The following is a 70339-nucleotide window of genomic DNA, read 5'->3' as shown; positions in this document are numbered from 1 at the left end:
AAAGATAAAGAGCCTAGCCTCAAAAACTAGACTCAAAATGGATTTGGATGGAGAGAAATTGGATGGGAAGAAAGTGTAATGAAGGAGGAATCCTCTTTGGGGAACTATGACCTCCCATAAGAAGATGTGGGCAACTGTAGGCTACTTTCACCCAAAGCAAATACTCCATTGGCTCCACATTCATGACTACACCACCATAAATGCATACCTATACTTGATCTAGTCTAATGAACATAAACCAAGCAACCTACATGTAGGAATTTGGATAAAAATCTCACAAGGGAGATGCTCTCAAAGGAGTCTTCAAAATATCATTCATCAAAGTCTGCACATAAATGTCTCACAAATGGTATTTATAGTTAGGGTTGGAAACCCAAGAAAAGGGCCCAAAATAAGTGAAAATTGTCTAAAACAGTAAAATCACCCGGTCGGGTGTTTTCGCGAAGTTAATTCACCCGGCCGGGTGAACCTCCTGGACTCCAATTGTGCTTAGCATGAAAACACCCGGTCGGGTGGTTTGCACCTCAAAATCACCCGGTCGGGTGTTTTCTCTGGACTCGCTATCTCCTCTGCGTTGCTTTTGTAAATCGGCCATAACTCTCTCCACCGGACTCTGATTGAGGCGTGCAATATACTCACGCGACCCTCTTTCGAAGACGAACACATTGGTGGCCTTTGAAGATCTTTTAGACGTCATTTCAATAGGTCGAGTACCCTTGGAATCCCGCTGCGGCTGAAATATTTGATGCACGGCTCCCATGATCGTATCATCCTCTCCCTCTTGTGAAGGATTTGTCCTCAAATCCGGGCTGTCCCCTAAAAAATCAAATGGGCTCAAGTCAGCCACATTAAAGGTACAACTCACGTTATACTCACCGGGAAGATCAATGATGTAGGCATTGTCGCTCACACGCTCTAGGACCATAAATGGGCCATCCCCTTGCGGGGCAAGCTTGGATCTTGCTTTGTCGGGAAAACGTATTTTCCGAAGGTGTACCCACACCCAATCTCCGGGGTTGAACAACATTTTCTTTCACCCTTTGTTCACCCTTTGAGCTACTTGTTCTCCCATCTTGCGGATTCGTTCTTGCACTCGAGTGTGCAAGTGTTGGGTGGATTGAAACAAAGGCAAATCGGTCGTGGACAAAGGCAAATCGGTCGTGGACAAGTCCAACGGAGTGAGTGGATTGAAACAATAGACAACCTCAAAAGGGGATTGTTGGGTGGTGGAATGTATGGTCCTATTATAAGCAAACTCGGCTATCGGCAAACATTCTTCCCAAGAAGTTTTATTTTCAAAAACCAAGGCATCACTTGTTGGGTGGTGGAATGTATGGTCCTACTATAAGCAAACTAGCAACGAATTCGGCATCACTTGTCTTCCGACATGGAATGAAGTGAACAATTTTGGAAAACCTATCTACCAATACAAAAATGCTATAATTTTTTCGAAGAGACATTGGGAGACATAGAACAAAGTCCATGGACAAGTCTACGCAAGGATGTGTAGGAGTAGGTAAAGGGGTGTAAAGACCATAATTGTTAGATTTAGACTTGGCTTGCCTACACTCTAAACAACTACTACAAAACTTTTTAACATGCTTCTTCATGCAAGGCCAAAAGAAATGCTCACTTAGTATGTCAAAAGTTTTAAGCAACCCAAAATTACCCATTAGGCCCCCTAGGTGAGCCTCCTTAATCAACAAATTTCTCATGAGCATTAAGGTATGCACACCCTATTCTCTCTAAAATGATAGCCATCCAACCTATAGTATTTATCAAAAACACATTTTTTTACAAGCTCCGTAAATAGAAGAAAAGTCATGATCATGCTCATAAAGGTCGTTAATAAACTCAAATCCAACATAATTGGAGGCACACATAGCAAGCACATGCTTTCTCAAACACACGGTATCACTCACAAGTAAAGCACCATCATGCAAGGTCTCAAAAGGTTTCCTAAAGAGAGCATCGACAACCACATTGTCCTTTCCCTTCTTATACCTAATGACATAGGGAAAAGTCTCTAGGAAAGCACTCCATTTAGCATGCCTTTTATCAAGTTTATGTTTCCCTCCTAAGAACTTAATAGACTCATGATCCGTGTGTATCACAAACTCCTTGTGCATCAAGTAGTGTTGCTAATTCTCAAGGCAACGGACTATAGCATACACCTCCTTGTCGTACGTGGGGTAGTTCAATTGGGATTGATTTAGCTTTTCCGAGAAGTAAGCTATGGGCTTACCCTCTTGCATGAGAACTCGTCCAATCCCCACACCACTTGCATCACATTCAAGTTCAAATGTTTTATCAAAATTAGGGAGTGCTAGTAAGGGAGCATGTGAGGTCATTTTTCAAAGTACTAAACGCTCTCTCTTGCTCCTCCCCCTACTTAAACTCAACATTTTTTTTGACAAGGTGGTTCAAGGGTGAAGCTTTTGTGGAAAAATCCCTAACAAACTTCCTATAGAGGCTAGTAAGGCCATGAAAAGACCTAACCTCACTCACATTCCTAGGTGTTGGCCATTCCCTAATGGCTTTCACCTTTTCTGCATCTACCCCGCACTCCTTCCTTTCCCACAACAAAACCAAGAAACACAACTTCCTCAACACAAAAAGTGCATTTAGGCAACTTGGCAAATAAAGCATGCATTCTCAACACTTCAAGCACATTCCTAAGATGACTAGCATGCTCTTCAACACTACGACTATAAATCAAGATATCATCAAAATATACCACCATAAATTTCCCAATAAAAGGACGAAGCACATGATTCATCAAACGCATGAATGTAGAAGGGGCATTAGTTAAACCAAAAGGCATCACAAGCCATTCATACAAGCCAAATTTGGTTTTAAAAGCGGTTTTCCATTCATCTCCTTCTTTCATGCGAATTTGGTGGTATCCACTAGCCAAATCAATTTAAGAGAAGCATATAGAGCCACAAAGATCCTCTAACATGTCTTCTAACCTAGGTATAGGGTGTGTATATTTGATGGTGATTTTGTTAATTGCCCTACAATCTACACACATCCTCCAACTACCGTCTTTCTTAGGTACAAGAATGACGGGTACGACACAAGGAGATAGAGATTCACGAATTAGACCTTTGGGAAAGAGTTCCTCGACTTGCCTTTGTAGCTCTTGTGTCTCCTTGGGATTCGCCTTGTATGCGGCCCGATTTGGGAGTGACGATCCGGGCAAAAAATCAATTTGATGCTCGATCCCCCTCATGGGAGGAAGTTCACTCGGGAGTTCCTCCGGGAATACATCTTCAAATTCCTGCAACACACTTTGGACAATCAAAGGACACGGGTCAAGGTTTGTAGCTAAGCACAAATCCTTACGGACCATGAGGAGAACGGAGAGGTGATTGTTTAGTGCCCATCCAAGGTCAGTTTTACTAGCTATCAAACATTCATTTCCCTCTCTTGTTTGTGGGTGCTCTCCTTTGGACGCTTTTATTTTTCTCTCACCACCCCCACTCTCACTTGGCTTTTTTAGCTCACATTCTTTTACTAGCCTTTTTTCCCTATCTCTATCTCTTTCCTTTTGTAGATGTTGGCTAGCCTCAAACACGACACTAGGTAGCAATGGCTTCAAACGAACCTTTACCCCGTTGAGCATGTAGAAATACTCATTTGTGAAGCCATTTTTGTAGGCCCTTCTATCAAACTCCCATGGCCTCCCTAGCAAAACATTACATGCCGTCATAGGAATGATATCACATAGGATTTCTTCTTCAACTTCCACAATCTTCAATGGAACTTTGCATTGAGCCTTCACCTTCAACTCCCCGGAATCCCCTAACCATTGTAATTTGTAGGGGTTTGGGTGTTTAAAGACCTTCAATCCCAATTTGGCCACCAACCGGTCACACACCACATTTGTACAACTCCCTCCATCTATGATGTCCAAGCACGTCTTCGATTTCACCTTACACTTCATATGAAAGATGTTGCACCTTTGCTCCTTATGCTCCTCAAGGTTGGGTTGTACATTGAGCATTTGGAGTACAACCATAGCCCTTAAGGGTGTATCTTCATCCTCACCACTAGAGAAAGCTATGTCGGTGTCCGGGCTCACTTCTTTAGTGCCCACATCTTCTCCTTCTTCTTCATCTTCCTCACTATACATGCTACCATCTTGCCCGATAACCATTACCCGTTGGTTTGGGCACTCATGTGCATAATGGCCATACCCCTTGCACTTGAAACATTAAACCTTCTTGTCTTCCATAGGGGCTATAGCTTTAATAGGTTGAATACCCGGTAAAGCCTTCACGGTCAGTCTCCCTTGGGTATTTGGATTAGCCGTGTTTTCCACATTCTTGCCGGGAGCGCTCCACTTGCTAGGCCCCGTCCCTCCCCGGTTTGGCTAGACGCCCATTTAGTCCGGCTAGAAACCAACTCCTTACTTTGCCTCTCAAAAGTGTCGGCAAACCCAATCACCTCATCCAAGGAAATTCCCATCAATGCTTCCACTTGCACCTTGTGCTTCAAGTTGATGTTAAGGCCATGGATAAATCGATCTTGAGTCGCCTCTTCTCGCTCCTCCACTCCTACCTTGCTCATCAATGATAGGAGTTCATAGTAGTACAACATTACGCTCTTCGTCCCTTGCTTCAAATCTTGAAGCTCCCCTCGAAGTTGGAGGAAATATGACTTTGGTACAAAGGTAGTCCTCATGAGCTCACACAACTCCGCCCACGAACCCACTTCTCCTCCCCTAACCATCCTTCTCCTCCTCATCGTATCATTCCACCATGTATCTGCATTGCCACGAAACTCGGCTATGGCCACCTTTACCTTATCACCTCCCGAAAAGTTATGGAGTGAGAAAATTTTGCTCATTTGGGACTCCCATTCCAAGTAGGTTTCGGGATAAACTTGCCGTGGAACTCGGGAAATGTGTGCTTGATAGATTTGGTGGGATCATCATACCTCGGCTCCATCTCCTCCTCCTCATAGTTTCTATTTCTTCTATGCCTACCATCCCACCCATGGTGCCCCATGTTTCCATTCCCTCTTCCACCCATCATGTTCCCAAACCTACCATTCCTATTCCCATTCCGTCCTCGTCCATGTCCTCCACGACCCTCATGATCGTACCAACCATAGGGCTCTTCCTCTCCATTACTCCCCTCAGAGGCATCGTGATGTGTGGGATTGCTCCTAGGGGTGTTTGACCTTGATAGTCGCAAGGCCTTCAAAACGTTGAGCTCGTCGTGGAGAAAAGCTTGGTTTTCATGGATGGATACTTGGTTCTCCTTGAGTTCCTTCAAATCCCCGAACATAGCATCTTGAGTGACATGCATTGTTGTTTGGCCTACTTTTAGATCCCTCAAATCCGTCATAATTTTTGTCATCAAGCTTTCAACTCATCCCCCGCCAAATTATGACTCGTGCTCGCACCCGGTTCAACTCTCTCCGGTTGCAAATCCCCTATCGTGGTGGATCTAGTACGGGGTGGCATTCAAAATGGTACTTACAATAAGAAATAAAAATAAACTAGGATCTAGTCCTAGGGATTAGTAAAATCCACACTCACACACACAAGAAAGGGAGATTTTAGTAAGAACTCACATCCCAATTGGTAATCCCACCCCCAATACACTCACCAATGTCACTCGGAACAAGGCTTAGAATATAGTGAGGGCTAGGTTCACTCACTCTCAGTATCCAAATTCCTAAATGCAAGTACTAAGACAAATCAATCAAGGTATACACATAGGCAATATAACCAAATAAGTAAAACCAATCAAGCATGTGAAAGTAAGGTTCAAGGCCTAAGGAAGCTAACAAACAAACTTAGTTGAGCTGAAAATTTATGTAACTCTTGGCTGATCTTTAGGAATTTTTTTGATATGGCTACCCAGCCCCAAAATTGATGAAACTTGGTAGATAACAAGATTAAAGGGTTTAGAATGAGGGGAAAATATCTCCAATATAGCAGGCCCTCGATTTTACGTTTCCCCAAATCTGTCAAACTAGGGCACAAAACAGGGCAGCAACTTCACAAATTAATTTGACCGATCAAATGATGGAATTTTTGGCTGAGATTTTTCAGGAAAATAGTTCATATATCAAGGTTCATGCACACCAAAAATCAGCTCAATCCTACAACAATTGACCAATAAACAAGCAAAGGCTAAAACAAAAGAAATAAGGAAAAACAAGGAAAAGGAAATTTCATAGAGGTTTAAAATCAAACACTTAGTAGGCACCTAGGCTCTAGATACCAAATGATAAGGTTTCTTGGGAGGGAATCCTTCCATGTGCCCAAGAAATACCTAAAATAGTGTTTGATTTCAATTTTTAGTTTTTAAAGATAAAGATAAAGAACCTAGCCTCAAAAACTAGACTTAAAATGGATTTGGATGGAGAGAAAAGGGATGAGAAGAAAGTGTAATGAAGGAGGAATCCTCTTTAGGGACCTATGACCTCCCACAAGAAGATGTGGGCAACCCTAGGCTACTTTCACCAAAAGCAAATACTCCATTGGCTCCACATTCATGACTACACCGTAAATGCATACCTATAATTGATCTAGTCTAATGAACATAAACCAAGCAACCTACATGTAGGAATTTGGATAAAAATCTCACAAGGCAGATGCTCTCAAAGGAGTCTTCAAAATATCATTCATCAAAGTCTGCAAATAAATGTCTCACAAATGGTATTTATAGCTAGGGTAGGAAACCCAAGAAAAGGGCCCAAAATAAGTGAAAATCGTCTAAAATAGTAAAATCACCCGGTCGGGTGTTTTCGCGAAGTTAATTCACCCGGCCGGGTGAACCTCCTGGACTCCAATTGTGCTCAGCATCAAAATCACCCGGTCGGGTGTTTTCTCTGGACTCGCTATCTCTTCTGCGCGGCTTTTGTAAATCAGCCATAACTCTCTCCACCGCACTCCGATCGAGGCGTGCAATATACTCACGCGACCCTCTTTCGAAGATGAACACAGTGTGGCCTTTGAAGATCGTTTAAACGTTATTTCAATAGGTCGAGTACCCTTGGAATCCCGCTGCGGCTGAAATGTATGATGCACGGCTCCGATGATCGTATCATTACGTTTTATCCTCGCATTTACTGTTATGTTTTCACCTGCAATTCACTTGACCCAGTAGTTCACTTTACCTTGATAAAGTTAGCAAGTTTAATTCTGCATAGAGTAAAAACAGTAGTTAAAAACTCCCAAGTTAAAGTGTGGCAGCAGCCAACCCCATGTTCACTACACACACTCTCGACACACCAACTTCTCTGTGGGACCGACCCCGAACTTGCCGCTTTACTGTTAAAGTAGTGAAAAATTGGGAGTTTACAAATTACATTGGTAGGAAACGAGTGAGAACGAGTTTGAATCAATTAAGTGGCAACGACATTTGCTAACTGATCCAATCGGTTCAGTTATTTTCAATATAACTTAGTCTGAATTCACGCCCCTCTCGAGGCTTTCCAAAATGGCGTCGTTGCTGGGGAAGCATGGTGTTACTTTATGTTTGTGCGTAGTGCGTAGGTGTATATAGTCTTATTTCCTTGTTTTCTCATTTTGTTTTACACTATTGATGAGAAGGTACCAACGCGGTGGACACTGGAATCATCCCTTTCTATACATAGAGACTAACGCTCATTGGAGAGTCCGGGAAGGCGGCGTGGTCACCACTCGTTACGGAGCAGCATTAGAAGCCGCGGCAGCCGCTGAACAGAACACACAACAACCACCAACAGAGGTGGCCCTTGTCACTGACGACTCCGGGATTGGCTCTCTGCACGCTCATGATGAGAAGGAGCCCACACATGCCATTGCCGCTACTCCTGGGATGCGGACCATCGCGATCAAATCGGGAGTGCTAGCCGTTTTATCCCACTTCTACGGTCTTTCGAAGGAGTGTCCGTACGCCTTCCTAGAGGAGTTCTGCCGATACTGTGATATTCAGCCCGTGCCGGCTGGATCCACATTCGAAGATTACAGGCTCAAAGCTATTCCTTTCGTTTTAAAGGGCGATGCGGGTGTCTGGCTGTCAAGGCTGCCAGAAGGATCCATCAGGACCTGGGCTGAGTTCCGCATGATATTCCTAGATCACTTCTTTCCAGCATCGAAGACGAGTGCCCTGAAAAGAGAGATTACAGAAGCCAGACAGGAGTACGATGAACCCCTCGGCCAATATTGGGACAGATTTCAAGGGCTGCTTCAAGCATGCCCCAATCACAAGCTGGGGAAGCGGGAGATCTACTCGATCTTTTATGGCGGACTCACTGTGGATAGCAAGAATGATCTCAACCTCGCAGCCCAAGGGGATTTCTCAAAACCCCATTCAGCCAAGCCAAAAACATCCTGGAGCGGCTTATTGAAGCCAAGCGGTCGTACGAGACATCCCGAGGACAATATAGAAGAGGGGCAGTGCACGCAGCAGAGGCACGCAATGATGAAAAGCTGGAGGCTCGGTTTGAACAGATGGAAAAGAAACTGCTGGAGGCAGTAGAGAAAGCCAGACCACCTCCACCACCTGCACCAAAGGAAACGCAGTATGTGCCGCAACCGTCCCCACCAGAAGACCATCACTACTACTATTGCGAGTTCCCTCCTGAGGTAGAACCACAAGCCCAAGTAAATGTCGTTGGCCACTGGAATGCAAATGGCAACCACCACGACCCTCGACACTGCAGATACAACCCTCTGACGGGCAGCCAATCTGGCCTACTAGAATCCAGGAGAGGCCACACATTGGAGGGAACAGAATGCAGGGAGGTCAGGCAGGTTGGTCAAGTGGACCTCAAGGGAACTGGTCAAGTGGAGGACAGTCTAACTGGTCAAGTCGACAACAGGAAGGAGACTGGGGGTACCAGCACCAAGTCCCTCAGTTTAGCAATCAGGGAAGGCAATCGAACAATCAAATGGTGAATTATGTCCCGCAGTACCAAAGAGGAAACCAGCAACCCCAAGGGAACTCACCGTACTTCCAAGGGAGCCAGCAAAATCATTTCCTCCAGAACCAACCGGAGCAGTATGGACCTTCCGGCTACTACCAGCAAGGCCATGGAGGAGGCCAATTTAATCAGAGGTATAACAGGCAGCAAAATGAAGGTTCAGAAGAAACCCGAGAAGGAACAGAGAGCTGCACTCGAGATGCTTACAAAGCAGTTATCTCAGGTCGCCCTGTCACTAGGCGAACTGAGAGGCAATGAAGGAAAGATTCCGGCTACAGTGCAGCCAACGACTGAGCGAGAGAATGTCAATGCAATCGCTCTGAGATCGGAAGGGGTTATTCAAAACTCAGTTGCAAGTTTCCCAGCACCCAGACCCAGTCATAACGAAAGCCTTGAGTCTAGCACCCTTGATCAAGTCACAAAAGAAGAAGAGTCTTACACCCGTGAGAAGGACACTGAAAAGGGAAGAATGGTCGAAGCAGAAAAAGTGACCGGTGTGATCCAACCTAGTGATCTTCCACCAAAGAAGACTGACCCATGTGTATTTACGCTTCCAATCTCCATCAGAGAAGTCCTAATGGAGCAAGCAATGTGCGACCTAGGGGCTTCCATCAATGTTATGCCATATTCTATGTATGAAAAGCTGGGTGAAGAAAAACTAGTCGAAACCGATATGGTGATACAGCTGGGAAATGGATCTTGCATTTACCCCGAGGGAATTCAGGAGAATGAAATCGTCAAAGTGAACAAATTCGACTTCTTTGTCATAAAAATGACAGAGCCAGAAGTAGGGGAGGCCATTGGAATCCTCTTGGGAAGACCCTTCCTATCCACCGCTAACACAGTCATTGATGTCTGCCATGGGACGATGAATTTGGAGTTTAATGGAGAGCGACTTACAGTCGACATTAATGAAGCTGCAAGGAAGCCACATGACAGCGAGAACATACAATCAATAGATACTGTTAGACCTCTGGAGCAACAGTGTTTGAAAAAGGAACTCCTCATTAAACCACCATCTGATTCCACTAATAATGAAAAGCTTAAAAAGGAAGCAGTTGACTGGCTCGAAGCGACAATAATTGGGGAAATGGATGATCAGGACATTGAAGAAACAATGACGGATTTCTGGAAACCAACACGACCAGCAAAGACATAAGAGAACTCCGCGCAATCAGGAAGAGTCGAAAAACCACCTGACCAAGCTGGCCAGTTAAGAAGAAAGCTGAAGGAGAACTCCGCGCCTACGAGGCAACTACTGCCCTTACCTGGATCGTCCGTTACCTTCAAAGACTTGTTCGATCAGACGTATCACAAGCCAATCAAACCAAATCTGCATGAACAAGGAGGGCAACTGATTCAAGAGCTAAGCCTGCGTCAAGAGGTAATCAGGTGGAAGACAGCAGACCTGATGGAGATGAACCCAAAACGGTGCATACATCCAGCCACGTTGGAGAAAGGAGTGACCAACCTATCTTCAAGGAAGAAATAGTCCATCGGTGAACAGGAGGAGCTACCATCCCAGTGTCAAATCGAACTGATATCCAGGAAGCGGAAATCAGAATGGGCGAACCCTAATGCCACCATGACGACATGCACACTGGAGGCAAACATGCACAAAGGAGACTCACCCAATTTGCTCTCCTTCATAGGAAAGAGTCATCGGGTTGAACCCTATTGAGACAAGACTGAAGCAGGCCTGGTGGAAGAAGTTCCACTAGCCCTGCCCAATCTTAACTAGTGACCAGGTAGAGGGAGTGAACGGGTACTCCTGTGTAGTCTGCTTGATCAAGCAACAAATTGTAAAACTATTAAACTGATCAAGTGACGTCCTAGGGGAACCCGGTCATATCCTTATAGTTAGTGTAAATATTTCTTGAAGAGTTAGTTTTTTTATGTCTTAGAAAATTAAAAGTCGGGAGTAGAGACAAGAAACTGATCAAGTGGAACTATAGAGTTTGCATCTGGATTTAATTGATCAAGTGGAACTATTAGTGCAACGAAGGCTAATCAATGGCCACAGTGATTTAATTGATCATGAACAGGTGGTGATAGGACATATGCAGTCATTGGAGAGGTGTCAGGCTGCGCCAACTGTTGCAATGCAGGAACGTCCCAGGGAGAAGGAGAAAGCGTATCAGAGAAGCTAAGCCAGTTGGCACTCTGAAAAGGCGCGCCCGTACATGAATAGTCACGGAGATCTCAACCATCAAAGATCTCAACAGTCGTGATACCAATATAATAGACAGATCTCAGAGTCGTGTTTCACTTTCAACTAAATCCACTACAGTTCATTCCTTTTACTCTCCCCACACCGCTCCAAATTTCGAACCCTCGCCTAGAACATTTTCTCCACCAGCACTCATCACCACTACTACCAACTATGTTGATAGAGCAAATTCCCAGTCCTTCATCATCCTCCAGTGTCGGCGCCGACGGAGGCGACTAAGAAACTTCATCACAAGTTCATCAAGGAAATCCTAACCCTTCTACGCCAACCACCGCCACTCCACGGCCCGAGGTAGATAAGGAGACTCTAAGGCACCTTGACAAAATCCTTCGAAGTATACCCCGCGAATTGGGCGATGCAGCAGCATACGCCGAACTCAAAGCTAGACTTGGGATTTCCCGGTCTAAAAACTCGGCTTCATCCTCTAAACCAAAGACCCTACCTAGCCCTCCTACATCACCTCCACCATCTACTATCCAACCTTCGCCGCCATCTCTTCCCAAAACCACATCCCCCATCCAGACTTTACCCCTATCCCCTCTTCCTAGCTCCCCTACATCACCTACAACCCCCTTCCTAGCTCTCCTATATCACCCTCACCTGAGTCCCCCGTCCAGCCAATGCAACACAGCGAATCTACCTCTGACAGGGAAGGATTGGGAGAGGACTATGGGCAGCCGTTTGGTATTCCGTCGCCAACAAGCGGTAGTGGCTCCGCTTCGGGCCATGAGCCGCATTTGAATGGGGACGGCGACATTAACGATGGAGAGGTGGAGGAGTTCCGCCTATTGTTCGAATATGAAGGAACAGAAAAGGAGAAGGAGGAGCCGCTACGCCGTCAGACGCGGCGTATGACAACGGACCGACTCGTGGAGGTAGCTGAAAACCTGAAAACACAGAATGAGAAGGGAACGGTGGTGCAGAGGCAACGTATAGTATGGAGGCTGGTGGATGAAGAAGAACCAGAAGAACCTCAGATCCAGGAGGCTGGAGAGGAGAGAGAGGCTACCGAGGGCAGCCTGGCGAGGGAGAGAAAGAGGATGGGGAAGGAAAGTGTTCTCCCTGCTCCCAAGAGAAGCCGCCCAGCTAACATAGAGGTCGCCGTTACAGATGCACCAAACCCGTTTCCCCACGGCCCAGAGATGAGGGCAGTGATTCGACGGGACAGGAGTTGCGTTGGACCCGAACGTCCAGAAGACAACAAGGAAGGCCTGTAACCTCTCCATCCACCGCCTACTTTCCTCAGCATGTGGTGTTGTCCCCAGCTCTTCGCAAACAGATGTTGGAATTCGATGATCCTAAAATGAAGAAGGAGGTGAATCAAAGGGTGACCTCCCAGAAGAAGTTAAAGGCAGGGAAGATGCTGCACCAGCCATTCTTGGAGAAGATAGAGATAAATGAGAGGTTTTCTGCCTACATTGTCGGCATCGGTTTTGAATGGTTGTTAGAGGTCGATGAGACCCCTATGCCGGAGAACCTGGCCAAGGAGTTTGTCACATCCTTCCGCTTCACCGGAAGTTCAGACCTGAACGACAAGAGTGTTTCCTTCAAGGTCTTTGGCCAGGAACAACTGATGAGCCTAAACGACTTCTCCATCCGCATGGACCTCTACACGGAACAACAGGTGGCTGCCGGGGTCTGGGTTGGGTGTGATATCTCCCTCAGAGGAAAACCGAATTCGATCAGCAGGCCGTCTAGAAGGCAATTTGCGGAGGACGTGCCCCTACTTTCAGAACTTCTGAATCCAGAGGACATCTTATTGCTGATCCTGCCCTCCGCCTAGGTTTACCTGGCCCCCAATCTTCTCAGACAAGCCAACATACTGGCGATTCTCACTCTGGCTGAGCTCTATTTTATGTGGAGCATGAGAGAACAGAGGAAAGTCCACCTTGGGTTTTGGCTGGCGTATTCCATGAACAAAATTGCTACCCATGCTGCCTGCCATTTGAACATCTGCCACCTACTCGGGGCTTATCTGAGGAGGAACTGGATCGTGAAAAAAGTCGGACGCCCAGTCTTTTGCCCTAGTCCTGAAATGTTTGACTTTGACTTCTTTGTTAGAATTCAAGTTTTAGAGAAGACGAAGGGAGTGAATTTCCAGTTTTACGCAGCAGGTCAGCGGGAGCAACAAAGAAGCCAACCCCAGAGGAGAAGAAGGCTAGAGGAGACCTCAGCAACCCTTGCCGATGGAGAAGAGGATGATACGCACCAGGCGCCCACTCTAAGGATGGAGCAGGAGGAGGCTGCAAGCACTGACAGTGCATGCTCCGAGTGGAGCAGACATTGATACATCTGGTGGATAATTCAAATGCTCAACTGGTCCTGCTGGCCAGGTTGTTGGGAACCACCCAAGACCAGACCCCTGCCAGACGACCACCACCTCCCTCTGCAAGCTCTCCGTCTTGGCGCCCGTCATCCTCCAAGCATACCTCAGCCTTTCCCAGTAATCCTCCCGGAAAGCATTGAGTACAACCCTTCCCCCCCCATCTCAGCTCACGTTAATTTCAAAACAATTTTAGTTTTGATTTGTTTTTGGTATGTGCAACTGTTATTCTATTCCGCATCACTTAGACCTGTGTTAGGTCTAAGTGTGAGAAGTATGCATGCCATATTTTGATAGCATGTTTTTATTGTTGGCACTATCTCACACTTAGCCAAGTATCTGGTCTAAGTGTGAGAAGTTTCCCTTGTTCGTTGTTGTGCCGTTGCCTGTGCCTAACCCTTGTTCAAGGACGAGTTCATATGCAGTGGGGAGGGGGGACGGGTTAGTTATAGTAGAATCATACATGCTCAAAATCTTCAAAAAAAATCAAATTCCAGTTAGTAATAAATAGGCAATATGTATGAAATTGGATGAATGGAAGACTTGATTACTTTTTGGAAGAGTTAGAAAAAGGATTAAGTATGCTCACATGTAAAAGCTTGATTGCAACAACTTGATCAGTTTGAACGACGCAAGTATGATGAAAATGCTCAATTTTTAAACCAACTGCGAAAGTCTCTCTATATGTGAGTTATAATCCAAGAGTCGAACACTTTCTACTATTTTTACAAAAGAAAATTTGACGAGAGGCTGACTTTTAATATTGAGATGAAAATTGCACAAGTAGTAAGGACTAAAGGCACTAGGACTTAGCCATTTGAGCCGTTTCGTTTCCTTCGTTCCACAACCCGCCACGTTAATCAAGGCACCCCCTAGTTAACCACTTTGAGCCCATACACTCTTACCCATTCTTTGAAGCCTTAAAACCGAATTTTACTTTTTATATCACATGAGGAAAAAGGGGTAAAAGAGATGAAGTTTTTCAAGGGAAACGAAAGGGGATAGCAATAGAATAGTCGAAATAAAGGGTAGTTGAGTTGATCAAGATTAGACAATCAGGTTGATCAAGGGTAAAAAAAAAGTCAGGAAATAAGCCAAAAATTTAAAAGGCTAAAGGTCGAACTCTGACCAAATATCCAGTAAGAAAATAAACATCCCACTATGATCCAGCAAGTTTAGTCGAATCTTTGGCCTTTTGACTCATGTGATTTTCTTTTTACAATTTAAAATTTTTATTTTAAACTTAGAACCCCTAGGACCCTACCTTAATACGTTACTACCCTTGAGCCCCGTTACGACCCAAAACAAAGACCTTAAGGAACTATCTTGTGCAGTTCGATTCAAGGTATTAAATTTATGGCAACACTGAGTGAACAGTCCTAACATCTCTGGTGAGAAATGAGCGACTGAGTGAATCCAACAGTGGTTTAAATTGAGCAATCTTGACAAACTGACACCTTGATCAAGCAAACGCAAAAAAGGAGAAACAAGAGCTACTGGAAAATGGATTGACCTCGACCTCGGGTATGATTGTTGGAAATTTATTCGGTCTAATGCATAAATGTAAATATGTGTTTTTAGTTTTGAGGCTTGTTTTTCTTTTCGTCTTCTTTTTACTTTCTTGAAATGAGCAAACCATGCCTGAAATTTGCCTTATCTTTTCTTTTCTTTTTCTTTATACTTGAGGACAAGTATGTTTTAAGTGTGAGCAGTTTGATAAGACCTATTTCATGCATCGGTTTATGGGTAAAATGTGTGCTATTTGATCGGTTTATCACGCAAAATAAGTGTTAATGGTGCAGAAATGCCGCTTGACCAAGGTAGCAAGGCCGAACTGATCTAGTATGTACAAAAGGCGATAAAAGGCCAAAAATCGGGGAGAGTTGAACAAGGGGGAGTAATCAAGCAGTTAGGCGGGGACCGGTGGCTTCTAGAAGAAGAACACGTGAGGAAATGAGCTAGATGAGGCGCACCATTCTGTTATCAAGGACGACGTTCTAGAAGGGGACACGTGCTGGCATATGAGACGCAAGGACGGGACTGAGTCACGAATTTGTTACTGAAAAGTGCAGTCATTCTAGAAGGGAAGCACGTAGCAATCAATGAGTCGCTCACTCTCAGCATAAGCGAATATTCCCTGTCAAGATCGTTATCCAGCTAGAGGTCGAAGTCGAGCCTATAAATAGATGATGTGCCACCACAAGAAAAAAATCCAATCTTTTACTTTCCGTCTAGTTTAGCTTAGTTTAGTTCTCTATCTTAGTCCAGTTCTCTAGAATAGCTTAGCTTAGATAAAGTAATGCTTAGTTAGAAAGGGGAATTAAAGAAGCACTGCAGAATACTTGTTATCTGTCGGCGTATTCCAAAATTACCTACCGAGATTCTTCTCGGTTTTACTTGCTTTCTTATTTTCCGAAGTATTAGCTTAGTTTCAATTTCACGTTGTATTGCTCTCAGTTGACCTTAATCAAAGTTATTACGTTTTCATCCTCGCATTTACTGTTACGTTTTCACCTGCAATTCACTTGACCCAGTAGTTAACCTTACCTTGATCAAGTTAGCAAGTTTAATTATGCCTAGAGTAAAAATAAAAGTTAAAAACTCCCAAGTTAAAGCGTGGCAGCAGCCAACCCCCTGTTCACTACACACACTCTCGACACACCAACTTCTCAGTGGGACCGACCCCGAACTTGCCGCTTTACTGTTAAACTAGTGCAAAATTGGGAGTTTACAAATTACATTGGTAGGAAACGAGCGAGAGCGAGTTTGAATCGATCAAGTGGAAACAACATTTGCTAACTGATCCAATCGGTTCAGTTATTTTTAATATAACTTGGTCCGAATTCGCGCCCCTCTCGAGGCCTTCCAACCTCGTGAGGATGTCAGGAATAGAAAAGGCCCGGATTTGAAGACAAATCCTTTTCCAAGAAGGGGAGGATGATACGAATCATGAAAGTCGTGCATCAAAGTTTACACCTACAAGAAAAATGAGAAAATGAGCTATTTATAGTTTAGGCCCAAATTCAATGTTCAACCAACAAGAAAAATGAGAAAATGTGCTATTTATAGTTTAGGCCCAAATTCCAAGGAGATGTATATAGTTTTCGAATCATCCTTCTAGACATGTTAACAAGTAAAAGTGTAGCAGATGTATGTTAGGTGGGGAATTAAATCTCCACAGATATGCGAGTTCTGCTTTGCCACATGGATTAATGGAAATTATTGATCCACAATTACAGATAGGAGGTTTTAATGTGGAGTTTATAGCTATGGTGTAAGTTTGCCTTAAGCTTTTTCAATCAATTATATAATCTTCATGTCCATGTTCTTCCTTTCTTAATCTTGCATCAATTATAATTAAATTTTCTTCAAGGTTGGAATTGGAAATTTTAAACCCAATAAATTTATGATATGAGCCAAGACTTTTACTTTATTCGAAAGTAAGGCTGATAATATCTTTATATAACTATTTAGCTTATTTTTTGTTTTATTGCTTAGTTGTTAAGATTTGATTTACTTTCTATAATTTTCAGAATTTGATTTGTTAGAATAACTTGTAATTTGCACGGTGCTTGGAAATCGGGCAGAGATGTCAATCTAAAATACAATAGATATAAGGTTGAACTCTAATAATTAATTACTTTATGTGTATGTACGTCGGATTTCGTCTGTGGAAGAATGACCTGAGTGTTGACTTAAAATTAGCACGGTGAGTGTTGAACATTTTGATGTTTCATTTCATATTCTTGAAGGAGTTATTCCTCTTGTTGTTGGTGTCACACTTCCAATTCTTTTTGGTTTAGTTCATCGGAGAAACAGACTTTAAGGGCCAATCCCTAGTTCCATTGGTAACCTTGTCAATCTTAGTATGATAGATCTGTCTCAAAATCTTCTTGATGGCCTAATTCCCATGTCAATGTCAATGCTCTCATATTAGAAGAGTCTTTTTATTTAAAGAAACAAATTCGGAGGCGAACTATCATCCGTGTTTGGAAACATGAGTTTTTTTAGTCGATTCTATATAGATGGGAATGAGCTTTCTTGAAATGTGCCTTCCAGTCTTGATGATTAGGAAGACAAGATTGTAGCATTCAAAGTGCTCAATCTTGATGTCAGAGGTGCCTCAAAGACATTCATGGCAGAGTGTAGAGCTTTGGGCTACATAAGACATAGGAATTTGGTGAAACTTGTAAGTGTTTGTGATATTATGGACTACAAAGGAAATGAGTTCAAAGCATTGGTGTATTATTTCAAATTCAATGGGAGTCTAGTCAAATGGTTGCACAACAACATGGAAGAAAGTGGAAGATTTTAAATGCCTTAGCATATTCTAGAGATTTAATATTGCCTTAGATATTGCTCAAGGAATTAAATACCTTCACTTTGATGGTGGATCATCTATTGTCCATAGAGATTTGAAGCTCGACAACATTCTCTTGGATCAAGACATGGTTGCTTGGGTTGGGGATTTTGGATTAGCCAAGATTGTCTCAAGCATACACTTCCATCATCGTATGAAAACAACACAAGTACCATTGGGATTGAGAGTACTATAGGCTATGTCTCTCTAGTATATTCTTGAATTGTATTCAAACCTTTATACATGACAACTTTTTAGCCTTAAACTAACTTTTTTTATTAATGTTCTAATTTTGGTGTAGAATATGGCACATCATACTCGATTTCCATGCAAGGAGATGTATATAGTTTTGGAATTATTCTTCTAGAGATGTTCACAAATAGAAGTCCAACAAATGATATGTTTGGTGGGGAATTAAATCTTCACAGATATGCGAGTTCTGCTTTGCCACATAGATTAATAGAAATTATTGATCCACAATTACAGATAGGAGGTTTTATTGTGGAGTTTATAGCTATGGTGTAAGTTTGCCTTAAAACATTTTCCATCAATTATACAATCTTCATTTCCATGTTCTTCATTTCTTAATCTTCCATCAATTATAATTTAGTTTTGTTCAAGGTTGGAGTTGGAAATTTTAAACCAAATAAAATTATGAGGCTGATAATATCTTTATATAACTATTTAGCTTATTTTATGATTTATTGCTTAGTTGTTAAGATTTGATTTACTTTATGTAATTTTCAGAATTTGATTTGTTTAAGAGCCTGAAGAAACGGTAGGTTAATTTCCAACATCCCAAAAATTTCCATAAAGTCCGTTGGGTCTTCTTTCTTCTTCCTAGGTTCACCTCGTTGGGGAAAGGGTTTCACTTGCCTTTCACTATTGTTAACGTTTCCCCTTGGAAGATTCTCCAGTTTCTATGTTGATTTTTTCTATCTCAGGTTCAACTCCTGGACCTAGGGAATGTTGATCAGCTGTCCTGGGTACTGCTTTCTCACTGTCTGTATTCTGGTTGGCATTCCCTGTTCCGACCTCCCCTGTTTCAGCTTCCCCTGTTCCGGTTTCCTCTGTTCTGATTCCATTTTCCAATGCAGTGAGAATGGACTCTCCATCTTTCTTCATACTTTACCCATCATATCCTCGCCCCGATCTCAGGGTTATCTGGCTGATATTTGCCCTATCTGGTGGTTTTACCGAGGCAGGAAATCTTCCTTCGTTCCCGCGCATCTCGCTCAAAGAAGTCGCGATCTGGTAGAGCTGTTTAGCTAACATGTCCATGGCTGCCTTCTGCTCATTCTGTGCATCTTGAAGCTTATGCACTACGTCATTGTTGGACTGCATGTTGTTCTAAATGTGCTGCTGCGAGTTCACCAGATCACCTACCGACTCACCAATGCTCTTCGGCTGTCTGGTACTCTGTTGGCTGGTATTCGGTCCTTGAGGGTGATTTGGACCATGTCCCTGGTTTGGCCTGAAATTCCCTGGCCCCTGTGTTGTGATACTGCTGATTCTGCCCTTGTTGATTTTGATGGTTGGGCTGAGAGTTCTAATGGTTGCCTTGATAATTCCTCTGGTGAGGTGGCACATATGAACTGGCTAGATTGTTCTCATTCCTGTTTACCCAGTTGGGTTGGTCATTCTGCTGCAGATTGCCCCAATTGTTCCCCTCCGGATTTTTGTTAACCAAATTCGGTTGTCGTTCTTGAGGGTTTGAATAGTTGTTGCTTTGTTGCGGCGGCGGCAGATTCGGATCATTGTCAGACCATCTGAAATTTGGGTGATCCCTCCAGGGAGCATCCCTTTGCCTGCCTGGGTTCCAACTTCCGTTTGGATTCTAGCTTCCCATTGCATTTGCATGAGTTTGGCCCTCTCCCTCGTTCTGCTGACCATATCATTGGTACACTTCCTCTGGACCTAGCATTAGCTTGATCTTCTCTCCTTGGTCTGGGGAATTGTTCTTCCCTAAGGCAATCAGAATTGCTTTCTCTAACTTATCTATTCTCGCATCTATCCGGTCTTCACTTTGCACGTTCACTGCATCTACACTTCCCCTCTTCAGGATGGTGCGAGGAGAATCGTACGCTTTCTTGGCATCAATTAGCCAGCCTAAAATTTCTCGGGCCTCACTTACTCGCTTCTTGGTAAAATTTCCCCCGCTCGAGGAGTTTAATAAATCCTTGGACTCCGGATTCGCCCCTTCATAAAAGATGTTGTAAACCTCTGCTTCGCACATTCGGTTATTAGGGCATGAATCGAGCAACCCTTGAATCGCGACCAATACTGACTCAACGCCTCATCATAATCCTGTCGGCATGCAAGAATCTCCTTCTTGATTGCATTCGTCTTGTTCGATGGAAAGAAGTAATCCAAGAACAGTAACCTGAAATCCGCCCACGAGCTTATAGAATTTGCTAGTAACCTCAATAGCCATGTATTCGCCTCTCCCTTCAGTGCGAAAGGTATAACACGTAGCCTATAATCTTCCTCGGTCGAGTTAGGTGGCCTCTTCTGAATGCTGCAGAGCTTGCAAAACTTATGTAGAAACTCGTAGGGACATTCTATCTTGCGGCCATAGAAGTGTGGCATGACAGCCAGTACGTTGGTCTTGATGTCTATTAATCTCTGAGCTTGGGTGATTACTATTGCTTATGTCGGCTAGCCATTCAAATGAGCATTGAGCGAGCCGATCTCTGGATCGTTGTCTGGTTCAGCCACCATTCTGACGGTTCCTTCTTCTGAGTCTGCAGTTAATTTAACTTCCTTCTTGATGGGTGGGACTAGGTCGTCTTCACTTTCTGAACTCAGCTGGACTGGATCTCCTGTTGTCAACCCAGATCGGGTAGTAACAGGGGAGACCGTTCTCTTGATCTGCCAACTAGCTTGAGCATCTCTCCAATCAAATGAGTTACTCCAGTGTCCTGACCTTGAGCCTATGCTCATAAACTGAAAAGAAAACGAAAAACTCAAATGAAAACTATGTACGCCAAAAATCTCTAGATGCAAACTTAAACAACGCCATCCATCCCCGGCAACGGCGCCATTTGAAGGGAGGATTGTTCTCTGTTACTGTTACACTGTGTTTGTGCCTAATTCTTAGGTTCAGAGGATTCGCTAGAGCATAGGGTCTAGGAGATCGTGAACTTTCAGAATCCCGTCGTTGTTGTAACAATATCGCCTCAAAACCTCAACCCTCTACACTATTGGTTAGTAAAGGGAAGTCGGGATCGAATCCACGAGGACGGAAGGGTCGGAATGCATACATAGAACTTTTGGGAGGGGTTTGCTGCTGCCACGCACCTTGAGGGTCGAGTTTTAACTACTAGGTCTGGGAATTAAAATCTAGTCTATTCTAACTACCAAATCTGGAGAACTGAAATTACGTAAAACATAGATGCATGCATGCTTTGTATCCAACAGTAAATCGAGAGTATTCGCAAAATTCCTGGTCAAGTAGATCAGTTTCCTAAATTAACCAAACACAAAGCAAACAAAAGTAAACAGGAAAACAGATTACTCGAATTAGCTACTGACAGAAAGCTGCGATTAACAAATTAAAGCAGTACGATTACAACTACCGATCGACTTCATCTTTTCCAACAAATGAACACGAAATGAACAGAGCAGACATGAAAAACAAAGCATACTTCAGATCGAACGTCGAACACTTCAATTAAACTGAAAGCTATCAGATCTAACCTACTTGACTAAGTAAACAATCGGTAATAGAGTTTTCCATGCAGATCTGAACACACGCATTCCAGATTCGAATGACTAACAGAGATCTAAGCTAGATCTACCATAATCAACACCAAATAAACTAGATCCACGGTGTTCAACATCGTTCCCACTCCGATTCAACCTCAATTCAAAAGATCGACTCCGATCAACACCGATCTCAACTCCAATCAACCAAAACAATTGCGAAGCGCATCCAAAGCAGTAATCAGAGCAGTAAACATTAAGATCAGCCGAAAACAGAAATTTAAACTAGATTAAACGTAATCTGAAATGAGTCACAAAGCAATCGCTGAATTTCCGGCAAGGAAATCGGCGAGATAAAAGTACGTGCAGAAAGTAAATTGTTTCTTGGTGTTACACCTTCTACTGAAAAAAACAAACCACCACTAACTACCCCAAATTCTCCATGAAACCAAGTGCGTGAGTGAAAATGTGAAGAGTGAACCGAAAATACCCAAGGAAATTTTCTAACTAAGTGTCTCCCTTTTTCTCGTAAGCTTCCTGGTATTTATAGGCGTGGCTCTAATCCCTAGGGCAACAGTCATCTGGATTTGACGATTGTACCCTCGTGGAATTCGCCCTTTTTCTTCACTTTTCTCTCTCTATTCCCTCTACCCTGGTAATTGCCCTTCATTCCTGGGTCTGGCAGATTTTTCACACACCTGGACTTATATATGCATGTTAGCACCGTTGAAATCACATAATTTACACGAAAAATAGATGCATGAAACGAGCCTTATCAGGCCCAATTGCTTAAAAATCTCTTATGGCCCAAATAATGGCCCAAAAAGGATTAACTTAGGAGAGAACTCTCCTCTCCCATCAGCATCGACCATCTCCCTCATTCAACATCCCCAAATTGTGAGAATCGAATCCTTAATCGCCTACATCTGTCTCTTTCTCCCTCAGCGGTAATTCAACTGCCCACTACTCAATTTTCAGCCAGCGACGAACCGTCACCACCACTGACAACTCTAGTGGGTCGAAAACAGCCTAGCAGGCGCCGTCGATGGCCTGGTGGAGTCAGCTCGGCTCAGCGGCCGTCGCTGCTTTCTTAGGGATCTTGTCGCATGGCTCCCTCCGCCGGCACATTTTGTCGCTGGTGCTGCACCGCCGGGAGATGAGAAGAAGCTTCGTCTCTCCCTCTCTTTGCAGATACCCCAGGCCGAGCAGCTGCTGCCCGGTGCCATCTACGCTGCCCCTTCGCGAGGCAACCTCGACATTCTCCGGTGACTCAGCGTCGACGTCATCGCATCTCCGGCGCTCGCTCGCTGCCGGCAGTGCTGCCGCCGCAGCTGCTCTTGGGCCGCCACCGCCCTAGGAGCTTCTGCGTCTGCCTTCGCGGCCTTGCCGTTGCCGGTGGCCTTCGGGGCAGTTTCTTGTCCCTAAAGCTAAGTCTTTTAGACGACACCGGTTCCGATTACATGATTTAGCATTAGGCAGGTTATGGTGTTTCGATTCTTGTTCCTGAGCATCTATGTTCCTAGGTTTTCATGTTCTAGCTATTTGTTTGTTCTACATGATGCAACTGTGGTGTTGAGGGGATTACCTCTTGTGAATGTTTTGGTTTGAAGTTGTCGTTCTCTGGCTATGCTTAAAGCTGAGCTCTTTGCTTGCAATCTGATCCCCTTCACTCTTACTTGCTATCTAACTGAATAGAGGGTGTTGTGGTGTGGTATATTGTAACCGATGGCTTAGCATGTGTATACATACACATATCTTGTAATTGAAAGCTGTTAAGTTTGTTGCTTGGCTGGAAAGAAGGAGTCCTTAGGCTGTGAAAGCCGACTGCCCTTTCTGCAGCTTTGCAGAGTATATACTCTGAATCTCTGATGACTCTCTAACGGATTTTGGTGTCTTATGGGGTGTACTCGTGAGTTTACAGTGGCTGTTGCACTCTGCAGCCCCTTTAACTGCATTTAGTACTTGTGAATACTTGATACTTTGTTCATTATAGGTTCTGCCTCCTGTGGCAGGTGCACCACTGAATAGCAAGGGTTTGTAACTCCTATCCTCGGCAATGGCAGCTGTGAGGGGGTACCAAATTGCCGGATGCAGCCTTGCAGGGATCCTGCAACTGCTGGATGGGTTATGTCGGCTGGACTTCCCTTTTCCAGCACATCTTTCTCTCATTTTTCTGAAAGGTAAGGTCCCTCTTTCCTTTTCCTAATATAGGGTGTTAGTTCATCTTTTATTCATGCATCTAAAACCCCACTTAAGGCTAGCTGCCGAGGTTGCTTCCCTCGTGGTCTCGCCCTTTCGGGCTCTCTGGAATCTGGGCCGAGACGTCCCGGTGACGAAGGCCAACGTAGTTGTTAGGAATTTCCAAATGTAATAGTGTAGCTCGACTTTTATTTTTGTTTTTCATGTAGACAAGTCTCTGTAATATTTAATGTGTATTCCTTTTTCTTTGTTTTCTTTGTCAACATCTGTAATTTAAGACTTAGCTCGATATACCAAATGTTGTATTTTGTATACTCAATGACATAAATAAATACTCTTTCATTTTCATTCTTTAAAGTTCTTGTATTTATTTCATAAATCTCGAGAATTTAGATCTCGGCTATTACAACCGATGAGTTTACGACTTACTTAGAGCATCAAGGAAGGCGCTACGGGCTTGAACTATGATCGGCAATATTGCGAGAGGGTACTGCAGCACCGACATCAACAAGCTAATAGACCCACATTCCACTAACTAATTCACCTCACGATTTATTATAAAACTATTAGGACTCACATTCCACTAACTTTTTCAACCCACTTTCTGTTACATTTCTTAAAATCAATGTAGGTCAAAGTGTGACGTATAGTGACGGACGAAGGGAGTAGTTAATAAATTTCTCGATTTATGTGTGTAACACCCCTTACTCGATCGGTAAATCCACCAAATAAGTAATGTCACTAACTGGTATCGCCGTTACTCATGCGTTTTTTTCATATATATATAAATTACGTTACACGAAAAAAAATATCAAACTTTGCAGCGAAAAAGACTATCAATAACTTTATACGAAGCTTGCCACCATTTTCTAAACTTCCACAATAGACTAGTGACTCGTCAAGGATGCATCCGCTGCGCTCCTCTAATACAAACTATATCACTTAACCTGCAGGGTGGAAGAAGAGGAAGGGGGAAGCTCTACAGCTCAGTAGCAATACCCACACTGCAGAATTCAATCTTCTTAGAAAAGGCAATGGTTTACTAACAAAAATTCAATCCCATTCTTATCCACCTACAAACACATATACATGGCACACAAGTCTTTCATCATCAAAACATATATACCACATTTGCCAAATAATTTCTCATATCAATACTATCACATTGCATCACAGTTCTACATATACTTACTTACAAAATACGTAATTCCATATAGTCATTTAATTTATTTAGTTAGCCAATTATTATTTATTCATGCTCATTTTTATCTTATACGCATATTACTTCCCACAATCTTGTTACAATTGGTACACTGAAAAGCATATTTCAAGCATTTTGCACGGATAGAATTGCTTGTATACAATAAACTCTACAATCCACTTTTAACCCAAGGCGAGAAGAAGTAATTCGTGTTTGCTTATGCATTTATAAGATGTTTCTCAAAAATTTAAATGTATAAAAAGCAAACAAGTTTAATTCTTCAGCATAGTAAACTAGTCGGTCCTTTGTAGAAGAGAAACAAAATTTCACAACCTAGACAGGCTTTGGCTACCTATCGTGAAAGGTTGCAATGTCAGTCTGCATGTTTCCTTACCTTGGGAAATAAATGACACTGGTGTCGTATAGCACTGAAGGATCTAACAGTGAGATAATTCTTTCTTGCTATTTCTTAATCATTGTTGACATAACATTGAGCATACGGTATTGATTATACACTACTTTGATTTATCAAATGGTGCGGATTTTTCGCAATCCAAGAATCCTGATATCTTGGGTAGTGGTGATTAATGTCTAGAGGTGCTAGTATTGTTATTGCAATGAATCGTGTGCTGGGTGAGTCCAGTTTGATAATATCCTCAAGAGGTGTTCGAAAAAGGTTTTATTATTCTGAAATCCGGCCGGTTGGAATTTATTCTAGAATAATAAATAAAGATTTTGAACTAGACAACTGTTGGAAAAATATATTAATTAATTAAATTCAAATAGCATAGTTAAATTAATTAATGGATATTTATATCATAAACATGAGAAATAATACATTAAAGAGGTAGAGCTCGGATTACTCGTAATTTGGGATTGGACGGGCAGTGAATATTATGATACTATAGTGGATGATAATAATATTCTGTTTGGATTTGTATTTGGGCTCAATTTAATTAGTAAAAATTCAACAGGTTTGGCCCAAGTCTTACCTATCCCTAATCTGGCCCATCATAACTCTATATAAAAGGATATTAGAAAGAAGATTTAGCGTTAATTTTACTCATGATTTCGTGCTCCCCTCTGGGAGTGGACGAAAATACCAGTTCTTCACAGAACTAGAGTTATGTCTCCTTTCTAATCAAGCCCTTTTCAATTCTGACAAGCTTTGCACACTCAAAGGTCAGATTCTGAGTTCGGGATACAGATTAGAAGATTCATGGTCGAGTACGAAGATCTTCATGTGGAGAAGGCGCAAGCAATCGTCGATTCTTTGGAGAATCGGATCGGGAATTCTAAATCGTAGGAATTCATGAATTAGGGTTTAAATCCTTAAGCATGAATTAATGTGCGTTCTTGTATGCAATTGATTGTTTAACATGTGAGTAATTGATCTCATAATTAGTTAAATAGATCTGTATGCATGATTTATTTGTTTATGCATGACTTCCGCTATGCAAGAGGCACCAAACCCTAGCAAATCTATCTTACGTTCTATTTCCATGCCCAAAGTCATGCATTCGATCATCTCTAACTTTATTTCACATTCTTATCCACGCAATAGCACAGACAAATATCACAGACATAATCAACAACACACACAAATCCAAGATATCATCAACACAGTCAAATCACAATATCCTCACATTTCAAGGCGCATATAGCAACCACCAACATTCTCACATATTAAAACAGATATTGCCCCATTAAGTGCTTAGGGACAGACTAGGGTACGCGGACCAGATCAGAAACAGAATCAGATTCAGACGCGATTTTATCCTTAAGAGGACTCCGCACAGACCACCAATTTAGGGTGCAGACAGATAACAAATATAGATATCAGACATATCAGATATGTTTTTAGACGATCCTCGTTTTGGTTATCCAGAAGACGAGTGATCACAGATAATACAGCGCTGCTGTCCTATGGCATGCCAATTGTACCCACAGAACACACTCAAGCACGGGGTATAAGCACAATCAACTTTTTAATTCTGACAATTTCCAGCATAACACATCAAACAGACAGATCAGACATCATCGCATGTATACCAGACATCATCATCTCGCCCATTTCAACATTTATCTCATCCAATTTATATCACAATCATATTCATTTTCTTATCAAGTTCTTATAATTATTTATCACACAAACATGTATATTATTACTTTCCATCATAAAATATTTCTAATCTCATCATATACCCATACTTATTTCTCCACAGAACATTCATATTGGATTAATGAATACATATGAGTCAGACCATTCACATTATAAGTATAATTATGCATAACATTCACTTATATTCATATCTATTCACAATTTAACAAACATTACCGAAACTAAAAGATTAGAGACCATAGAAAGGGTACGCTACCTCATCGACTTATGAACATAAGCATGTTTTTCATCTTTCGACGCTTCGGTATCTTCTAGGTCCTTTCTTTTCTGCACAACTCGCACTACAAGCTTCTCTACCTTCTACTCTAAACATAGCAAATATTAGTAACTTATACTACTTATGTAGTCAATTTCATCCTACTATAGCTTTTCTTTCTCCGTGTCTTCTATTTCTCATTCTTTAATTTCCAATTTCTGATTATCACTCCATAATCTCCTTTATACTTCAATAGCCTTATGCAATTTCACAACCTATAATTATCATCTATATAATTTAAAAGAGAAAGGATATGAGGTTGAGAAGGCTTGCTGCGGAATAGGAGGTAAATACAACTTCGATTTGGAAAGAATGTGTGGAGGAGATAATGTCAGCGTGTGTGAAGATGTTGATCGACATCTGAGTTGGGACGGCATCCACATGACTCAGCAAAGCTACAAACACATGGCCGCATGGTTGATACCACGCTTCTTTGCTCAACTCGCCTGCTTCTAATCATTTATCACTTTCTTTTCAATTTCTTGCTTTTTTTATTCATTTTATTTTTTGATTCCAAATTTTGGTGCTACTTAATTAAATTTATTACAGTTTGTTTTTGGATTTAAAAAAAATTATCATCTTTATAATTTCATTAGAAATACTAAATGGCAATAATTAGCTCCCAAATTAATCATATGCAGTCCTTACACCATTATTTACTTCATATATTTATTTCTTGCCAACTTCAGCTCATTAAGTCTTTCAAATAAAAACTCTATTGTGATATTATTCACATAATACTATTCAGAGACTATATACTCTTTTAATTTGTGCACTACAATTGCTAATCTTACTTAGAAAGTTCCCAACAATTTACATCAACACTCATATTCATTCCAAAATCACAAATCCATGATCAAACATTTTAAATGAATTCATTAGCCATACGAATTCAACCTCCCCTTCGACTATAGTCTATAACTTATTACTAATTATCAAATTATACTTGAATTATCAATTCTAATCTTATTTCCATGCTTAACAACATCCTAATATTACATATTAACGAAAATAGCAAGAATCAAATCACATGCATAATTCACCCTCATAAATTTCGAAAATTCCAACATATATAGTTCAACATTTAATCATTTTTTTAAGATATTAAAATAGTATAGGATCGTAGAGCTACCTCGATAACCCTTCAATTACGCAAATACCAAACCGATTCACCGACAAACTTAAGAAATATTGAAGAAAAATGGCCATGGAGCCTTTGTAGAGGGGCTGCCGATTTTTGGGGTTCCCAAAATGAGGGGAAGATGAAATCTTAAGTACTATATAAGATATCCTCAATTCATTATTATAATATATGGCTTTGAAGTTGCACAAATGGCATAATTCTATTCATACGCATGTCACTTTACTTTTCTAGAATAATCCATTAGACTTCAAATATATTTTGCACTCATTCCATATCTAGGATATACATAACTTCATGCCTTGAGGTTTTATGGTAGAAAAAGATCAAATTTAATTATACCGGATTCTTTATTTGAACACCAATTAAATTGAAATTTCATGTTCAATATTATTCAAATTAAACTTCTAATAATTCCAAACACTTACTTTTATTAACTTTCTAGCTATATACTTTAATATTTTTCTTCATTTTATGCACGAATTCTAAGAAATTTCCTCTAAAATGACGGATCTTCGTATCGGAAATTACTTCCTAATTAAGCTTTATTTTGGATGTTACAAGGTGTGTCATCCTTGCACAAGGTTCATGCTAATCTTCTATGTATCATTCCAATTTCATTGGATGTCCCCAAAAGGACAGACCGAATAGTTAATATGTATCACAATTGTTTTAATGAAATTAAGATACGAACATGCAATAAATTGTTCTACGATGCGAATCAAATTGAACATCTTTATTCCCTTAACTTTACTTGATTAACACGATTTGATGCTCGCAAAAGTGTGTTTTCTAGTGTAGGAAGTGGAATGGAGTGAAGAATGGAGCTAGAAACATGCTTGGAGGCGTCTGCTACAACATAGGCAAATCACTCGATCGGTTGTTGCAACCAGGCGCCCGATCGGGCGCTAGCCCGTAAGGCATTGGAGATACAGAAGAAAATCGCCCGGTCGGGCGATATAGGCCATCCTTTTGCCCGGTCGGGTGTTGTGACTTAAGGCGTGAGAGTTCTAGAGGCAAATCGCTCGGTCGAGCGATTTTGGGCATTATTTTGCCCGGTCGGGTGAGCAGTCGCCAACTGCCATAATTTTGTTTTTAAATAGGATTTCAGGGGCTGTTTTTGAAGGGGGGGGGGAATCCTAGACATTCTCTGACACAAAAATAGAGAGGAAAAAGAGAGAAAGAGATGAGTAAGAAGAGAAGGAAGGAATTCCGGCCAACATTCCGACGAACCATCTCCGAATTTCCATTCCACTCAATGAGAGCATGCTTCCTATGGTTTTCATTGTGATTTTTACTATGTGTTTAGATAAACTCTCAACGTTTCTCGAAGTTGTTACTTAGGCTTGTTCGAATGTATCTACACCTTTGAATCCATGTTTTACATTGTTGATGTGTTTAATGTTAAAATCTATTACTTTAGAAGCCTTTATCGTTATAGATGTTTAATCCTTGTTTATCGTCTTTTTAATATAGACTTGGATAGATTAATCAATTGATGTGTTGTTGAATTTGAATTGTTCAGAGGATAATTTGACAACGGAATAGGTATGTTTTTATAGTTGATGGTCGTTTATTCCCGCGCTTCCACATGAATTTAATATCTTTGAAAATTAGTTCATAGAAGAAGTGTTTAGCTGACTGTGAGCTATACGTAGCAAACATATTCAGTGTTGGTTGATGAATTAATCCCAAAATATGTGATTTTGATATAGGTGTAGAATAATTCAAGTCTAATGAGCAACTTGGAGTGACATACTTTCCTATTTGAAAAGTCTTTCAATTGTTAATCTTTTAATTTCGTTTATCCAAATCTTTCAAAACCAATAATTAAATCTTTATGTTACATATTTTTAAGTTTAAACAATCTTCTACCTCTCTATGGATCGACACTTGAAATACTACTCACAACGTTGTAATCTTGCAGTATCGTAGTATTATTAGAGTTAACTAATTAAACTTTATACATTGCGTAAACCAGATTAGATACTTAAAAAATACGCATCATGTTATGTGATAATAAATAGCCGAACACAAACTAGATTTATTATATTTATATATAAAATGACATATGTAGGAGTAAAATATAAATAAATATAGAATGTGTATCAACTAAACATACCAAAATGCACGGGAACATCGGCTGCCTTGAGCCAATCCTCGGCTTGCAGGAATGGACCAACCGTGAACTTCAACACATCGTCCCTCTTCAACGGCTTGTATCCTCCCCATTTCACTCTATCCTTGGTGCTCGCCCCCGCCCCTTTGTTGTTATACTCTGCATAGAACAAAGTCTTCAATCCGAGATCACCATTCCATTCCTTCCACCCCTCTGGCTGGATCACATCCCCGATCTCTGACTCCATCACGATCGTCCTCGAATACTCCTTCCACGGCCTCCCAAGGAAGCTCTTCACCTTGGCCTTCTCCGGCTCCAGCTTCTCGTCCGCGAGAATCTTGCAGTTCTGCAGCACGAAGCCGGTTGTCTCCCGCCTCTCGGCCCTGCCCTGCGCCGTCACCACGTTCTGCTGGCTCTCCAGCGGCTTCCTCAAGTAGATCATGCTGTTCTGAAACACGGCTGCTGCATCGCCGAAGATGAAGTCAACCGTGCCGGTGATGTAGCAGTTGCGGTAGAACTGCCTGTGGGCTTGGACGTAGAGGGTGCTCTTGTACCCTTCTATCCGGCAGTTGACGAATATCGACCGGTCTGATTGGACTCGGAGCGCCACCGCTTGGTGCTTTTCTGGCCCGGCCGTGTTACTGAACCCTAGCGATTGCGCCATGAATCTGGCTCCGATAGCAACTGCGTAATGCATTTGTATTTGTGTCAGACGTTAACCACTCTACCATCAGGTCAACACAGACACATTATGTGTTGTTAACAAATGAGAGTATAACTAAGTTTGGAAAGATTACCAAATGTTGCAGTCTCGAAGGTTGTAACACCATCGACGAAATTCTTGCTTCCTGTGATAATGGTCTTCTGCGATCCGTCCCCGTACAATGTCACATTCTCCATCTCCTTGGCAATCACCACAGTCTCGTCGTATACGCCTCTTTTCACATAAATAATGTATCTGCAAACACGAGGCGTACATAAATAATTAGGGATGCCCTAACATCGACTGTAAACACTTACCCCCTCTGTTCCGCAGTAGTTGACTCATTTTGTCATTTTAGTAAGTTTCATAATAATAGAGTTATTTTTGTTTCTAGCAAAAATCAACATATTTATTCTCTTTTACTTTACTCTCTTACTTTATTCTCTCTTCATTTCTCTACCTTTTTCATTTTCTACTTTATTCTTTCTTTACTTAACTCACTTAACACAATATTTCTTAAATCGTGTGCCGAAAAGAAACGTCTCCACTACTGTGGACGGAGGGAGTACTATTGAAACCCCTTCTTGTCCCACATCGTTAAATTGTGATCCTGGCTCCTCTCTAACCATTCGCTTATAAGGACCTTTAAGGGGAGTGGGTGACTCATTTCTAACAACAAACAAACATACCGTCCTCTAAATTTCTTAGGCATCGCCTTGAGAGCCTCGTTGATAGTAGTGAAATTTCCAGTTTTGTCCTTTGCCACAGTGACATTCGGTGTGAACTTCGGACCGTTAGATTTCAAGATTCTCCGGTAGCGGTTACTATTCGCCCAGCCGAAGCCCAGCAGCTTCCGTCGTGACCCGTTGGAGGTCTCAACCTCGGTCTGCACGTCAGACACTTGCGACACCACGGAGAGCGCGTTGCTCCCAAAAATCATCACGCTCTCCAGAATCTTCTTCATCTTATCCTTCTCCGCCCCCTCCGGGAAGCCGTCAAGGCACGTCTGCTGGTACGAGATCACGGCGCTCAGCCAGTTGTCAAGCTCCGCCTTCGCCGTCTTCATCCTCCCAACACGCGCTCCTCTCACGCTCACAATGGAGCTATTCACCTCATCTTTACCGTCTTTTAACAAAACAAGGCAGTTGTTTAATGCAGATTTTTTCATGGGCGACTCGAACTGGAGACCTTTGGCCTGCTTCGTCGCGTCGTCCATCACCTTGGAGGTGGCGACGAGCGAGGCGCGGAGGATGTCCATGGGCGTGGCCGTGGCGTTGTCTTTCGTTTTCACCTCCTTGAGGATGCTCTCCTCGCACGTTTTCTTGTAGTCGGTGTTGGCGCACACCGACTTCACCACGCTCTGCGTGGACTTGGGCCTCGGTGGGGGAGGCGGCGGCGGGGCCGCCTGGTTGCGGGCGGCGACGGAATTGTGGTGGTTGTTTTTGTTGGTTTTGTAGATGGCGAAGCAGACGGCGGCGGCGAGGAGGAGGATGGTGATGACAGAGATGACGAAGGCGACGACGAGGTTCTGCTTGAACTTTTGCTTCTTCTCCTCGTGGCGGCGCTGTTGGATGAGGTCGAAGTCTTGAAACGCCATTGATGGTGCTCTTTCTCTGCCTTGGCCGCGTTGTGAGATAAGCCAAGGCAGTTTGTTTCCCGATTCACGTTTTAGTATGTGTGTTTGGTTTATATTTGTGTTGTTTGGAACAATGTGGATGGATCGGTCGTGGTTTGCAGTCGCGCGTAGTTTAGCAATGAGGGTCTGGATTGGAGGATTTTCAGGAGCTCTCTAACTAATACTATTAGTAATATATTTATTCGGTTCATATATAATGGATGATCGATGCATGTTTTAGTGTTTCCGAATTTTATTCACGTTTTCAACAAATATAAGTAGTGTATATCAACCCGTTTATTGGTAGGGTTTATCGATATTTGTAATACCCTGCCTCATTTCCATGGTTTTGTACAAACACTAATATAGATATTAGTCGTCACTAGTTTGCATCAGTCCAACACTCAAGAGTTAAACCTTGGGATTGACGGAAACATTTTAATCCCATTGGGTTTGTTTGTTCCGTAATCTTCCTCAGTTCGCGATTAGGAGTCTCATTGTTCTATTTTGGTCTGTTCGCGAATAGGAGTTCCAGTTCATTTTTACTATAAATTGTAATATCTCCACATTCTACTAACTCATTTCTAGCACATTTTATTTAAAACTACTACCTCCGTCATGTCCGCCAATAAATATCTCATTTTACTTTTATCGTTTTTGGCAAGTGGTCCCCACATTCCACTAACTCACCCTATAACGTATTATTATAAAATCAATATAAAAATGTAGGTACTCCTTTCCACAAACTTTTTCTGTCACTTTCTTTTATAAAGTCAAATATTTTCTTAATGTAATCTCAAATGTGCAAACGATAGCAATACGAGCAAGAATCGAAACAAGAAACAACATCACACCAAATTACGTGGTTCGGCCAATGTGGCCTACGTCCATGAGATAACTCTAGCACTATATATATATATATATGTATGGTTTTAATCTATGAAAAACTAGATTTAAATACAGAAACACAGAACAATATCATACGTAAGGCACTTTTAGGTCATAGTTAGTTAATTTTTAGGTCATGCTAACAAAGCATGACCTAAAATGATCTTAGCATGAGATTATACCCAAATATTATAATATGACCTAAAATTGCTTAATTATGACCTTCCGTGTTTTTGGTTAATTATTGACCATTAGATCATCTAATCCTAGGGCCAAGCTTTGGGTATATAGAGGGATATAGTAATATGCTAACTAAGTTTAAAGTGCTAATGTACCTCCAATCACGTGCTGCCATATGGCACGAAAAATGAAATATTGTAAACACTAAAATGTAATATACATTTGTAGAAACTGTAGATGGATTTCTGCCGATCGTATTTTAGGTATAGACAAATTGCATTTTTTATTGTTGAGTTTTGCAGTTTAGATATAGACTGTTTAATTTGCATTTTACACATAGACGGATTGCATTTATATATGGTTTATTTTGCATTGTTTTATGTTAAAATGCAAAACTCAACAATATAAAATGCAATTTGCCTATAACTAAAATGCAAATTGTGGAAATACATATACAGCTTCACAAATGTATATTGCATTTTAGTGTTTTCAATATTGCATTTTTCGTGACACGTGGCACCACGTGATTGGAGGTACATTAGCATTCTAACTAAGGATGCGCCCTAGTGCTCCCCCATATATATATGGGAGTATTAGGGTGCCACCATGTTTAGAGTGACACCGTACCACTAATCCTGGCCCTTATATCTATTATATGGACGCCTAGGATTTAAATGCTGAAATAGAGTATAGATTACCATGTAAACGTATTGGATATTGCTGGCATGGGGTAATTTGGTCACTTCATAATTTTTGAAACCAGATCAGATTTGGAATATCCCAAAATTTGTGGCGTTAATTCAATTTCAGAAATAGAAATCAACTCCCTCTCTCTCCCCTTCACTCCGCCAATTACTCCCCCTCCCACCACCAGCCACTAATCTCCATTCAGAAAGCCTAATTTCACGATTTCAGTCCCCCACCACCTCTACACCGCACATCAGGCGAATTCAGTCCGCATCCACTTCGCGTTTCAGCTAATTGGCGACCACCAGCCGATTATCGGCGTCTGCCTGTACATCATACATAGGTTTTGTGGCGACAAGGTATGTTGATCGGATTCCATCTACTGTTCATAGGACTCTCTTCTCGTCTATATTTTGGTGTTGATCGGAATTTGTTTGGAGAATGTTACTGTGTTTTGTGTTTATCAAAGTTTTTTCAATTTTTGCTTGATTTTGCAATACCTATAGCTTTTTTCAATGTTGTTCGTTTTTTTTTTTTCAATTTTTCTGATGATTAGAGGGTATTTGCTTGGCGAAACGAAGGAATTTATTCTATTGTAAATTTCTCCGACTACACCTAGGTAAATTTCCGAGTTATTCTGTTGATAGTCTTGTTTTACAATTTTACTCTGTTTCTGGGTGAATGTTGCAAATGTATTCTGATTTTAGGGATTTTTTTTCAATTGTACTAAGTTGTGCTGGTTATATATGTGATACTGATATTGCAGTACTGCTGGTTATATATTGCAGTGTATCATTTACAATATTGCAGTATTGTTTATCACCAAATATTGCAGTGCATCATTGTACCCTATCTTGCATTTATGTGTATTGTGATGTGCATCTTGGAATTCTAGTTTCATATATAATGTTGTTACAAATTTGTTTAGTTGCATGCCCAAACTATACTGAGTTGTGCTGGTTATATATGGGATACTAATATTGCAGTATTGCTAGTTATATATTGCAGTGTATCATTTACAATATTGCAGTATTGGTTATCACCAAATATTGCAGTGCATCATTTACAATATTGCAGTGCATCGTGTGTATTGTAATGTGCATCATTGGTTAAATGATTGCTAGTATTGTATGTGAAGTACCCATATTGCATTCCATGATAGTAGGTCTTGCAATCTTAAGTGCATATATTTGCAGTTTCGTCAGGGCATACCATTACGAGCATATTCATGTGTCTAACTTATGCGTTGCATTCTACTAAACTAAATCTTGCCGTTTTGTGTTACGAGATTTGCATTTCACATCATATGGAGACATATATGGGCACGAAGGTCAGCGAATGGAAATGCTACCTAACAAACAAGAAATCAAAATTCTTGCAGCTGCTTCGTGGCAAATACTGTAAAATACAACAATGTTGTATAACAACGACATTCTTGTAATTGACTCTATCATGAGTATTGCATCAAAGCACCTCGAGGAGGGGAAAAAGAGGGGACCGATAGATGTTGAGAAGATGGTCACGAACTACAACAAACAGTGACCGATTATTGAACATTTTTTTTCTTCTTCAAACATGGAGTTTGGCTTCTTTATTGGTTTTTTTTTTGTAGATGATATGATTGATATTTTGATTTGGTGACTACTCGTACTTAAAACAAGTCGGTTTTATTTTGGTGTAGCCAATCTTGGTGATGTAATTTGAATGTTCTTTGTTACGTACTTGTTTGATCTCCTGTAATTCCATAACTTTTGGATGCTTAATGTAGTCAAAGAATAAACATCAATATTTTGATCTCTTGTACATCAAAATATAAACTTCAACTGGATTAAATGAAAAGACATCACATTAGGCAGATCATATATAAACTGCAATTAACCATATGGTGGACTGCAATATGTACCACATAATGCAACAATCTGGTAAAAACAGAGTATGGTCATAAGAACTTAATCAAAAATGAATTAGAGCCGTAGTAAAATTATAAAATTAGGGAGTAGTAATAACTGGGGATGCACACAACAATAGTATAAAATTATAAACGACTTGTATTGTGTTGTGCAAGCCGATAAGTAAATCAAGGAAGATTGCAGACCACAAAGCTATAATAAGCAATATTGTGAGAAAGAATCTACAATCGTTTGAATAAACTATATCAGGAACAAGTACAATAAAGTAATTATGTAAACTGCAAAAACTACTTTGTAAAACTGCAATATTCGTAGAGTAAAACTGCAATCTGGTAAGATCTAATACAATGTTCAAGGACTTCGACACGAACTCGGTGTTCATTTATTTCCAAGTAACGACCACTCTTTTCGATTTGGTTCCATGCTTACGTACATCAACATATAAACTGCAACTAGATAAAATGAAAAGACATCACATTAGGCAGATCATATTTAAACTGCAATTAACCATATGGTGGACGGCAATACGTACCACATAATGCAGGAATCTGGTAAAACCAAAGTATGACCATAAGAACTGAATAAAAAATGAATCACAACGAATTTGGGCAGCAAAACTCCACGTAAATTCAACACAAATCGAAACAAACATCTTAACAGGTGCTAATCTAAAAAAGATAGAACCAACGCAGATTTCAACAATAATCGTCGAACACAGAAAATCAAACGTCTACAACATGGAGCAAGAAGAGATTCACAGAAATCAAAGAGGAGAATACAAAGTAAATTGCTACAAATCGGAGCAGATTAAATTCATTGAGACTCAATTATAGATCAAAATTCATGGAGTTCAATTACAATCTTTAAGCACTTCAAAATGAACTAAGTTCTCTCGTATTCCTTTTGTCTGCCACGGGAACACATTTCTCCGTATTGTCCACACTGACACAATGGTTCCGTTATCAACATCACGGCCTTATCCTTCATGGACCCCAATCAGCTTGCAGAACTGCTTCCCGAACCTGCAATTGACCATATGGTGGGATGCAACATGTACCACATAATGCAACAATCTTGTAAAAAACAGAGTATGACCATAAGAACTTAATCAAAAGTGAATCAAAACGAATTTTTAACATTAATCAGTAGGTTCATAAAAAAAACCTCAATTCATAGCAAATAACATGTAATTTCAACACAAATCGGAACATACTCAACTGAACAAGTTCTAATCAAAGAAAGATAGAATCTAACAAAATTGACCAATAATCGTCGAACACGGAGAAAATTAAACGTCTACGACATGTAATTGCTCACCTTCTGGAAAAACATCCAAATCAAATCTGATAACCGAATCAGTTGCCATATCGTCTGCAATTTGAAATCGGATGAAAATTATGGAGCTGAAAGAAGGCTGAATCGTCTTCGATCAGGTTATGGAACTCAAAATTGTGGAACCTAAAATGTTGAAACTAAATAAAATTTGATGCAATTGGAATCGAAATTGTCGACAATTGAAGAGGGGATTGATGAAATTGAGGAATATCATTACCAGATATGGATGAATTTTTTAATTGAAATTAGCTGCCACATGGCAGCATGACAATTGTCCGATTTCAAGATCCTATTGTTGAGAATGGTGGTATGGTGTCATAATAAAATGGGTTGTCATTTTAATATATATATATATATATATATATATATATATATAGATGTGATCAATTGCTAACTAGTTAACAATCCAAAATTAAGATCAATTTTTAACCTTTAGATTAGGAGATTTAGTGGTTGATATAATTCTAAGTGGATTATATTTTATATTTAAATAATTATCAAATAAAATTAAAGGGTATTAATGTCAATTCTTTCTTATTAAAATTATCTTAAAACTTTAAATTTACGTAACTCTCTCAAGTTAAATTATTGTTTTACAAAAAATATATCAAATTAAAGGTAATTTTATAAGAATTCTAACGAGATATCAATTGCATATGTTCCGACGACGTTCGGATGATGAAATTTGATGATTTTTATTTCAGTTTTCGTATATGTTGATAAGCAAATTTTTTTATCAACAAATACATCAAAATATCTCAATATAATGCATGTAAAATCTCAATATAATGCATGTGAAATTTCAATAAAACTGTATTGATATTTTGTCTACTATTTATTGAGATTCGTAAGATTTAATCCCATCCACTCATTTTAAAATCTAAGGGTGGAGATTTGACCTTGATTTTAGATCATGATGCTATAAGAAATATAAGAGAACCATATATATACATATATAAGAGTGAAAGAACACTAGTGATATATATATATATATATATATATATATATATATATATATATATATATATATATATATATATATATAGGGGAGTGATCAAGATATAACTAATCTTAAGTGTATAACTAGAGAACAAATCTCAGCTACACATCTTAATGGAACAAATATTATTTATTTTAATAATATAAAATAAGGCCAAGGGTATTTTTGGAAATTACATTATCAAATTCAAATTTACGTGATTTCCTTTCTTTCTCCTTCCAAATCTGCGATCAAATCTCCTTCGATTTGGGGCGGCGCTGATGCAGGCACTGGCGACGTGGCAGAGTTGGGGCGGTTGGTTGTGATGGGCGTCGCATCGTGTTGATGTTGGTGGTGGTAGCCGTGATTTGGTGACAGCGGGAGCGGAGCTGCGTTGGTGCGCCACGGATTGTGTGCGGCGGTGATGTTAGTTGAGAGAAACTCCGTCCAAGGACACTGTTGTTGAGAGCGATACGGCAGCGGCTGCGGTGTGTTAGTGATGGATGATTTCTTGGGCTTGTGTTTTTTGGATGGCATTGTTGGAAGTAAGGTTTGTGGTATCAGAATGTGGTGATGAAAGGGGATGTATCATGTATGTATATTGGTAGGTGGCCCTTGGTCCCAAGCTTGATCAATTATTCATTTTATGAAATGTAAATTGTTTAGTTTGAAGAGATTTTCAAAAAATAAGAGTGGTGTGTTTTGTGAACAAGAGTGAAGCGTTTTGTGAACAAGAGTGAAGTAAAATCAGAATAAGAGTAATGTGTTTTGTGAACAAGAGTGAAGTAAAATCAGAATAAGAGTGATGTGTTTTGTGAACAAGGGTGAAGCGTTTTCTGAACAAGAGTGAAGTAAAATCAGAATAAGAGTGATGTGTTTTGTGAACAAGAGTGGAGTGTTTTCTGAACAAGAGTGAAGTGTTTTGTGAACAAGAGTAAAGTAAAATCAGAATAAGAGTGATGTGTTTTGTGAACAAGAGTGAAGTAAAATCAGAATAAGAGTGATGTGTTTTGTGAACAAGAGTGAAGTAAAATCAGAATAAGAGTGATGTGTTTTGTGAACAAGAGTGAAGCGTTTTGTGAACAAGAGTGAAGTAAAATAAGAATAAGAGTGATGTGTTTTGTGAACAAGAGTGAAGTAAAATCAGAATAAGAGTGATGTGTTTTGTGAACAAGAGTGAAGTAAAATCAGAATAAGAGTGATGTGTTTTGTGAACAAGAGTGAAGCGTTTTCTGAACAAGAGTGAAGTAAAATCAGAATAAGAGTGATGTGTTTTGTGAACAAGAGTGAAGTAAAATCAAAATAAGAGTGATGTGTTTTGTGAACAAGAGTGAAGTGTTTTGTGAACAAGAGTGAAGTAAAATGAGAATAAGAGTGATGTGTTTTGTGAACAAGAGTGAAGTGTTTTCTGAACAAGAATGAAGTGTTTTGTGAACAAGAGTGAAGTAAAATCAGAATAAGAGTGATGTGTTTTGTGAACAAGAGTGAAGTAAAATCAGAATAAGAGTGATGTGTTTTGTGAACAAGAGTGAAGTGTTTTGTGAACAAGAGTAAAGTAAAATCAGAATAAGAGTGATGTGTTTTGTGAACAAGAGTGAAGTAAAATCAGAATAAGAGTGATGTGTTTTGTGAACAAGAGTGAAGTAAAATCAGAATAAGAGTGATGTGTTTTGTGAACAAGAGTGAAGTAAAATTAGAATAAGAGTGATGTGTTTTGTGAACAAGAGTGAAGTAAAATCAGAATAAGAGTGATGTGTTTTGTGAACAAGAGTGAAGTGTTTTCTGAACAAGAGTGAAGTGTACTCGGAAATGATGTGGAGGAATTGGCGAAGATGCCGTTTTGATGAAAAGCTGTTGTCGTTTACTCATTTTTCATTTTTTTAAATTCATTTTTCTGCCCCACAAAAGCATTATTTTACTTCACTCTCGTTTACAAAACACATCACTCTTATTCTGATTTTACTTCACTCTTGTTCACAAAACACATCACTCTTCTTATTCTGATTTTATTTCACTCTTATTCACAAAACACATCACTCTTACTGTGATTTTACTTCACTCTTGTTCACAGAACACATCACTCTTATTCTGATTTTACTTCACTCTTATTCACAGAACACATCACTCTTACTTTGATTTTACTTCACTGTTGTTCACAAAACAATCACTCTTATTCTGATTTTACTTCACTCTTGTTTACAAAACACATCACTCTTAGCATGATTTACAAGATAAAATGGAGTACACAACGCATCATTAACTATAGTAGTAAGACTTACAAGAAAATAAAATAAAATTCAATGGAATATTTATTTAATCAGAACGTAAGAGTTATAAACTATACTAAAAAAAACAACAAAATCTGTTTCTACTGCCATACACGTTCAAACTGGCAATCTCGGCAAAATCCTTTGCCCCCCAAATCTCCATAGACAGTGTTGAAGAAACGGAGTATCCGTCATCTCCGAATCTAACGCTCAGCGGCAGCATCCTCCTCGATGAGTCTCCGGCGAATCCAAAGCATGAATTCAGCGGCTGAGAGCAATCCGAAAGCGGCGTAGACGAAGGAGGAGGCGGAATCCTGGAGGAAAACCGACAACAGCGGCAGCATCCTCCTTGATGAGTCTCCGGCGAATCCAAAGCATGAATTCAGCGGCTGAGAGCAATCCGAAAGCGGCGTAGACGAAGGAGGAGGCGGAATCCTGGAGGAAAACCGACAACAGCGGCGTAGACGAAGGAGAACAATGTTTCTTTTTCAAATAAATTGAATTTGCCAATGACGTAACTTAATTTTGTATGTGCAAAGACCATAATACCCCTGCCTTGTTATTATTGAGTAAATTTGTGATTGAGGGAGCTAAGATCTCATTAAATTCGAAAATTAATACTAGCCATTGATTTTTTTGATCTTGTGGCTATGATTTGTTCTCTAGTTATTTGGTTAAGAGGTGTTTGCCATAGATCACTACCCTATATATATATATATATAGGTGTGATCAAATACAAACTCTCTATAATACAAACTATACAAACTGATGTCAACGGAGTGTACAAATTCTGTCAACGGGGGGCTGATGTCAACGGAGTGTACAAATTCTGTCAACGGGGGCTGATGTCAACAGGGTGTACAAATTATGTCAACGGGGGTGTACAAATTCTGATTGTTCGATGTCAACGGAGTGTACAAATTTGTAGGAAATGTTGACATTAGAAAAATATCTTATATTAACTGTTGATTAATTATATTAAGTGAGTAGGATTAAAGTTTCTATAGTTTGTATTATAGAGGGTTTGTAGTTTATCACACCCCTATATATATATATATATATGACTGTGATCAATACCAAACCACTCATAAACCTTAAACGCCGAACAACATCATTATATGATAACCTGGAGTTCATTATAATGAACTAATAACAAACTTATAATGAACTTCAGATTTCTAAACTATGCATGATGATGTCATTGTTTTTAAATCTCAGAATTCCCTATAATGAAATACAAATAAAGTTGTAATGAACTCCGCGTTATTTTATAACTATGTGTTTGGCGTTTAGTATTTTAAACTAGTTTGGTATATAATACAACCCTATATATATATATATATATATATGGTCCTCTTATATGGATCCTCTTATATTTCTTATTGCATCATAATCTAAAATCAAGACCAAATCTCCATCCTTAGATTTTAATATGAGTGGATGAGTAATTAGGCTCGTTTCATGCATGTGTTCTGTAGTAAAACTTCAACAAATTCTGTTAACTAACGTCTAATTTTGAGCCAGGTGTGTGTATAAGTCCATCGTTTTCAGAAACTGAATTGATCAACTAGGTGGACGAATGGATCAGGAGAAGGAGCTAAATTGCTGCACAAACGGATCAAGTTGAAGTAATGACACGCAGTGGAGCATCCGATGAGAAGACTAATGCGTCACACAAGAAAAATCCTCAAGGGAAAAGGGTAAAGATGACCTTTAAAAGAACAAATGCCCTAAGGATCAAGACCTCACGCCTTCCTATAAATGGAGATAGAGAAGGAGGAAGGAGGAGCTTCCGTCTGTGTCACTGATTAGTTTTCAGCTCTCTCCCAGAGCTGGAATTGAGAGCTCCAAACACTTCATCTTCCTGTTTTAGCACACACACTTGGTCCTATTCTAGTTTAGTTTAGTTTAGTTGGCATTTTGGTGTTGGTTTCCGCACTTTTAATCTTTTGGTTCTGTTATTCCATTTCGAGAAAAAGCGATGAAACAATTTCCTGCTTTCATTGTTAGTTTTTCAGTTCACTTTTGGATGTTATCGACTTTTGATGCTTTGATTTAGTAGATTTGAAGTTAAGTTTTCATTTTCGACTGATATATTCTGTTTCATGCATGATACTTCCGATCTGTTTCGATTTTGATTTTATGTCGTACATCTTAGCTCAGAATGTTTTGTGATGTTTCGATTTAGTCAGATCTGATGTCTTACACTTGAAAGTTCTTTGGGTGTTTAGATCTATCAGTTTCTGTTTCGTTGTTGCATGAGTATGGGTTAGTTTTGTGTTTACGTAGCCGCAACTTAGATTTTAGGAGTAGATTTAATTTTAGGAGTTGTTTTATGTTCCTCTTCTGTAGTTTTTTCTCGGATCTGTTCTTTGCTCTGTTTTCCATGATTAATTTGTGAAGAAGATGAAATCGTTAAAAAGTTTTTGCTTTATCGTACACTTTGCAGGGGACTGATACTCTCCCGTTTATCTTGTCTCTCCAGTCCAGTAGTTAACTTAACCCACCCCTAGAAGTGGTAGCAACCATTCCCATTTCGTGTCCAGCATGCAAATCTCTAACGCCTCATCTCTATGTGATCGATCCTTTCCCTGTACTAGTTAATAGTATTAGTGGGTTAAGGTTTTGAAAACACGCTTCTGATCTCTTCTTTTCTTCTGGCTCGAGTAGAAGTCGGTCGAGTTGGTCAGGCCAAATCTTTGCTGGGTCCACTAACCTGTCCTCACAGGTAGAAGGGTGTACAATTGGCTAACCGGATCAGTTTGACAATCTAACTTGAGCAAGCCACAATGATAATAGGATGAAGAGGGAAATCAGAGCGAAACCAGCGTTTTCAAATGGCGCCATTGCCGGGGATGATAGCGTTTACCCTACATTTGCTGTAAGACATTTTGGGTGTAATATTTTTTAATATTTTCAATTTCGTGTTTTGATTTCAGTTAAGAGACAACTCAGAGCAACATAGAGAAGAATCAACGTCCTGATCTATGTCGATCAAGTGTTTTCCCTGCTGGTGTGAACAAAGGGGACGACTGAAGCCAGGGAGCACATAGATGGGCAGAGCATCTCAGGTTTTTCTTAAGAATTTTAGTTTTAATTTTTTAAATAAGCTTTTTGTTGTATTCTGTTTCCCCATTTTGAAGGCACCGAGTCTAGAAGACGAACAGAGGAAGAAGAAGGAGTGGAGCCAACTACTGTCCAAGACGAATCACTTACCACTTCACTAATCGACTCGGGATCAGAACCTGCGTACGGGAGCGTACGATATGAAAGAATAAAGTGCGGATGGGTTGATGGGTGCGATCATACCAGCACTAATGCACCGGATCCCATCAGAACTCCGAAGTTAAGCGTGCTTAGGTGAGAGTAGTACTAGGATGGGTGACCCCCTGGGAAGTCCTCGTGTTGCACCCCTCTTTGCGAGTACGTCAATTTTTTTTCATCATTTCAGTTACTCTTACTGAGGTGCAAAAATCGATGACCTACTAGTGGTTGAAGAGTGCGAAGAAAGAAGGCACGAAGTTCTTCGCGCGCTGATAACGAGCCGGTCCCAGTGCCTTAAACGTGTCGAAAAACAGCATTTAAAGTCGAAAAGTGCCCAAAACGGCTCGAAATGACCTTTATTCCACCCCCGGCATTAGCAGGGAGGTTTTCCCGCGACTAAGGACGTAGGGCTCGACGAGAGCTTCGCAATGATATGCTGTGGGACCCGTAACTCCTTCCGGTCCAAAAGTTATAGCCGTCTGAAGGGTGAGAGATCAGAACCTGCGTACGGGAACGTAGGATATGAAAGAATAAAGTGCAGAGGGTTGATGGGTGCAATCATACCAGCACTAATGCAACGGATCCCATCAGAACTCTGAAGTTTAGCGTGCTTGGGCGAGAATAGTACTAGGATGGGTGACCCCCTGGGAAGTCCTCGTGTTGCACCCCTTTTTGCGAGTACGTCAATTTTTTTTCATCAATTCAGTTGCTCTTACTGAGGTGCGAAAATCGGTGACTTGCTAGTGGTTGAAGAGTGCGAAGAAGGAAGGCATGATGTTCTTCGCGCACTGATAACGAGCGTGTCCCACAGCCTTAAACGTTCCGAAAAGCAGCATTTAAGGTCGAAAAGTGCCCAAAACTGCTCGAAATGACATTTTTCTCCTCGGCTTTAGCTACGGGCTTCTCACGGGGACAGGGACAAAGGGCTCGGCGAGAAATTCGTGATGATATGCTGTGGGTCCCGTAACTCCTTCCGGTTCAAAAGTTATGGCCATCTGAAGGGTGGGAGATCAGAACCTGCGTACGGGAGCGTACGATATGAAAGAATAAAGTGCGGATGGGTAGATGGGTGCGATCATATCAGCACTAATGCACCGGATCCCATCTGAACTCCGAAGTTAAGCGTGGATGGGCGAGAGTAGTACTAGGATGGGTGACCCCTTGGGAAGTCCTCGTGTTGCACCCCTTGGGAAGTCCTCGTGTTGCACCCCTTGGGAAGTCCTCGTGTTGCACCCCTTGGGAAGTCCTCGTGTTGCACCCCTTTTTGCGAGTACGTCAATTTTTTTTCATCATTTCAGTTGCTCTTACTAAGGTCCGAAAATCGATGACCTACTAGTGAGAAGAAGGAAGGCACGAAGTTCTTCGCGCGCTGATAACGAGCGGGTCCCAGTGCCTTAAACGTGCCGAAAAGCAGCATTTAAGGTCGAAAAATGCCCAAAACGGCTCGAAACGAACTTTTTTCTTCTCCCGGCATTAGCGGAGGGCTTAGCCCACCGTTGGGGACGAGGGGCTCGATGAGAGCTTCGCGATGATATGCTGTGGGTCCCGTAACTCCTTCCGGTTCAAAAGTTATGGCCGTCTGAAGGGTGGGAGATCAGAACCTGCGTACGGGAACGTACGATATGAAAGAATAAAGTGCAGATGAGTTGATGGGTGCAATCATACCAGCACTAATGCACCGGATCCCATCAGAACTCCGAAGTTAACCGTGCTTGGGCGAGAATAGTACTAGGATGGGTGACCCCTTGGGAAGTCCTCGTGTTGCACCCCTTTTTGCGAGTACGTCAATTTTTTTTCATCATTTCAGTTGCTCTTACTGAGGTGCGAAAATCGATGACATGCTAGTGGTTGAAGAGTGCAAAGAAGGAAGGCTTGAAGTTCTTCGCGCGCTGATAACGAGCGTGTCCCACAGCCTTAAACGTGCCGAAAAGCAGCATTTAAGGTCGAAAAGTGCCCAAAACTGCTCGAAACGACATTTTTTCCGCCCCCGGCAATAGCGGCGGGCCTTGCCCGTGGCTGGGGATGAGGGGCTCGGCGAGAGGTTCACGATGATATTCTGTGGGTCCCGTAATTCCTTCCGGTTCAAAAGTTATGGCCGTCTGAAGGGTGGGAGATCAGAACCTGCGTACGGGAGCGTACGATATGAAAGAATAAAGTGCGGATGAGTTGATGGGTGCGATCATACCACCACTAATGCACCGGATCCCATAAGAACTCTGAAGTTAAGCGTGCTTGGACGAGAGTAGTACTAGGATGGGCAACCCCCTGGGAAGTCCTCATGTTGTACCCCTTTTTGCGAGTAAGTCAAATTTTTTTTTTCATCATTTCAGTTGCTCTTACTGAGGTGTGAAAATCGATGACCTGCTAGTGGTTGAAGAGTCCGAAGAAGGATGGCACGAAGTTCTTCCCGCGCTGATAACGAGTGGGTCCTACAGCCTTAAACGTGCCGAAAAGCAGCATTTAAGGTCGAAAAGTGCCCAAAACGGCTCGAAATGACCTTTTTTCCACCCACGGCATTAGCTGGGAGGTTTGCCCGCAATAATGGACGAAGGGATCGACGAGAGCTTCGCGATGATATGCTGTGGGTCCCGTAACTCCTTCCGGTTCAAAAGTTATGGCCGTCTGAAGGGTGAGAGATCTGAACCTGCGTACGGGAACGTACGATATGAAAGAATAAAGTGCAGAGGGTTGATGGGTGCAATCATACCAGCACTAATGCACCGGATCCCATCAGAACTCTGAAATTAAGCGTGCTTGGGCGAGAATAGTACTAGGATGGGTGACCCCCTGGGAAGTCCTCGTGTTGCACCCCTTTTTGCGAGTACGTCAATTTTTTTTCATCATTTCAGTTGCTCTTACTGAGGTGCGAATATCGGTGACTTGCTAGTGGTTGAAGAGTGCGAAGAAGGAAGGCATGAAGTTCTTCGCGCGCTGATAACGAGCGTATCCCACAGCCTTAAACGTGCCGAAAAGCAGCATTTAAGGTTGAAAAGTGCCCAAAACTGCTCGAAACGATATTTTTTCTGCCCCCGGCAATAGCCGCGGGCCTTGCCCGTGGCTGGGGATGAGGGGCTCGGCGAGAGGTTCACGATGATATTCTGTGGGTCCCGTAATTCCTTCCGGTGCAAAAGTTATGGCCGTCTGAAGGGTGGGACATCAGAACCTGCGTACGGGAGCGTACGATATGAAAGAATAAAGTGTGGATGAGTTGATGGGTGCGATCATACCACCACTAATGCACCGGATCCCATAAGAACTCTGAAGTTAAGCGTGCTTGGGCGAGAGTAGTACTAGGATGGGTGACCCCCTGGAAAGTCCTCATGTTGTACCCCTTTTTGCGAGTATGTCAAAATTTTTTTTTCATCATTTCAGTTGCTCTTACTGAGGTGTGAAAATCGATGACCTGCTAGTGGCTGAAGAGTCCAAAGAAGGAAGGCACGAAGTTCTACCCGCGCTGATAACGAGCGGGTCCCACAGCCTTAAAAGTGCCGAAAAGCAACAATTAAGGTCGAAAAGTGCCCAAAACGGCTCGAAATGACCTTTTTTCCACTCACGGCATTAGCCGGGAGGTTTGACCGCGGCTAAGGACGAAGGGCTCGACGAGAGCTTCGCGATGATATGCTGTGGGTCCCGTAACTACTTCCGGTTCAAAAGTTATGGCCGTCTGAAGGGTGAGAGATCAGAACCTGCGTACGGGAACGTACGATATGAAAGAATAAAGTGCAGATGAGTAGATGGGTGCAATCATACCAGCACTAATGCACCGGATCCCATCAGAACTCCGAAGTTAAGCGTGCTTGGGCGAGAATAGTACTAGGATGGGTGACCCCTTGGGAAGTCCTCGTTTTTCACCCCTTTTTGCGAGTACGTCAATTTTTTTTCATCATTTCAGTTGCTCTTACTGAGGTGCGAAAATCGATGACTTGCTAGTGGTTAAAGAGTGCGAAGAAGAAAGGCATGAAGTTCTTCGCGCGCTGATAACGAGCGTGTCCCACAGCCTTAAACGTACCGAAAAGCAGCATTTAAGGTCGAAAAGTGCCCAAAACTGCTCGAAACGACATTTTTTCCGCCCCCGGCAATAGCGGCGGGCCTTGCCCGTGACTGGGGATGAGGGACTCGGCCAGAGGTTCACGATGATATTCTGTGGATCCCGTAATTCCTTCCGGTGCAAAAGTTATGGCCGTCTGAAGGGTGGGAGATCAGAACCTGCGTACGGGAGCGTACGATATGAAAGAATAAAGTGCGGATGAGTTGATGGGTGCGATCATACCACCACTAATGCACCGGATCCCATAAGAACTCTGAAGTTAGGCGTTCTTGGGCGAGAGTAGTACTAAGATGGGCGACCCCCTGGGAAGTCCTCATGTTGTACCCCTTTTTGCGAGTACGTCAAATTTTTTTTTTCATCATTTGAGTTGCTCTTACTGAGGTGTGAAAATCGATGACCTGCTAGTGGCTGAAGAGTCCGAAGAAGGAAGGCACGAAGTTCTTCCAGCGCTGATAACGAGCGGGTCCCACAGCCTTAAACGTGCCGAAAAGTAGCATTTAAGGTAGAAAAGTGCCCAAAACTGCTCGAAATGACCTTTTTTCCACTCACGGCATTAGCCAGGAGGTTTGACCGCGGCTAAGGACGAAGGGCTCGACGAGAGCTTCGCGATGATATGTTGTAGGTCCCGTAACTACTTCCGGTTCAAAAGTTATGGCCGTCTGAAGGGTGAGAGATCAGAACCTGCGTACGGGAACGTACGATATGAAAGAATAAAGTGCAGATGAGTAGATGGGTGCAATCATACCAGCACTAATGCACCGGATCCCATCAGAACTCCGAAGTTAAGCGTGCTTGGGCGAGAATAGTACTAGGATGGGTGACCCCTTGGGAAGTCCTCGTTTTTCACCCCTTTTTGCGAGTACGTCAATTTTTTTTCATCATTTCAGTTGCTCTTACTGAGGTGCGAAAATCGATGACTTGCTAGTGGTTAAAGAGTGCGAAGAAGAAAGGCATGAAGTTCTTCGCGCGCTGATAACGAGCGTGTCCCACAGCCTTAAACGTACCGAAAAGCAGCATTTAAGGTCGAAAAGTGCCCAAAACTGCTCGAAACGACATTTTTTCCGCCCCCGGCAATAGCGGCGGGCCTTGCCCGTGACTGAGGATGAGGGACTCGGCCAGAGGTTCACGATGATATTCTGTGGATCCCGTAATTCCTTCCGGTGCAAAAGTTATGGCCGTCTGAAGGGTGGGAGATCAGAACCTGCGTACGGGAGCGTACGATATGAAAGAATAAAGTGCGGATGAGTTGATGGGTGCGATCATACCACCACTAATGCACCGGATCCCATAAGAACTCTGAAGTTAGGCGTTCTTGGGCGAGAGTAGTACTAAGATGGGAGACCCCCTGGGAAGTCCTCATGTTGTACCCCTTTTTGCGAGTACGTCAAATTTTTTTTTTTCATCATTTGAGTTGCTCTTAGTGAGGTGTGAAAATCAATGACCTGCTAGTGGCTGAAGAGTCCGAAGAAGGAAGGCACGAAGTTCTTCCAGCGCTGATAACAAGCGGGTCCCACAGCCTTAAACGTGCCGAAAAGTAGCATTTAAGGTAGAAAAGTGCCCAAAACTGCTCGAAATGACCTTTTTTCCACTCACGGCATTAGCCGGGAGGTTTGACCGCGGCTAAGGACGAAGGGCTCGACGAGAGCTTCGCGATGATATGCTGTGGGTCCCGTAACTACTTCCGGTTCAAAAGTTATGGCCGTCTGAAGGGTGAGAGATCAGAACCTGCGTACGGGAACGTACGATATGAAAGAATAAAGTGCAGATGAGTAGATGGGTGCAATCATACCAGCACTAATGCACCGGATCCCATCAGAACTCCGAAGTTAAGCGTGCTTGGGCGAGAATAGTACTAGGATGGGTGACCCCTTGGGAAGTCCTCGTTTTTCACCCCTTTTTGCGAGTACGTCAATTTTTTTTCATCATTTCAGTTGCTCTTACTGAGGTGCGAAAATCGATGACTTGCTAGTGGTTAAAGAGTGCGAAGAAGAAAGGCATGAAGTTCTTCGCGCGCTGATAACGAGCGTGTCCCACAGCCTTAAACGTACCGAAAAGCAGCATTTAAGGTCGAAAAGTGCCCAAAACTGCTCGAAACGACATTTTTTCCGCCCCCGGCAATAACGGCGGGCCTTGCCCGTGACTGGGGATGAGGGACTCGGCCAGAGGTTCACGATGATATTCTGTGGATCCGGTAATTCCTTCCGGTGCAAAAGTTATGGCCGTCTGAAGGGTGGGAGATCAGAACCTGCGTACGGGAGCGTACGATATGAAAGAATAAAGTGCGGATGAGTTGATGGGTGCGATCATACCACCACTAATGCACCGGATCCCATAAGAACTCTGAAGTTAGGCGTTCTTGGGCGAGAGTAGTACTAAGATGGGCGACCCCCTGGAAGTCCTCATGTTGTACCCCTTTTTGCGAGTACGTCAAATTTTTTTTTTCATCATTTGAGTTGCTCTTAGTGAGGTGTGAAAATCGATGACCTGCTAGTGGCTGAAGAGTCCGAAGAAGGAAGGCACGAAGTTCTTCCAGCGCTGATAACGAGCGGGTCCCACAGCCTTAAACGTGCCGAAAAGTAGCATTTAAGGTAGAAAAGTGCCCAAAACTGCTCGAAACGATATTTTTCCCCCCCGGCTTTAGCGACGGGCTTCTCACGGGGCTAGGGACGAGGGGCTCGGCGAGAGATTCGCGATGATATGCTGTGGGTCCCGTAACTCCTTCAGGTTCAAAAGTTATGGCCATCTGAAGGGTGGGAGATCAGAACCTGCGTACGGGAGCGTACGATATGAAAGAATAAAGTGCGGATGGGTTGATGGGTGCGATCATATTAGCACTAAGGCACCGGATCCCATCTGAACTCCGAAGTTAAGCGTGCATGGGCGAGAGTAGTACTAGGATGGGTGACCCCTGGGAAGTCCTTGTGTTGCACCCCTTTTTGCGAGTACGTCAATTTTTTTTCATCATTTCAGTTGCTCTTACTAAGGTGCGAAAATCGATGACCTACTAGTGAGAAGAAGGAAGGCACGAAGCTCTTCGCGCGCTGATAACGAGCGGGTCCCAGTGCCTTAAACGTGCCGAAAAGCAGCATTTAAAGTCGAAAAATGCCTAAAACGGCTCGAAATGACCTTTTTTCTGCCCCCGGCATTAGCGGAAGGCTTAGCCCACTGTTGGGGACAAGGGGCTCGGCGAGAGCTTCGCGATGATATGCTGTGGGTCCCGTAACTCCTTCCGGTTCAAAAGTTATGGCCGTCTGAAGGGTGGGAGATCAGAACCTGCGTACGGGAACGTACGATATGAAAGAATAAAGTGCAGATGAGTTGATGGGTGCAATCATACCAGCACTAATGCACCGGATCCCATCAGAACTCCGAAGTTAAGCGTGCTCGGGCGAGAGTAGTACTAGGATGGGTGACCCCCTGCGAAGTCCTCGTCTTGCACCCCTTTTGCGAGTAAGTCAATTTTTTTCATCATTTCAGTTGTTCTTACTGAGGTGCGAAAATCGGTGACTTGCTAATGGTTGAAGAGTGCGAAGAAGGAAGTCATGAAGTTCTTCACGCGCTGATAACGAGCGTGTCCCACAGCCTTAAACGTGCCGAAAAGCAGCATTTAAGGTCGAAAAGTGCCCAAAATTGCTCGAAACGACATTTTTTCCGCCCCCGGCAATAGCGGCGGGCCTTGCCCGTGGCTAGGGATGAGGGGCTCGGCGAGAGGTTCACGATGATATTCTGTGGGTCCCGTAATTCCTTCCGGTTCAAAAGTTATGGCCTTCTGAAGGGTGGGAGATCAGAACCTGCGTACGGGAGCGTACGATATGAAAGAATAAAGTGCGGATGAGTTGATGGGTGCGATCATACCACCTCTAATGCACCGGATCCTATAAGAACTCTGAAGTTAAGCGTGCTTGGGCGAGAGTAGTACTACGATGGGTTACCCCCTGGGAAGTCCTCATGTTGTACCCCTTTTTGCGAGTACGTCAAATTTTTTTTTTCATCATTTCCGTTGCTCTTACTGAGGTAGGAAAATCGATGACCTGCTAGTGGTTGAAGAGTCCGAAGAAGGAAGGCACGATGTTCTTCCCGCGCTGATAACGAGCGGGTCCCACAGACTTAAACGTGACGAAAAGCAGCATTTAAGGTCGAAAAGTGCCCAAAACGGCTCGAAACGACCTTTTTTCCCCCCGGCATTAGCGACGGGCTTCTCACGGGTCGGGGGACGAGGAGCTCGGCGAGAGCTTCGCGATGATATGCTGTGGGTCCCGTAACTCCTTCCTGTTCAAAAGTTATGGCCATCTGAAGGGTGGGAGATCAGAACCTGCGTACGGGAGCGTACGATATGAAAGAATAAAGTGCAGACGGGTTGATGGGTGCGATCATATCAGCACTAATGCACCGGATCCCATCAGAACTCCGAAGTTAAGCGTGCATGGCCGAGAGTAGTACTAGGATGGGTGTCGAAAAATGCCCAAAACGGCTCGAAACGACCTTTTTTCTGCCCCTAGAATTAGCGGAGGGCTTAGCCCGCTGCTGGGGATGAGGGCCTCGGCGAGAGCTTCGCGATGATATGCTGTGGGTCCCGTAACTCCTTCCGGTTCAAAGGTTATGGCGGTCTGAAGGGTGGGAGATCAGAACCTGCGTACGGGAGCGTACGATATGAAAGAATAAAGTGCGGATGGGTTGATGGGTGCGATCATACCAGCACTAATGCACCGGATCCCATCAGAACTCCGAAGTTAAGCGTGCTCGGGCGAGAGTAGTACTAGGATAGGTGACCCCCTGGGAAGTCCTCGTCTTGCACCCTTTTTGCGAGTACGTCAATTTTTTTTTCATCATTGGAGTTGTTTTTACCGAGGTGCCATATCTACCACTCGGGGGCAGGAAGCGGTGTATGTGAACCCAGACATGCTTGCCACCTTACCTACCTTTTTGGGAACTGATGTGGAGAGCCCGGTTGAATTCCTCCGTGAGTTTGATAAGACATGCAGAGTGCAAAGACCAGAGGGGTCAAATGAAGAAGATTTCAAGCTAAAGGTTATTCCACTCTCTCTGAAGAGCGAAGCAGATGCCTGGTTTAGAGGATTGGAACTCAACAGCATACAGACATGGTCAGTTTTCAAGGTGGAGTTCCTGAATAAATTCTTCCCAGCAACAAAAGCAAATGCACTCTGAAGGTAAATCAGGGAGGCTACCCAAGAGTACGGATAAAGCTTGAGCAAGTACTGGCATAGATACAAAGGTCTTTTGGATGAATGTCCAAATCATAATCTGATGGAAGTGGAGGTCTACTCAAAATTTTATGATGGAATGGATGCAAGGAGTAAGGACTTGGTAAACTCGTCAAGTGGAGGGAGTTTTTACAGACTTAGGTTGAGTAAGGCCAAGATTGTCTTGGAAAAGCTTCTAAATGCAAGAAGAGAGTATTACAGCAGTGACCCCATTGCAAGAAAAGGTGAAGAGTACTCCCACAGAGGACAAGGACAATCTACCAAAGAGTCGGATTGACAAGCTAGAGGAAACCCTTTAGTCGATGGCCGAGTCAAGACAACATCCAACATTCCAATACAAACCCACTTCCAGAGTGATCAAGTGAGTCATCACCAGAATACAGGGGAGATCTGGAGTTCAATGAGTAGTTGGACCACTAGAGGTCAAGCAGGGGTGTACTAACAGGAATACCCACATTGTGGAGAATGGAGCTGGTCGGAAGAGAACCTACCTTTCCCATACCATAAAAAACTCTATCCGATTTCCTCTCAAACTCCCACTTGGCAAATAGGATATCCACACTACCAACCTCACCGTGAATTTCAAAGCCATGAGTTCAGCCCACCGACATACCAACCTGACTGTTACATTCATTAGCCTTCAATCCCAAGTAATCCTTATCAGACCTACCCTTCCGAGGCAGGGGACCACTTCCCTACATGGTCAACTGAGGATTGGCAAGCTCAAGAGCCTCACCATTACCAAGACCAAACTTGTCTTGATCAACATCTATATCAACATGATAAGGCTTATTTCATGCATCGGTTTAAGGGTAAAATGTATGCTACTTGATCGGTTTATCGCACAAAACAAGTGTTAAATGTGCAGAAATGCCACTTGACCAAAGCAGCAAGGCCAAACTGATCAAGCAAGTACAAAAGGCGATAAAAGGCCAAGAATCGGGGGAGTTAATCAAGGGGGAGTGATCAAGCAGTTATGCGGGGACCGCTGCCTTCTAGAAGAAAAACACGTGAGGAAATGAGCTGGATATGACGCACCATTCTGTTATCAAGGAAGACGTTCTAGAAGGGGACACGTGCTAGCTTATGAGACGCAAGGACGGAGCTGAGTCAGGAATCTGTTACTTAAAAGCGTCGTCTTTCTAGAAGGGAGGGCACGTAGCAATCAATGAGTCGCTCCTTCTCAGCATGAGCGAATATTCCCTGTCAAGATCGTTATCCAGCTGGAGGCCGAATCGAGCTTATAAATAGAGGGTGTGCCATCACAAATAAAAAGAGATCTGACACTTTACTTTCCGTCTAGTTTAGCTTAGCTTAGTTATCTAGTTTAGTTCAGCTCTCTAGCTTAGTTTAGTTCAGTTCTCTAGCTTAGCTTAAATAGTGTAGCTAAAAGGGCGACTGAAGGGAGCGCTGCAGAATACTCATTTCTGTTAGCGTTATCTTAAGTTTCCCGCTGATATTCTTCTTAGTTTTTACCGCTTTCTTAGTTTTCGAAGTGTTAGCTTAGTTTAAATTTACGCTGTACTCAGTTTTTAGTTTAATCGAAGTTATTTTTCTTTTACATCCTCACATTTACTTTTCTGCTGTTACCTGCAATTTACTTGACCCTGTAGTTAAAGTTCCATTGATCAAGCTAGCTAGTTTAATTCTGACTAGATTAAAAACAGTAGTTAAAAACTCCCAAGTTAAAGCGTGGCAGCAGCCAACCCCCCTGTTCACAACTCACATACTCGACACACCATCTTCTCTGTGGGATCGACCCCGAACTTGCCGCTTTACTGTTAAAGTTGTGCAAAAATTGGGAGTTATAAATATTTTTCTTGCGTGAGTCGGTTTGAGGATTGATTTGATTAAGTGGCAGCGACAATTTGCTAATTGATCCGAACGGTTCGATTATCTTCCATATAACTTGATCCAATTCCAATCCGTTGATCTCGACCTCACCAAAATGGCGCCGTTACCGGGGAAGCATGGTGTTATTTTATGTTTGTGTGTAGTGCGTAGGAGTAAATAGTTTTATTTCTTTCTTTTCTCATTTGTTTTTCCTGCTGTTGATGAGAAGGTACCACCAAGGCGATTACTGGAATCATCCCTTGATATACAGAAGAACTAACACTCAGTGGAGAATCCAGGAAGTCGGCGTAGTTACCACTCGTTACAGAGCCGCACAAGCAGCAGCAGCCACCGAGCAGAACACAAACTCACCACCACTTGAACAAGCAGAAGTAAAAATGGCCCTTGTCCCTGACGACTCAGGAATCGGCTCTTTACACGCTCATGATGAGAGAGAGCCCACACATGCCATCGCCGCTACTCCTGGGATGCGGACCATCGCAATCAAATCAGTAGTACTGGCCGTTTTGTCCCACTTCTACGGCCTTTCGAAGGAGTGTCCGTATGCTTTTCTGGAGGAATTCTGCCGATACTGTGATATTCAGCCCGTGCCAGCTGGATCCACATCCGAAGATTACGGGCTTAAGGCTATTCCCTTCATTTTGAAGGGCGACGTAGGTGTCTGGCTGTCTAGGCTGCCAGAAGGATCCATCAGGACTTGGGCCGAATTCCGCATGATATTCCTTGATCGTTTTTTTCCAGCATCGAAAACAAGTGCCCTGAAAAGGGAAATTACAGAAGTCAGAAAGGAGTATGACGAGCCCCTCGGCTAGTACTGAGATAGGTTCCAAGGGCTGCTCCAAGCATGCCCTAACCACAAGCTGGGAGAGAAGGAGATCTACTCGATCTTCTATGGCGGACTCACTGTGGAGAGCAAGAACGACCTCAACCTCGCAGCACAAGGGGATTTCTCAAAAACCCTTTTTAGCCAAGCTAAGAATATCCTGGAGAGGCTAATTGAGGCCAAGCGGTCGTATGAGACATCTCGGGGGCAGTATAGGAGAGGAGCAGTGCACATGGCAGAGGCGCGGAATGATAAAAAGTTGGAGGCTCGATTTGACCAGCTGGAAAAAAAATTGCTAGAGGCAGTAGAGAAAGCCAGGCCACCTCCACCACCTACACCAAAAGAGCTCCATTATGTGCCGCAGCCGTCACCACCAGAAGAGAATCACTACTACTATTGCGAGTTTCCCCTGAGGTTGAGCCGCAGACCCAAGCAAATTCCGTTGGCCACTGGAACGCGAATGGCAACTGGATCTAGGGGAAGCAGAGAGATGCTCCATGGAGGGACCACCCCAATTATCGATTGACTGATCAGGAGCAAGGCAAACCGCTCCAGTTATTAACCCAGTAAGTACAATCCTTGGAAGGGAAACCCAACTGGCCCACACGGATCCATGATAGACCAAACTCTGGAGGAAACAGAATACAGAACGTACCTCAAGGAAACTGGTCCAGTGGAGGACATCCCAACTGGTCAAGCGGACAACCGGAGGGAAACTGTGGGTACAAACAGTAAGGCCCTCAGTTTAGCAACCAGGGAAGACAGCCGAACAACCAGATCGTCACGTACATCCCACCACACCTACCGGGAAATCAGCACCCTAGAAATCAACAGTACAACCAGCCGCGATATCAGCAAGAACACTATGGGCAATCTGACTACCCGCAACCCAACTATAGTGAGGGACTGCCAAATCAAAGATACAACTGACACCCCAACGAAGGCCATGGAGATATGTTGGTACCGCACCATCCAAATGATGTGATGCGGGAAATCCAGGAGGCTCAGAAAGAGCAGCGGGCGGCGTTGGAAATGCTGACGAAACAACTCTCTCAAGTTGCAGAGTCGTTGGGCGAGTTGAAGGGGAATGAAGCCACTATACAACCACCTGGTCGCGAGAATATTATTGAAGTATCCTTGAGGTCAGGAAAAATCTACCAGCAACTGGTTCCGGACAAAGCCGTGAGGGAGAGGGAGAATCCAATGTTGAAGATCGAGCAAAAGAAAAAGACAAGGAAAATGTGGGAGGTGAAGCCTCGGAAGAAAGTCAGAAAGAAGAAGCTGAGAAGGTTAAGCCATATCCGTACCGCAGAATGGTGACAAGAAGGAAAGAAGCCACAATCGATGTGGCAAATATGTTCAAAGATGTAGACGTGAAGGTGCAGCTTTTAAAGACATTAAAAATGCCCCCGATCAGCAAATTCATTTAAGACTACCTGGCAGGGAAGGTCTATGAGAAAGGGGGACTAATTACAGACGAGAACGTCTCTGCCGTAATCCAGAGAAGCGACCTCCCCTCCAAGAAAACTGATCCTGGAATGTTCACACTCCCTATTTCTATCGGAGACATCCAGGTGGAGTACGCGATGTATGATTTAGGCGCATCAATCAACGTTCTGCCATACTCCGTCTATCGGATGTTAGGAGCAGCCAAGCTCGTCGACACTGACATAATGATACAGTTGGCCGACAGATCGTGTATTCACCCAGAGGGGATTTTGGAAGACGTGATTGTTAAGGTGAATAACTTTCTATACCCAGCTGATTTTTTTGTGATCAAAATGACGGAACCCGCGACAAAGGAGTCGAGTGGAGTCCTACTAGGACGACCGTTCCTGTCAATAGCCAGCACTATTATAGACGTCCGAAATGGGACGATAAGCCTAGATTTCAAGGGAGAGCAGTATACGTTCAATATTGATGAAGCCATGAAAAAGCCAGCTGACGGCGAAAACGTATACTCCATAGATGTGACTGAGCCCTTGGTACAGGAGTATTTGGAAGAAGAATTATTAAAGAGACAGTTCACTGACTCCGTTGCAGATAAGGAGGTCGAAAAAGAAGTGGAAGAGTGGTACGATACCATGAAAATCGGAGAGATGGACGACCAGGCCGTTGTGAAAGCAATATCGGAATTTTGCGGGCACCCGTGGCCAGCTGGGTCAAGTAAGACAGCTCAAGTTTCTAGCTTAGCAAAGCAGCTTGATCAAGGAAAGCCACTGGGTAATGAAACTACAGAAAACCCTCTGCCCACCGAAGAACCAAAGTCCGCGAAGGAGTTGAAACCCCTTCCAGCACATCTAAAGTACGCCTTCCTGGGTGAAGGCAAAACTATGCCCGTCATTATAAACAGTCAATTAACCCAAGGGCAGGAAGACAAGTTACTGTAAGTATTACGAAGGAATCAGAAGGCTATCGGCTGGAAGCTGACAGACTTGGTAGGCATTAGCCCGGATTTGTGTATGCATCGAATCCGATTGGAGGAAGGAGCCAAGCCACACCGCGACCAACAACGGAAACTCAACCCAAACATGAGGGAAGAAGTGCTGAAGGAAATTGTCAAGTTGGTTTCAACCAGAATTATCTATTCCATTCCCGACAGTAACTGGGTCAGCCCAGTACACATGGTGCCTAAGAAATGAGGGATTCAAGTGGTGAAAAACGAATTGATCCCGACAAGGCCAGTTACTGGGTGGAGAATGTGCATAGACTATAGGAAGCTGAACCAAGCCACAAAGAAAGATCATTTCCCTCTGGCGTTCATTGATCAAATGTTGGAGAAGTTTGACAGGGAAACAATACTTCAGCTTCCTGGATGGTTATAGTGGCTATTTCCAGATCGCTGTAAATCCAGATGACCAAGAAAAGACGACATTCACCTGCCCCTTTGGCACTTACGTTTACAGGAGGATGCCCTTTGGCCTCTGCAATGCTCCGGGCACTTTCCAGAGATGTATGATGAGCATTTTCTCGGACCTATTGGAAGATTGTATTGAGATCTTCATGGACGATTTCACTGTATACGGGGATGATTTTGATCAAGGGTTGCATAGCCTGAACAGGGTATTGGAAAGATGCCGCCAGAAAGACTTAGTTCCGAACTTCGAGAAATGCCATTTTATGGTTACTGAAGGAATAGTTCTGGGCCACGTGGTATCAAGCAAGGGAATAGAGGTCGACCCAGCAAAGGTAGCAGTCATTGCAAAACTCCCATACCCTACCAACCAGAAAGAGATCAGAGACTTTTTAGGGCACGCTGGGTTCTATAGGAGATTCATCAAAGATTTCGCAAAGATAGCCCAGCCTCTAACCAGGCTTCTCCAGAACGATGTGGAATTTGAATTCTCGGATGCCTGCAAGGCGGTATTTCAGTTTCTAAAGGACTGATTGATAAGATCTCCAATAATACGTGCTCCCGACTGGAATCACCCCATTGAGGTGATGTGTGATGCTAGTGACTATGTTGTGGGGGCGGTATTAGGTCAGAAAATCGAAGGGAAGAGTTACGTCATCTTTTATGCCTCCAAGACTCTGAATCAGGCACAAAAGAACTATGATGTGACCGAAAAGGAGATGCTATCAGTAGTCTTCGCATTTGAGAAGTTCAGGCCTTACCTTCTTGGGTCCAAGGTGATTGTCTATACAGATCATGCGGCCATCAAATACCTCTTGGCAAAGAAAGAGTCAAAGCCGCGGTTGATCAGATGGGTAATCCTTCTATAGGAGTTTGATTGGGAAGCAGTGGATAAGAAAGGATGTGAAAACAAGGTGGCAGATCACCTAAGTCGAATTCTCCAAGAAGATAATGATGAAGCCATTCCAGACGCTTTCCCTGAAGAGCATCTCTGCCTGATCAAATCAATACCTGTGTGCCAGTGGATCAACCAAGAGGAAGAAATTGCTCAAGCCAACCAAGGAAGCAAAGGACAGATGTAACATCCCAAAAATTTGCGATGTTTATTTAATAAGTTGATTTGAAATTTCAATTATGAAACTTTTGTTTCTATGCGATTAAGTGAATTATGTGAAATAATTGTCGTGGGTGATGTGGAATGAAGTGGTTGATATTTTTTATATTTTCCAATGTGGGGAAATAATTTAATAGGATCATGCATATATTTTTCTGAGCCAATTCATTGGAATTTCGGCCCTTTCTAATTTTTGGAAATAGTATTACATTTCTTGGATTTAATTAATTGTTTTGGGATATTTATCCAAATTAAATTCAAACCAAATTATCCCTAATTTGTACAACATGGAATCCGAACTCTAACCTATTCTTTTGAAGTTTTCGAAAAATCCCCTATTTAATAGGAGGATGAATTATTTTTCCTTGATTTAATTGGTGCCTTATTGATTCCCTTCTTTTAATTAAATCCAATTAAATCATGTCACATTTTATTTCTTCACCCAAATTAAATTAAGAGTTGAATTATTCCTTGTGGCTAATTAAGCCAATTTTCGCCCTCCCCCCTCTATTTTGTAGAGGAGATTATAATTGTTACCTAATTTATGGGAGTCTTTTCCTATAAAGAAACTACCAAATTTAAATCCTATTCTATTTAATTGAGGATTTAAATAATTTTCTTGTGCACACTCCTTGAATTTTCGGCCCCCTCATTATTTTTCCTACTTGGAGATTTAATTTATTTGTTCCCTTGTGTATGGAATATTCATTGTTTTATTTCCTAAATTGTGGATCTATTTCTCTCCAAGTAAATACCAAATAATTCTTTGTTAATTCTCAGCCATAAATTTCGAAAGTTATGCCTTCTTTTTAATTGTGGGATTTTAATTATTGGCCTCTATTTTATTCCTCCACAATTAATTAATTTTGTGGGATTAAACCTAGAACTATATAATCACCTAAACTAAACCCTAGCCCCCATTCCCTCAAAATTTTCGCCACTCTCCTCTCTCCCTCTCTCTCTCGCACGCCTCTCCTCTCCCACACACATTCTCTTCGAAAATCATCCATTCAATCCTTGTTCTTGCATCCGTTGAAGTTAATTTTCAAGAGTCTCCGACGAATCACATCAATTCTTGTTTCTACCGATTCGTTTTCATCAAGAGAGGTATATTTGATTCACTTTCCCTCAATCTTTTCATATAATCCTTGTTCTTGAACCCTACATGCATATAGTGAGTGTAGCAATGATAGATCGCAAAATTAATCGGTGGGAAAGTGTGTTTGCATGAGAACTTTGATAATTATGCGATTTTGATTGAGTTTATGTGAAGTTTGATTTGAATCTTCGGTGAATGATGTGAGTTTATGTGCAAACATGATTATGAGAACCTTTTTGAGCATGATTTTGTGTTATAAGCATGAAAAATAGTATTTGGATGATTGAGGAAGAAACCCTAATTTCGAATTTGTGAGCCTGAAATCTGTGACGTTCGAACAGCAGTTTCTGATGTGTAATTGACCTATCAAACGATCTAATTTTGATGTGAAAATTTTACTGAGTAAATATCAAGGTATTTTCTGTGTCTCGTGTGAATTTCAGCCCTTTTTGTATAAAAATGGATTTTTAATAAATGTTTGAAGTTGACTGCACAATTCTACCAGAAACTTGTGTTCTCGCCCAGAAAGTTTCGTATTCTGTTTGACCTACCAAATTACCTCCGTTTGATGCGATTCTTGAACTAAATGAACTTTTGAAGTGTCTTCTGAGTCGTGTAAAAAGTTCAGACTCATTGGACATCGGATGAATTTATGGAGAATTTTTCAAATGAACTGCGTAATGCTGCCAGAATTTTTATGTTCCGACCAGAGAGTTGTATAACTGTTTTGACTGACCAAATGCCATGATTAGTGTGAAACTTTAACTGAATGAACTTGAATGTGTCTACTGTGTTGTGACCAAATTTTAGCTTCATATGAGGTCGGATGAATTTTTGGTGATTTTTACAAACCAACCGCGCAGTTCTGCCAGTTTTGTTGTTATAATATCAGTTGTTGCTAAGTTTGATGAACTATATGATGCATGTATGATTTGGGAAAGTATCCTATGACGTGATTATGTGTGACACGTTGAGAAATAATATGGCATGTTTTTTCCTTATGTCGATGAATGATGGGATGGGTAATTTAAGGGAAACGATAAAAAGGAACAATAGGACATGCATGATAACATAAGTTTATGGAAAGCTGATTGTGTTGTCGTTGGCAAGGGTGATTAAGTATACGTGAGCTCGAGGAACGAGAGTTGCATAAGTTGGAATTGTGCTGTTAAGCAATTGAGGTGGGCTTTCTTTTCAAACCTCTTTATTTTCCGAAAATATTACGTGGTGTTATAAGGGTGGTTTAACTGTTATGTCATGCTATGTTTTTGTTTGTGAGATTGTTGCCTGATGCCTAGTTCGTCTGAGCTTGCTCCGTTAGGCTATAGGGCTGTGTTGTGAAACGAATTCGGGTCTGAGTAGGGCCGCAAACCCTATCAGGCTGTGTACACTGGTGGGATCGTGAGTCGTCCTTGCTAGTCGGCCGGTCTCGTGGGCGAATAGTGTGACCACACTTTCGTCGCACTGTGATATGATGATTGTGATTGATGGAATGATGTGAAAAGTGGGGAGATAAATTGTCTGGCCAGACTTGAAATGTTTTTGTGTTCTCGTGATATTTCTTACTACATATAAAACTCGAGATCACTGGTATGGATGACATAACTAATATAAAATGTTTTCGGCATGAGCCCATTGAGTACAACAAGTACTCAGCCCTGCATATTATTTTTTTCTTATGTGCAGGTTGAGCGGGATGTTGAGGAGGATGTTTAGTTGGACTTAGGATACGTTGTGTCTTCATACATAGGCGTTATCCTTGACTCTCTTTAAACCTTATTTCCGCTGCTATGTTTTTTTTTAACTATGTTTCACTACTTTAATATTTTCCGTACTATGTTTGAGTATGTTTTGGTTGTGTCACGCTTGAAACAAGTATTTACAATGTTACTTGAAAATGATGTCTCCCGCTCTTTAAACTAAATGTTTTCTTAGGAGTTGATTGAGTTTTAATATTTATTGTTTCTCCGCTGCTTCTTTTAAAAGTGTTTATCATAAGTCGTTTTTATTTAATAGTAAAATTATAACTTTAAGCTTATTTAAAACAAAAAAAGAGTTTTTCATCCTTTAAGTTAATTAAGTTTTCATAAAAGTCTATCCTTGCATGTTGTATCACGATCGCCGCGTTTGTAGTACCCCTAGTATGGGCGGTCGTGACAACAGAACATGAGGAAATAGCCATGGTTCGCGGACATGGCTAATTACTTGGTAACAGGGGAGGAGTTACCCAAAAGTGACGAAATTTAAAGGGCACAGAAGTTAAAGATTAAAAGCGATTCCCGATACTTCTATTGGGATGATCCTTACCTCTGGAAAATGGGGACAAATCAAGTAATTCGACGCTGTATACCAGAATGGGAGCAGGAAGACGTAATGATCCACTACCACACACTAGCTTGCGGGGGTCATTTTGGGCCAAAGAAAACATCAAGGAAAATACTTGATAGTGGGTTTTATTGGCCGTCCATCCATAGAGATGCTTATGAATTCTGCAAGAAGTGCCCTCGATGTCAACTTACTGGAGGAATATCTACTAGAGACGAGATACCTCAGATCCCCATTATTGTCTGTGAAATATTCAATGTATGGGGAATGGACTTCATGGGACCCTTTCCCGCATATGAAGGTAATCTCTACATACTGGTGGCAGTACACTATGTGTCCAAATGGATCGAGGCGAAGGCAACTAGGATGTGTGAGTCTAGAGAAGTGGTGAAGTTCTTGAAATCTAACATATTTACCCGATACGGAGTGCTAGGGGCTATTATCTCTGACCAAGGGACTCATTTCGTCAACAGAACTATCGAAGCTTTGAAGCGAAAATATGGAGTCCACCACTGCCTATCCACACCTTACCACCCACAGTCCAATGGCCAGGCTGAAATCTCTAATAGAGAAATCAAGGCGATTCTAGAAAAGACGGTCAATCCCACGAGGAAAGACTGGAGTTGTCGACTGGAGACGCACTCTGGGCCTACAGGACAGCGTTCAAAACGCCTATTGGAATGTCCCCATACCGGCTCGTATTTGGGAAGATGTGCCATCAGCCGGTGGGAGTTGAGCATCAAGCTTACTGGGCAATCAAGGAAATGAATATGAATACTGAGGTTGGAGCTGCAGAGAGGAGAATGCAGTTACAGGAGCTGGAAGAGCTTCGTCTGGACACCTATGACTCTGCCATGTGGTACAAAGAAAAGACGAAAATGTGGCATGATAAGAACCTTTGCAAGAAGGAACTAAAGGTAGGCCAGAAAGTTTTGCTGTTTCAGTCCAGACTGAAATTGATGCCAGGAAAGCTCAGATCTAGGTGGATAGGTCCTTATACAACTATCGCCACCCGAGCGAATGGAGCAGTCGAACTCCAAGGAAGCGATCCTGATTCACCTTCTTTCATGGTGAATGGACATAGGGTTAAACCATACAGAGAAGGAATGGCGGCATTTGTAGTGGACGACATTCCACTACTAATGCCTAACTCTCTCTAGTAGACAGGTAAAAAGGGTTGACTGGGCACTCATGGGAAGTCTGCTTGATCAAGCGACAAAGACTTAATCAATTAAACTGATCAAGTGACATCCTAGGGGAACCCAGTCAAGTCCTTAGTAGTTAGTGTAAATAGTCTTTAGTAGGTTAGTTTTATTTTATTAATTAATTAAAAGTCGGAAGAAAGGAAGGAAACTGATCAAGTGGAGCCAACTGATTTTGATCAAAAACTGATTCTCCACTTGGTCAGAACAATTCGAATTTAATTGATGGTACAGTGATTAAGTTGAGTAGGGCAGGAGATGAAAGGATGTGCACAGTCACTGAAAAGGTGTCAGGAAGCGCCAACCGTCACAGTGGAAGGACACCTTGGAGAGAGGGACAAAACGTATCAGAGAAGCTAAGCCAGCTGGCACTCTGAAAAGGCGCGTTTGTACGCGAAGAGCCGCAAGGATCTTAACAGTATAGAATCCCAACAGTCGCGATTTTATTATAAAGCCAGATTTCGGATTTGCAGACCACTTTTACCCGAGCCATCTACGATTCATTCCTTTTACTCTCCTCAAGAATCCTCCTAAGTTCAAAACTCTTTTTCCAAAAAAACATCACCTCCTCCAACACAATCTACCCACATTACCAGTAAATATGTTGCTCGAACAGCTCCCAACTTCATATTCATCCTCCAGTACTAGCGCCGATAGTGATAACCGACAGGCCTCCTCTCAGGCCCAAATAGAAAACCCTAGCCCACCAACACCAACTAACGCTCCACTACCAGAGGTGGACGAAGAAGCTCAACGTCGCTTGACCAAAATTCTCTGGAGTCTGCCCTCCGATTTGGATCCCGCCATTGCTTATGCAACCTTGAAGGCACGACTGGGAATCTCCTTGTCAAAGTACCGAGCCACAACGTCCAAAACACAAGCCCCTCTTCGTATCACTGATCCTACGACCTCCGTTCCCTTGGTACCATACGGTGGGGATGATTCTGAAGACGAGAAAGAGGCGCAACTCGCCACCCCTCCGGTCGAAGGAGCACTGACTGTACAGCCGCCACATGCAGAAGGCACGGCTGCTCCCAGCACTCCGACACCACCCAGTCACGGAGGATCCAACTCCCCTACCCTCCAAGGGCTGACACAACCAATTGAGGTTGTAAACATTGACGACGATCCTACAGAGGACCTTCTGCCTCCTCCTAGAGAACTATTACAATGAAGGGGAGCGGAATGGAACTTCATCTCTCAAGCAGAGGATGAATCGGTTTCAGAGGAGGAAGATGAGTTACTGCACCGTCGAGCACGAAAAGGGGGCGTCAATAAGCTGGTAGAAGAAGTGGAGGCCAGAATGGCCAGCATGCAAAGGGCAGAAGAAGGGCAAGAGGAAAGACGTCGTATAGCATGACAACTGTTGAGTACACTAGATGAGCCAGAGAACCTAGGAGCCGCTGGGGTGATAAACTAGGAGGCCAGAGAGGCCGAGAAAAAAAAGAAGGCTGTTGAGGAAGGCCAGAAGAAAAGGAAGGGGAAGGAGACTGTTCCCCCTCCCTCGAAGAAGATGCGCCCCGCCACAAAGGGCATCGTTATTGCTGATCAACCTGCCCCTTCAAAAGAAGGAGATGGGGGCAGTGACATTGAGGATAGGGAACTCCGGTGGGCCCGGACATCCTGCAGGCAACAGGGAAGGCCGACATCACCCTCCGCTCCTGAATATACCAAACAGACTGTGGTGTTGACCACAAACCTCCTCCGGCAGATGCTGGTATTTGAAAACCCCAAGTGGAATAAGAAGGTCCAACAGAGGGTGACGGACACGAAGAAGCTAAAGGCAGGCAAGAAACTTCACCAGCCATCCCTAGAGACGATCCGGGTTGAGGAAAAATTTACCCTGCATATTACTGGGATTGGTTTTGAATGGCTGCTGGAGATCGAGGATACCTTCGTGCCCGCAGATCTGGCCAAAGAGTTCTTCACATCCTTCCGGTATACTGGAAGTATGAACTTGGAGGCCAAGAGCATTTCCTTCCGGGTGTTCAGGCGCAAACAGAAGATGACCCTGAACGAGTTCTCTGTGCGAATGGGGCTGCATACAGAAGCTCAGGTCGCTAGTGGAGAATGGTTCGGGCGCGACATCGGCCTTCCTCAGAGGAGGTCTGACTTTGATCAGCAGACAGTCTGGCAGGCCTTATGCAACGGACGTGCCCCCGAGTTTAAAGCTTTTGAGTCCAGAGGGGACCATATTACTGATCCGTCCCTCCGTCTTGCTCAAGCCTACCTTGCATGCAATCTCCTTGGCCACCACAACACATTGTCAATCATCACTCTGGTCGAGCTCTATTTTATGTGGTGCATGAAGGAACAAAGAAGGGTGCATCTGGGCTACTGGATTGCTTACTCGATCAGTCAGATTGCAAATCACCCTGCCCTCCACCTCAACGTTTGCCACCTTCTCGGAGCCTACCTAAGGAGAAATTGGACCCTGGAATTCCAGGAGGGTGTGGAGCTTCCCAGTCGCTGCCCAAAACTAGAACTGTTTGACACTGATTTCATTGTAAGAATTCAGGTACTTGAAAGGCTGCGCGACTGGAGACTCCGCTTTATCTCGAAGGTTTGGAAGAAAAGCAGGCAGAGCAACAGGGGGCAAGGCAGGCAGAGCTAGAAGAGGCCAGACGCGATAAAAGAAGGATGACGACGGATCGGCCGGCGAGTCCCGACAGGCAGCCAAGGTGTCTGGTCTAAGTGTGAGAAGTTTTCCTTGTTTGTTCTGCCGATGCCTGTGCCTAACCCTTTTTTCCACTGCATCCAGTCCCTCGAGGATGAGTTCATATGCAGTGGGGAGGGGGGACGGGTTAGTTACAGTAGAATCATACATGCAAAAATTAACAAATTCCAGTTAGTAATTAATTAGGCAATATGCATGAAATTGGATAAATGGAAGACTTGATTACCTTTTGGAAGAGTTAGAAAAAGGATTCAGTATGCTCGCATGTAAAAACTTGATTGCAAAAACTTGATCAATTTGAACGACGCAAGTATGATGGAATTCTCAAATTCTAAACCAACTGTGAAGCCTCTCCATATGTGAGTTATAAGCCAAAAATAGAACACTTTCTACTATTTTTACAAAAGATATGTTTACGAGAGGCTGACTTTTAGTATTGAGATGAAAATTGCACAAGTAGTAAGGACTAAAGGCATTAGGACTTAACCACTTGAGCCGTTTTTTCCCTTCGTTCCACAAACCCGCCTCACTAATCAAGGCACCCCTTAGTTAACAACGTTGAGTCCATACACTTTTACCCATTCTTTGAAGCCTTAAAACCAAATTTTACGTTTTACATCACGTGAGAAAAAGGGTTAAAGAAATGAAATATAACAAAAGGGGATGGCAATAGAATGTTTAAAAAAAAGGGTAGCCGGGTTGATCAAGTTAGACAATCGGGTTGATCATATAAAAAAATTAGGAATGTAGAAAATGTTTGAAAAAAAGAAAGGGGCAGGAAATAGTTGTAACCTGACCCAGAAAATCAACAAAAAAAATATTTAAGCCGAAAGTTATAAGGCTAAAGGTCGAAAATTGACCGAGAAAGAGCATCAAGAAGAGGAAGAATAAACATCCCAAATCTGGTCCAGAGAGTTTAGTCAGATCTTTGGCTTTTTGACTAATGTGATTTTTCTTTTTAAATTTTATTTTTGAACTTAGAACCCCTAGGACCCTGCCCTAATACGTTACTACCCTTGAGCCCCGTTACAACCCAAAACAAAGACCTTAAGGAACTATCTTGTGCATTCCAATTCAAAGTATTAAATTTATGGCAACACCGAGTGAACAGTCCTAACACCTCTGTTGAGAAATGAGTGACTGAGTGAATCCAACAGTGGTTTTTAAATTGAGCAATCTTGACAAGCTGACACCTTGATCAAGCAAAAGCGAAAGAGAAGGAACACAAGCTACTGGCAAATGGATTGACCTCGACCTCGGGTATGATTGTCGAAAAATTATCCCGTCTAATGCATGCATGTGAATGTTAGGGTTTGTATACTAGAAATCATCTTTCGAGTGATTGAATACTATAAAACTCTAATAATTAATTTCCAATGAATGCAACAGATTATTTTTGTCATAATGTTGTTATGTTTTACATTTAATGGATGTTTATTGCATATTTAAATGTATAAACGATCATAACATAAGTCTAAGTCTTTGTTCTAGTAGACCGGTTGTGGGCTGCGCTCAATTTAAGGTACGCGGTCAGTTCTGAACAAAGAAAAATAAGAATTTCACAACCCAGATAGACCTAGACTACCTATCGTGAAAGGTTGCAATGTCAGTCAGATTATTTCGAAGCCTTATTGAAATATGATGATGTTGGTGTGGTATAACACTGAATAGATTTAACAGCAAGACGAGTCTTTATGCTATCTACTGAAAGACGAGGTCTTGATAATTAATTTCTTAATCTATGTACGTTAGCATTGAGCATACGATATTGAGTATCTACTACTTTGACTTACCAAAGGTGCGGTTTTTTCGTCACCCAATGATCCAGGTATATTGGGTAGTGGTGATCATTATCTAGCGGTGCTAGGATTGCTATTATGTTGAATCGTGCGCGAGTAGAGTCTCGTTCGATAACATCCACAAGAGGAGTCGAAACAAGGTTTTATTATTCGGAACCTAGCTAGTTGGAGTTTAATTACTCTATGAATAATAATAAGAGTTTCTTGCTAAGTCCACTCTTGGAGAATAAAATATGTTAATTAATTAAGTAATTAATTAATGGAAGTTTTTATCTTAAGCGCGGGAAATGAATTAAACAAATAAAAAGAAACCCGAAATACTTGTAATTTCGGATTTGGAAAGGCAGTGCAATATTACTTCTGTAGTGGCTGCTTATAATATTCCAATATAAGCTTATATTAAATTGTGGGTTCAATTTAATTAGTAAAAAGCTAATTGGGTGAGGCCATGTCCAAATTCTTCCTTAGATCCCTGACGGGGCCCAATATGTGACTTAATATAAATAGGAGAATAAAGGAGACGGAAAACATAATAATTATTGCTAGAATTTTCGTCCCCCTCTAGAAAGAGAGAGAATTTGAAAATTGCTCCCTTCTTGAGCTGAGTTCTGTGTTCATTATTCAAGTCCTAGTATTCTGGTGAGATTTGCCCACACAAATATCAGTATACAGTCCGTGACACCAGTCAGAAGATCAGAGGACGAGTATTGAAGATCGTCGCGTGGAGACGAGCAAGCCATCATCGATTCTTGATTGAATCAACGAGGTAAATTGGCTAATTCCGTAGTGAGCATGTTTTAGGGATTTTATAAGCTAAAACATGTTTTAATTCAAGTTATGAGCATGA

At 42.2% G+C, this 70339-nt stretch overlaps 2 protein-coding genes, 3 long non-coding RNA genes, 15 other non-coding genes and 3 pseudogenes across 21 annotated transcripts; 19 read left to right on the top strand and 4 right to left on the bottom strand.

Annotated features, from left to right (window-relative positions):
• Positions 1–9082: 9082 nt before the first annotated feature.
• On the top strand, positions 9083–10090 carry LOC121781501. Its single transcript, XM_042179236.1, has one exon. The coding sequence runs from the start codon at positions 9083–9085 to the stop codon at positions 10088–10090; it is 1008 nt and encodes a 335-aa protein (XP_042035170.1).
• A 14324-nt stretch (positions 10091–24414) lies between these two features.
• Positions 24415–28655, bottom strand: LOC121782615. 2 transcript variants are annotated; one of them, XR_006046437.1, is made up of 2 exons: positions 27328–28655; positions 24415–24821 (listed from the first exon to the last, which is right to left on the bottom strand). It is a non-coding gene; the product is annotated as an uncharacterized LOC121782615 (long non-coding RNA). The 2 variants fall into 2 exon arrangements; XR_006046438.1 differs by having other exon boundaries at positions 24415–24752.
• Positions 28656–29065: 410 nt separating this feature from the next.
• Positions 29066–29168, bottom strand: LOC121783115. Its single transcript, XR_006046533.1, has one exon. It is a non-coding gene; the product is annotated as a U6 spliceosomal RNA (small nuclear RNA).
• A 1468-nt stretch (positions 29169–30636) lies between these two features.
• Positions 30637–32991, bottom strand: LOC121782020 (pectinesterase-like). Its single transcript, XM_042179726.1, has 3 exons — positions 32040–32991; positions 31445–31605; positions 30637–31331 (listed from the first exon to the last, which is right to left on the bottom strand). Exons 1-3 carry the CDS (start codon positions 32945–32947, stop codon positions 30637–30639), a joined length of 1764 nt encoding a protein of 587 aa, XP_042035660.1. The 5' UTR covers positions 32948–32991.
• Positions 32992–34838: 1847 nt separating this feature from the next.
• LOC121783039 lies at positions 34839–36460 on the top strand. The gene is made up of 2 exons (XR_006046508.1): positions 34839–35079; positions 35277–36460. It is a non-coding gene; the product is annotated as an uncharacterized LOC121783039 (long non-coding RNA).
• Positions 36461–37417: 957 nt separating this feature from the next.
• On the bottom strand, positions 37418–38247 carry LOC121781151. The gene is made up of 2 exons (XR_006046148.1): positions 37948–38247; positions 37418–37652 (listed from the first exon to the last, which is right to left on the bottom strand). It is a non-coding gene; the product is annotated as an uncharacterized LOC121781151 (long non-coding RNA).
• A 6259-nt stretch (positions 38248–44506) lies between these two features.
• LOC121783114 lies at positions 44507–44625 on the top strand. Its single transcript, XR_006046532.1, has one exon. It is a non-coding gene; the product is annotated as a 5S ribosomal RNA (ribosomal RNA).
• A 400-nt stretch (positions 44626–45025) lies between these two features.
• On the top strand, positions 45026–45144 carry LOC121783099. The gene has a single exon (XR_006046521.1). It is a non-coding gene; the product is annotated as a 5S ribosomal RNA (ribosomal RNA).
• A 398-nt stretch (positions 45145–45542) lies between these two features.
• LOC121783098 lies at positions 45543–45661 on the top strand. The gene has a single exon (XR_006046520.1). It is a non-coding gene; the product is annotated as a 5S ribosomal RNA (ribosomal RNA).
• A 465-nt stretch (positions 45662–46126) lies between these two features.
• LOC121783093 lies at positions 46127–46245 on the top strand. The gene has a single exon (XR_006046516.1). It is a non-coding gene; the product is annotated as a 5S ribosomal RNA (ribosomal RNA).
• Positions 46246–46646: 401 nt separating this feature from the next.
• On the top strand, positions 46647–46765 carry LOC121783102. Its single transcript, XR_006046524.1, has one exon. It is a non-coding gene; the product is annotated as a 5S ribosomal RNA (ribosomal RNA).
• Positions 46766–47168: 403 nt separating this feature from the next.
• On the top strand, positions 47169–47287 carry LOC121783126. Its single transcript, XR_006046541.1, has one exon. It is a non-coding gene; the product is annotated as a 5S ribosomal RNA (ribosomal RNA).
• A 401-nt stretch (positions 47288–47688) lies between these two features.
• Positions 47689–47807, top strand: LOC121783101. Its single transcript, XR_006046523.1, has one exon. It is a non-coding gene; the product is annotated as a 5S ribosomal RNA (ribosomal RNA).
• Positions 47808–48211: 404 nt separating this feature from the next.
• Positions 48212–48330, top strand: LOC121783097. The gene has a single exon (XR_006046519.1). It is a non-coding gene; the product is annotated as a 5S ribosomal RNA (ribosomal RNA).
• A 401-nt stretch (positions 48331–48731) lies between these two features.
• On the top strand, positions 48732–48850 carry LOC121783106 (annotated as a pseudogene).
• Positions 48851–49254: 404 nt separating this feature from the next.
• On the top strand, positions 49255–49373 carry LOC121783096. The gene has a single exon (XR_006046518.1). It is a non-coding gene; the product is annotated as a 5S ribosomal RNA (ribosomal RNA).
• Positions 49374–49774: 401 nt separating this feature from the next.
• On the top strand, positions 49775–49893 carry LOC121783104 (annotated as a pseudogene).
• Positions 49894–50298: 405 nt separating this feature from the next.
• On the top strand, positions 50299–50417 carry LOC121783095. Its single transcript, XR_006046517.1, has one exon. It is a non-coding gene; the product is annotated as a 5S ribosomal RNA (ribosomal RNA).
• A 401-nt stretch (positions 50418–50818) lies between these two features.
• Positions 50819–50936, top strand: LOC121783107 (annotated as a pseudogene).
• A 402-nt stretch (positions 50937–51338) lies between these two features.
• On the top strand, positions 51339–51456 carry LOC121783100. The gene has a single exon (XR_006046522.1). It is a non-coding gene; the product is annotated as a 5S ribosomal RNA (ribosomal RNA).
• Positions 51457–51846: 390 nt separating this feature from the next.
• Positions 51847–51965, top strand: LOC121783105. The gene has a single exon (XR_006046526.1). It is a non-coding gene; the product is annotated as a 5S ribosomal RNA (ribosomal RNA).
• A 399-nt stretch (positions 51966–52364) lies between these two features.
• Positions 52365–52483, top strand: LOC121783103. Its single transcript, XR_006046525.1, has one exon. It is a non-coding gene; the product is annotated as a 5S ribosomal RNA (ribosomal RNA).
• A 719-nt stretch (positions 52484–53202) lies between these two features.
• Positions 53203–53321, top strand: LOC121783136. The gene has a single exon (XR_006046550.1). It is a non-coding gene; the product is annotated as a 5S ribosomal RNA (ribosomal RNA).
• The last annotated feature ends 17018 nt before the right edge of the window (positions 53322–70339 follow it).

Source organism: Salvia splendens, chromosome 20, assembly GCF_004379255.2.
Source record: "Salvia splendens isolate huo1 chromosome 20, SspV2, whole genome shotgun sequence".
Lineage (NCBI taxonomy): Eukaryota > Viridiplantae > Streptophyta > Magnoliopsida > Lamiales > Lamiaceae > Salvia > Salvia splendens.
Note: the sequence above shows the minus strand (reverse complement) of the source record. Positions and strands in the feature narration are given on the sequence as shown.

Excerpts from the sequence above, each read along its gene's own strand:
- LOC121781501 (XM_042179236.1), top strand. The coding sequence starts at position 9,083 with ATGAAGGTTCAGAAGAAACCCGAGAAGGAACAGAGAGCTGCACTCGAG.
- LOC121782020 (XM_042179726.1), bottom strand. The coding sequence starts at position 32,947 with ATGGCGTTTCAAGACTTCGACCTCATCCAACAGCGCCGCCACGAGGAG. Across the intron at positions 31,606-32,039 it reads CCTAAGAAATTTAGAGGACG|ATACATTATTTATGTGAAAA; the intron begins GTATGTTTGTTT and ends TCGTGTTTGCAG. Across the intron at positions 31,332-31,444 it reads CTTCGAGACTGCAACATTTG|TTGCTATCGGAGCCAGATTC; the intron begins GTAATCTTTCCA and ends TGCATTACGCAG.